The sequence below is a fragment of the Cibotium barometz genome, chromosome 63 (assembly GCF_041138505.1).
Source record: "Cibotium barometz isolate CiBa-2024 chromosome 63, ASM4113850v1, whole genome shotgun sequence".
Taxonomy (NCBI): domain Eukaryota; kingdom Viridiplantae; phylum Streptophyta; class Polypodiopsida; order Cyatheales; family Cibotiaceae; genus Cibotium; species Cibotium barometz.
Genome location: NC_141108.1, coordinates 7,195,136 through 7,267,224, shown reverse-complemented (window position 1 = coordinate 7,267,224; position 72,089 = coordinate 7,195,136). Strand labels below are relative to the sequence as shown.

General features: G+C 43.1%; 2 protein-coding genes across 5 annotated transcripts in view; one reads left to right on the top strand and one right to left on the bottom strand.

Moving 5' to 3' along the window:
• The window catches only part of LOC147603614 (solanesyl-diphosphate synthase 1, mitochondrial-like), a 93,427-nt gene extending 84,409 nt beyond the window's left edge, over positions 1-9,018 (top strand). For 2 of the 3 annotated variants that reach the window (XM_086796474.1, XM_086796475.1), the window contains 4 exons: positions 1,918-2,050; positions 5,069-5,158; positions 5,629-5,727; positions 8,422-9,018. In XM_086796474.1, the coding sequence (XP_086652600.1) occupies positions 1,918-2,050; positions 5,069-5,158; positions 5,629-5,727; positions 8,422-8,601 (502 nt within the window). In that variant the 3' untranslated portion in view covers positions 8,602-9,018. The remainder of the gene's footprint in view (positions 1-1,917; positions 2,051-5,068; positions 5,159-5,628; positions 5,728-8,421) is intronic. The other variant, XM_086796476.1, reaches the window with a different exon arrangement.
• A 14,476-nt stretch (positions 9,019-23,494) lies between these two features.
• Positions 23,495-66,616, bottom strand: LOC147603613 (uncharacterized). 2 transcript variants are annotated; one of them, XM_086796179.1, is made up of 6 exons: positions 66,351-66,616; positions 25,774-25,914; positions 24,858-24,950; positions 24,525-24,739; positions 24,385-24,438; positions 23,495-24,137 (listed from the first exon to the last, which is right to left on the bottom strand). In XM_086796179.1, exons 1-6 carry the CDS (start codon positions 66,391-66,393, stop codon positions 23,937-23,939), a joined length of 747 nt encoding a protein of 248 aa, XP_086652305.1. In that variant the 5' UTR covers positions 66,394-66,616; the 3' UTR covers positions 23,495-23,936. The 2 variants fall into 2 exon arrangements, with proteins under 2 accessions (XP_086652305.1, XP_086652306.1); XM_086796180.1 differs by having other exon boundaries at positions 25,774-25,908.
• Between the last annotated feature and the right edge of the window lie 5,473 nt (positions 66,617-72,089).

Sequence of the window (72,089 nt, the reverse complement as noted above, 5' to 3'; positions counted from 1 at the left end):
CAAATTTACTGCACCCAAACTGTGCAAAAAACCTGTAGAGTTCTTTGCTAGAAAGTCTGCCTGTATTTGCCTGTAGATTTTCACAGAGAAAATAAAAATGCCCAATATTCAAAACTTGTAATGCTTACCACAGTGTGATGTTAGCAGGTACAAATTGACTTCAATGCGAATGACTGTTGTACTGTGTAGGTACAGTTTACTGTATGGAGCAGACTGCAGGTACAGTTGAAGTACAGTGGATGTATTCTGACGGAGCACTGTACTGAACAGTGCGAACAGGTACTCTGCAGGTCGGGTACAGTACGGGTATAAAGAAGTCGACTAGAGCTGTGTCGACTGTATTCAGGTACAGTCGGCGCTGTCTTGTACAGTTGGTGCAGGCAGTTGACAGTTGGCGCTTACAGGCACGGAGGCTGCAGTACAGCGGCGCTGTCAGGTACAGACGTACATAGCAGGTACAGGCGCAGTCGTTCGAAGCTGGTACACGTGCGCTGACAGGAACAGAAGCTGAAGGCGGCGCTGACTGTACGGAGCAGGTACGGGTGCTGACAGCGACGAACAGGTACGGCAGCTGCTGCAGGCGAGCAGCTGTACGATTACTGCAGGCGGCGCACAGGTGTACGGGCAGCAGCAATAATGTACGGAATTGTATGGGCAGGGCAAGGCAAGCCTTCAATGCTCTGATACCAAATGAAGGCAATGAAGGTGTTAGGGTTAGGGTTTGGAGATGCTGCAAACAAGCGTGGAGAGCAACAGAGAGGGAGAACACGACTTTAGTATTATGCTTGATGAAAAGTGAAGTACAGTAGCCACATAATAGTGACCCTAAAGATATGTGTTCACATGTCCGGCCATAAATGTGCCGGGTGGACCAAAACACCTATAAACTGAATATAAGTGAAACTAGGCTAAACTGGGGGAAAAAACCTCCACTACCTGAAGTAAAAAGTGCCCCAGTAATCTACTCATGATCACTAGCACTCCTCTGGGTGCATACACAGCGTAAAACCCAACAAACATGTGGTCACAAAGCAGCCACAATGCTAAGGGGGGCTTGCGTGGATTTGAACTCGGGAACTCCCCTCCCCAAGTCACAAGCCCGCACCATGGACTACGCACCTATTGGCAATTGGGTCTTCCTTCCTAATTAAGATTGGCAATTAAGTAAAATCAAAGATTAAGGACTGTGTCAATTGAATGCCCTAGGAGAGTCCATAAGTCCTCATGCGGAGTTCTTTTAATGAGAGGAAAATTACTTTTTGTAAACTAAGTAGAACTTTCTATTATACCCTGATGCAAAACACTCACTTCGAGGAAGGGAAGTTTCTTTTTGTAACTCAAGCTAGATTAGCTGCTTTAATCTAGCAAGGGGGAAACCTATTCAAAGGTCCCTCTTGCAAGACAAAGGATATGGGCAGTACCCATCCAGCCTTGTACTCATCTATGGCAATATCAATGAAATCCCATGGTTGTTTTGGGGGGGACTTGGGCCCTAGTGCAACGTCTATGATCAAGCTTTGGCTTAGTGGGTAACTCTTTCAGAGTTTCTGCATCAATTTTTTATTCAAGAATTTATAATCATGTTAAGGAGGAAATAGTAACGCCTAGAGCAATATGGAACTTTACACATCTTTCCCTTTTGTATTGCCTTATATAAAACTTTCCCAAAGTCCTAGAAAATTACACAGCTGTGTTTCTTTTGTTCCATGCATAAGCGAGAATTCCCCTCTTCTTTCCTCCTACTGCACACTTGCAGGCACAACGCTTCAAAAAATAGTAAAAATGAGAATCTGGATGCATCATACATGACCTTGTTACTACAGTAGGAAATTTCATCATGTTTTTTTCTTCCTGAGATCTCATGATAAGGTTATAAATTAGAAAGTGACAATAACCAATGCTGGAGGTGAATGACAGCATGGAGTACTACTTGGAGAAGACATTTTACAAAACAGCTTCACTCATGGCTAATAGCTGCAAAGCAATTGCACTTCTTGCTGGTCAGTCTGGAGCAGTCGCAACGTTCGCCTATGACTATGGGCGACATTTGGTAACAACAATTTTCTTTTACAATTTTTAGTATGCATGCATCTTCCTTTTTCTTTTTCAAAATTTCTAGTAAGGTCCTTCGCGTTTTTTTAAATATGAAACATGCATTTAAGAACATATTTTTCTTTTCCTGTAGAAGACATAAATATTCGATTATCTCATGTCTGGAGGGTGCAAGTGTGATATGCTGAAGTACTCAAATTTTAAGAGCTAAAGGATGAAATGTTGAATTTTGAACCTTTGAGCCACGCTTGTGGTTTGCAAGGTAAGTGGGAGTCAATGGTTTTTCTGGAATTGCCGAAATATTAACCCCAAATCCATGAGCATTCAAGACCACGTTAGCAAAGCCTGAAAAGGGCTCCCATGCTGTACAGGCAGTCTATCCCTTGTATGTTTGAGTATTGTGCCATTGGCTCCTGAGCTCAACTCATGTCTTCTAGCTAGGCCGTTGATGTACACTAGGCATTGGCTTTTGTGCTCATGGATCTGTAAGGGAAGACCAGCCCTGTCCCACATGTAGTGTAGTCTATTTGCATAGCATGCTGTACTGCAGCGTTGTGTTTCTGGATTCTTCTCTTTCAATGGTTTAATTTGTTTTAAGTAACCACCACCTTGTTTTTTTTTTCTGGGATAAAGATCCTTCTATTAGTTAAAAATCAAACACTAGTTAAAAATCAACCAGCCAAAGCTAGGTGGGGAGTAGGAACTGACTCTATTTTGCAGTAGGATAGTCATAGAGACAGCCAAAGCTACCTTCTCACGCCTGCAGAGCCTTGTACAGGCTACCCCCATGCTTGATATCCTTGATGGCCCCCTCCTCCTACCAGCTGGGGGTTAGCTCCATAGGCTGTACGATGATGATGGTCGCATTTTGTATCATATGGCTCGGATTTGACCTTCCCAACTCATAGCTCTACTCTTTGTTTTCTTTTTTTACCATAATGAGATTATATTGGACACTACTGTATCACTTTTGGTCTCATAGATCCATTGGGACTTTTGAAGACATTTAATGTAACTTTCTTTCTTTCTCTGCACGCACAAGGTTCTTGTTGCTATATGTCATGGTGTCCCAAGGTGAGGGAGAGGGTTGCTATGAGTGGAAAGGGATGAGGGAGAGGGTTGCTATGAGTGGAAAGGGATGGGGGTGGGGTGTGTTGGAAATTGGGGCCACTTCCCGGGAGGTCACCCATCCCAGTAGTGTTGACGCCACTGCACGCTTAACCTTCACCACTCTATTCCCTTTCAAGCCACAAAAATTGGAGGGATGATAATGGACCTAGTCTTTTGTTATTTATGTATGATCTCATTATCCCTAGCACTATTCATGTGGTAGATGGCCAGGCCATGACCTTCCAACACCCTCAGGACTTAGGGCACTTAGAGGTTCTAATAACACTTGGCTTAGAGGTATGCCTACCCTTTCAGAGATGTCTCCCGACTATTCCAACATATGCCCATCCTGCGAGTGATTACTCCAGGCATACGAGCATGACACAGCCTTCTTAGTTGTACACACATTCGGCCTTCGTTCAGCTCCACCGAGAGGAATCGGCAAGTCTACCATCTCCGCTAATATCACCCCAACATGCCTTCCCTACCTCTAATACCATGATGGAAATTGGAGGCCACTTCCTGGGAGGTCACCCATCCCAGTAGTGTTCACGCCACTACGCGGTTAACCTCCACCACTCTATTCCCTTCCAAGCCACGAAAATTGATGGAGGAGGAATGATAATGTCCCTAGGCTTCCATTATTTATGTATGATCTCATTATCCATGGCACTATGCATGTGGTATGTAGACGGCCAGGCCATGACGTTCCAATGGGGGGAGGGGGGGCACTCATACAAATAGATAAAAATAGATAAGATATATATATATATCATGGTGTCCCAAGGTGAGGGAGAGGGTTGCTGAGTGGAAAAGAGGGGATGGGGGGGAATCGCCTGATCAAGATCCTCAGGAACCGGCATCTGGGCAAAGGAAACTGGAGGGCATGGCTTGTTACACGTAACCAACTTGAATAGCTTTCTGAGGTCATCAAAACATAAAACAATATTTAAGGGGCCTCAACCTTACCCATGAAAAGGTCATCTGGTGGAGGTAATTTGAGTTGACTCACATCAGTGAGAACTGGGAGCTCTTTGCTGAAGACCTGTACCAAAGGTTTCTGCCTCCACAATATTTCAAAAGCGTAAGGATGAGAACAGAACTATTGTACAGGAGGTGGAGAATCAGTGGCAGCTCCTGCCAACAACAGTTAAAGATAGCCATCCAGTTATAGAAGGGTGAACCTGATTAGTTTGGCCTGAAAGTAGATCCAAAGGCCTTTGTTGAAGGGCTTGAACCAATGATTGGCTTAAGAGGTTGATCCTGTTGTCAACAAAAGGGTTGATGCATCATAACCCAACAGTAATACAAAGGCAAAAGAGTTTAGGAGCTAGCTTTGTACGTGAAGTTGTAATAGATGGATCTAGTATGAGCCTGAGAGACACTTAGTAGTAGCAAGATGCAGAAGTCCTTATACAGCACGTTGGCTAGGACAGTTTCCTTTTAATTTGGGGTTTGGATCTCTAACTCTAAGATCCTTTCTTTGTGTCTTCCATCCTTGGTGATTTAACTACTCCACAATACGACTATTGCAGTACACACCAACCACTTTCAAGCATAAGTACCTTCTTACAGCGGCTTTCAGATTTCAAGCCAGCGTTGTTTGGAAGAAAGTGTTTTTGGCCCCTTCCTGTATGACTCCCATCACGACGTTGAATCTACTTCGGATCATAACAAGATAAAATTGAGGATGCTACAGTGATTACTACCGACCTCGGAGGCCATGTTCACAAGGAAACTAGTACTAAAAGCAGCCACCACTATGGATAACTGTCTATTCAGCAGTGCTGTCATAGCTGTAGAACAAACGAAGGAAACACATATAGTGAGTCATAGATGAGTCGTTATCTCACAGGCACATGAGAGATAGCTAGATGATTTAAAACCCCTTTTTTTTGTTTTGCAGGGCATGGCTTTTCAGCTGGTTGATGACATGCTTGACTTCACAGGAACAACAGCATCACTTGGCAAAGGAGCTCTCTCTGATATTCGACAGGTACATTTGATTCAGTTTAACAAACACTCTAGTAGAGAGCAAGAGTTCACAAAATCCAATGAATATTCTTTAAACTCCACATGGCAACCAGACAATCTTTGATCTGTAAGGCAAAGAATATTCTTTAAACTCCACATGGCAGCCAGACAATCTTTGTTTTGTAAGGCAAAGATTGACTGCGGGTGCATGTGCAGTTATACATACATACATACATATATATATATAATATAATATATATATATGTATATATAATATATATAATATATAATATAATATAATATGTATAATATATAATATAATATAATATAATATAATATATATATATATGTAATATATATATATATATATATATATATATATGTATGTATGTATGTATGTATGTATGTATAATTTGATCAATTAATGACACCTTGGTCCACAAACAAACCTAAAGCTCTATACCAAAAGGGTAATTTTGGATTTTCTGGCAGGGCATTGTCACAGCTCCTTTGCTGTTTGCCTTGGAGCAGCAACCACAAATACATGATTTAATTGGTCGCAAGTTCAAGAATCTTGGGGATGTTGACCTTGTAAGATTCTAAGTGCCTCTTCACCTTTTTGATCGTCTGTTTGTCATGCATTTGTCATCGCAAGATTCTAAGCTTTCTTCACCTTCTTGGTTGTCGTTTGTAAGAGTTCAAGCTTTCTTCGCATTATTTGTGAAATTATAAGCTTTCTTCGCATTATTTGTAAAATTATAAGCTTTCTTCTTGTTACTACTGCCACTGGCTTTTTGTACTAAAGCCTCCCCATAGTTTTCATGCTGTTGTGCGTCAGAATCACTTCCTCGATTAGTAAGAGGTCTTCTGCAATTTTGCTTAGGGTAAGGGGGGCAGTTTAAGGTCACCAGAAGTTTCTTTCAAAAAAAACTATTGACCACTAGGGAGCAAACCCAATCAAGCAGTTCCACCCCTCAACCTGTTCCCAAGCATTTTCAGGTGTGCGCTCTTCCAACCGTAGCATCATAGAATGTCTTTGTACCAGGAGTGCCAGTAAAGAATAACATGGGGGGGGAGAAGAAGTGCAGGGAGAGAGACCTAGGAAATTCAGTATATTTTGCCAATAAACAGTGGCCACCTCAGCGTTTTCTGGATTGTTGTGCCAATGATTTGGTACTTGGATGACGTAAGACAAGGGATTTGGTGCCTCTGTACTGGCATCTGCCTGCTTACCGAATCCCTTGCCCCAAAATAAATATATGCGTTCAATCACATGGCTTGATTGTGATCTCCAAAGACTTATTGTAAACTATGGTACAACTCACCTGTATCACAGCTCAGGTTGTCAAGCAAGAGGGCACAAGAAAGGCTTTCTCAAAGCTGTTGACCAGCAACCCAGCATGATGGCAAACCCATAAGAATTTTCTTTTCCTGCACACTTTTGAGTCGTCTCCTTTGTCCCTTAGTCTCTCTGTTTTCTCCCCTGCTTCTCTTGTCACTTACCTGTTTTGGGGGGATTTGGAAAGTATGATTTGTTTTTCATTCCAAAGATAGGAATATTTTATTCCCCTATGATATTGATGCTCAGAGCAGGGCACAAGAGAAGATGATGCACGTAGACTTCATTTTGAATATGGATGCACTTTGGGCTGCTTGTAGAGCACTGTATACTATCATATACTATCAAGAAGAGATAACAAGAGGCGCACTCGCAAATCATAATGACATAGGAAAAGGCAAAAGAGAGTGGGAAATTCTGGCTATGCATGAAAGGCTAGAAGCACAAGGAGTTGGGAGACTTTACCTTGCAGGATATGTATAACCATTGCAAACAACTGTATCGAGATGAGGGTACAGGGACCATGCCTAAGTTTGGAGCATTTGTTGAATCAATCCCTTCTTTCTTCACCACAAAGGATGTAAGGCAAGGCCCAAAAGAATGTCAAACCACCAAGCGGCAGACCTCCAAGGATCCTTCCATCAGTATAGATCGGTCGTTATTGGTGTTTCTACAGTGGTGTACAATTCAGCTTGACTCTTGGTCCTCCGAGATCTTGCGTTTGGCTTATTGTCAGTCCAAAGTCATTCTCTTCAAAGTTATAAAAGCAAATACTATTCCGGTAAGGGGATAGGGGGCCCTTCAGTGGGTAATTCGGGACCCAATCTGGTGTACAGTTTCTATCTCTCTCTCTAAATCTCTTAAAGTTCGAAGTCATAAAAGTGGATTGCTAATCTCACAAAACTTAGGATACAGAAGGCAGTGTGAGACTTGTGTGATAGGATCCTTGAATACGAATACTTCCACTGCATGTTACATGCAGCCATGGAAGCTAACAACCCCAACTCATTGCAGGGATCTAGAGAGAATCAGGCAACTGTGTCCTATTGAGTAGACTGAGAGGGATGTTGCAGGGAGAGCAAATTACGTGGGAGAGGAGGATCAATCAAGTCAACCACTCTCTAGGGATGGCTGAGTCAATGGTGGCAATGAGGTCAGCTGCGGTTCGCTGTGCTGTGCACCGATGCTTCTTCTGTTCTGCAGGTAGCTTTGAGAAGAAGAGCCAGGAGCCAAAATGACTGAGCAGGTTGAGCATCCCCCAAGGAATGAAGGATACCTTGCTGAACTGGTGACCAAAGGAGGACAGACACAATAAACTTTTGAGATTAAGGGCTGTGGTAGTTGCTCTTCCTGGATCCTTTATTGTGATTTCATGAGTTTTATCCCTCACGCATCTGGTGAATCAGCCTTCCTTCAGAACTAACTACTCTTGTGCCTATTGTGCTCAGACCAGTCCAAGTCGGTGATGGTACCTCAGAAATATACCAAGTGCTTGACATGCCTTCATATATCGAATGTCCGACTCTTAGATGAATGTCTCAAAAATGAAGGCAACATCAACCGTATCATGAAAATAAAGAGAGAGAGTTGTGGCTGCTTGTGTTAGCCTTTTTTGAGGAGTTTAAGCTGTCAACAAAATGTCCCATGCCCTGATTTACAAGGGAGTTTTTGAACAATATCTCATACCATTATTTCAGGCATCTTATTATATTTGATTGAGTCTCAATTCTGTATTGGATCTCTCAGTATAGGGTGGGATCTCTACCATTCCATATTCTTTTCTTTTCTCCAGTAAGTTTAGAACTGGAAGAGCCAAGGACCACAAAGGGCTACAATCTGCAAGCAGTGAAGACTCAAGGCTGATATTTTAAAGTTCAAATAATCTTCTTGTAATTTTAGATTCATTAATATCTCAATTTGTGTGGCTTCATTTTTATATTTTGCAGGCTGTTGAGTTATTGAAAAAGACTGATGGCATAGAGAAGACCCGCCAACTAGCTTCCGACCATGCTGCGCAAGCAGCAGCAGCAATCCATGCCCTTCCACCCTCTCAATCAGAGCGAGCAAACAAATGCAGAAAAGCACTCGTGGAAATTACTCAGCAAGTGATAACAAGGACAAAATAAAGGCCAGAGGAATAGGATTGTTCTTATTGTTTTGGGGGTGTGCAGATGTGCTATGATCCCATTGGTTTAATTTTGTTATTAAAGTTAAAAAGCAAAAAGAACTCTGGAGGCATTTGACAGGCCTGCAATTTTTAAGGTTTCCTCGAAAAATTTTCACGTGTCCAAGGGAAAGCAAAGGTGTCTTTGAGAATTCGTTTTCAAGAGGAAACCCAACTGGTACATTGATTGAGTACACCTTTTTGAAGAGTAAAAAGCATTGGCCTTGTTGCATTGCACCCCAATGGTGTAGCAAAATGTTGCCATGTGCTGTGGCCACCATCATGTAAAGTTTTCTTATACAAACCGCCATGCAAAGCTATATGCATACTAGTATAATCTTTTTCAAATTTTATGGATACTCAATTAAATGTCTTTGCCTGTACTTGATTTTGCAAGTAACCAATAATGTGTAAAACAGATGCAAGGATCGCAATGCCACATGTTTTGAAGGATGGCCATGTGCTTCCCACAAGACATCATGTTTTATTTGCTTGGATTAAAAGCATTCTCTAAAAGCTTTTTCATGTCTTACCAACATGCTCACATCCAGTTTCGAGCCAAAGAGACTAACACTAGGCTCACATCCGGTTTCGAGCCAAGATCACATCATGTCCCTGTATAAGCTCATGTCACATCTAAATTTTATATGATTAGAGACTCATGTGGCCAACCATTGTGCAAATTTGGGCTCAATTTTACTTGTTTCCTTGTTCTCTTGGACTTATTTGGGGATGTCTTAATATTCCTAATCCTAATATAGGGATCTATGCAAGTAATGAAGTTCTTAATGGTTGATTTGATGTGCTCAAATACATGCAATGCATGAATGAGAAAAGACACAAATTTCCCACTCTAATCCACAAGATTGGACTTTCTAGCCAAGGTCTTCAAAGTGGATCTCACCCCTAATCACGAAGGCTAAGCAATCTTGCAATGAAATCCAAGCCTTTTGGGCCTAAAAGCCATGCAAATAGCCAAGAAAAGTTAGGGTTTTTCCTTCCAAAATTTTTAAATTGAATGTCCTAAAACCTACTACAAACAAGATTGGAAATAACATTACAAATAAATCTGAGGCTTTGAAAATGTCTTATACAGTGTGACCTTCTCGAGTAATATTGGGTGAACTTAATATTGCAACAGCTTGGGGCCATATATGTTCAAGTTGAAAGCTTACATAGCCAGCCTTGGCAAAACGTATCTCATTGGGAGCTATGCCCTAGAGCCACAAAATGCAACTTTCCCCTGGTGCAATTGTGGATGTGCTAGTCCATTGTATGGGTCCTCACTTCATTTGTCCTACCAGAGAGCTCCATATCCATGGGTGTGGAGGAAGAGCTCGAACCAACTTGATGGAGGTGAGAAGAAGGCTTTCTACATTATGGATCAATCTCACAAGACATAAAATGAGAGGGGAAGCTTATGTGAGAGAGATCCTATTATCCAGGTGTGATTATTAAGCGTTCAAAAGAACACAAAGGGAGAAGAGAAAAGAGAGCTCACAAAGGGAGATCCTACAACCAACCCTATCCATGTATACATCATTGAGCTATGTAAAGATTCAAAAGAAGACAAAGGAAGAAGAGGAAAGAGAGCTCACGAATATTCTATTGCAAGGGGAATAAATTTATATTACTCAATGGAAAAATTACCTTACTACTAGTGTTCGCACTTGATTGGAAATAACTTAAAATTGTCCATGGCCACTATGTCTAGCCTTATATACAGAGTCATTGATTTTTCCATTTGGCATAAGTACAGAGTAAGTTCGTACCATCTATTTTGATGTCTTACAAGAGGTTACTACATAAAAGTAGGATGGTGAAGTGTCTTACAACGGTAGGGTAGGTGAGTGAGACCATTAACTAGAGTTGTGAATATAGAATCTATCAAAATTTTGAAACATAAATGCTTCATCCCTACCAATCCTTGGTCAAAACCGTAAGCTATATTAATCATAAGTCTCTATCTTGTATTTGATTTTCTAAAACCAAGTCCCCTCACCTTAGGTTAAGTGTCCTCTGATGGAATAGGACATCCCACACTAGAAATGTAGGTACATCGAGAAACCTTACATGTAGTAGATCTTAGCATCTCACGCCATCGAGATATACACCATTTAAAATTTCCTTTAAATGCATAAGATTGAGTTGTAGTGATTAATTCCTCCTTTTGCCTTGTTTTGATGTAGCTAGACTTCCACCTGAATGTCTTGGTCAAACCTTTAGGTGAGCTCCACATCAATATATGTCCTTAACATTTTTGGTGTCATATCCACATCAATCTAGGGTTTTGAAAATTTCTTATGCTAAAAAATGACTAGTGTTCGTGCAATAAATGTCCCTACTATTAAATCATTGGCACACATGTCAACAGTAAATGGCGAGCCAAAATCAACATATAGCAACAAGAGTTAAGTCCTTCACATGAATTTATGAAAAGCCTAACATAAATCCTCAATCTCTATAGCAACTAAGTCCTTCACATGACTTGATGAAAAGCCTAACCTAAGTCCTCAATCTCTCGTCTCAAAAACATTGAGACAATCCATATAGCAAAAACATGTCAACAGTAAATGGTGAGCCAGAATCAACATATAGCAACAACAGTTAAGTCCTTCACATCAATTCATGAAAAGCCTAACCTAACTCCTCAATCTCTCGTCTCAAAAACATTGAGACGATCCATAGGTGTTGCAAAAGCGCCTAAAGAGACATGCTAAATACTAAAGGATACTACATCCTCTTGGTCCTAGAAGTCCATGCCATCATCAACATCTGGAGTAGGACTCATCACATAAAGAAAAAAGAATCAAGAAGATAACTTCATGGGTTCTCACCTTGGAAAAGGGAAAGCCATATCATGTAGCACCAGAACGGGATAATGTAGGGCTGGTTATATACCGAAGCATCATACATTTCCTAATCTTCATAGTTAATGCATTTTGCTTAATTTCTTCATTTTAGCCAAAATTAGGTTAAATAATATCTCTTTGGCCAAAATACACGTACTTTTATGCAACTAATAATAATAACACTCGTTCTATGCTTTTCTCAAAGTACAATTTTCACCTCCCCAGGTAATATTGGGTGATCATAATATTACAATAGCTTGGAATGGATCGGATTCCAAGCTGAGCCCTTAAGGTACTCCCGAAGTGTGGCACCATGTATGTTCAAGTTGAAAGCTTACGTAGCTAGCCTGGACAAAACATGTGTCATTGGTAACCTTGCCTTAGAGGCACAAAATGCAACTTTCCCCATGATTGTTGTGGATGTGCTAGTCCATCGTCTCGATCCTCACTCCGTGTTCACACCAAAGAGCTCCATATCCATGGGTGTGGAGAAAGAGCTTGAACCACCTTGGTGGAGGTGAGAAGAAGTTTTCCTACACTATGAATCAATCTCACAAGAGAGGTGGAATGAGAGGGGAAGCTCATGTAAGAGAGATCGTACAACCAACCCTATCTATGTGCGATCATCAAGCTATGTAAAGATTCAAAAGAACATTAAGGGAGACTAGGAAAGAGAGCTGACAAAGGGAGATCCTACAACCAACCCTATGTATCATCAAGCAATGTAAAGATTCTAAAGAACACAAAGGGAGAAGAGAAAATAGAGCTCATAAGTATTCTATTGTAAGGGGAATGATTTTGTATTACTCAATGTCAAAATTACCTTACATATACAAGTTACTAGTAGTGTTAACACTTTGCTGGACATAACTTAAAAATAGTTTATGGCCACTATGTCTAGTCTTAAGCAAGTATATACACAAATTCAATGATTTTCCCATTTGGCATAAAGCACAAAGTAAGGCCGCATTATATGTTCCATCATCTTATAAGAGGTAATCTAATATAGAAAGGTAAGATAGTGAAGCGTCTTATAAAGGAAGGTCGAGTGAGTGACACCATTCATCCGAGTGGTTAATATAGAATCTATCAAAATTTTGAAAACATAAATGCTTTATCCCTACCACTTTCTTAAGTGGGTCACACATGGACCAACTCGGTGCCCCATGTGGGCCACCGCGTTGGTTCCTTACGTGGGACACGTGGCCTAAATGGTTTTGGGTGCATATAAATTTACTCCTAACATGGCATTATATTCACTAACCGCTTTGCATTGAGCTTATGCATAGGCTTAATGGATAGAGATTATGCATAGTCTTATGGCTTATTCATAGGCTTATGCTTAATCAAATAGCAACAAGTAGAAGATCGTGGAGTAGTCCTAAGACAAAGCTATCAGAATCAGATGAAGTGGTTGACCAGCATATATATGTACGTAAGAAATTCTTGCATTCTCTCAAATGTTGGAATCTCTAAAGAGATTCTCTAAAGCGTAGATCGGACAAAGAGAAACTATAGAATCGCAATGGAGTTCTACATAAAGAACCCAAATATAGACTTACCTCAAATCAAATCCATAAGTAATCTTAATCACAAGTCTCTTTCTTATATTTGTTTTTTTGAAATCAAGTCCCTTGAGTATCCTCTAATGGAATACTCTAATGGAATAGGACATCTGATGGTAGAAATATAGGTATAGCGAGAAACCTTGCATGTGGTAAATCCTAGCGTGTCATATAGTCCATATAAAAATCCCTTTAAATGCATAAGACTAAGTTGGAGTGATCAATTGCTCCTTCTTCCTTGTTTGATGTAGCTAGACTTTGAGTTGAATGTCTTGGTCAAACTTTTAGGTTAGCTCCACATCAACATCTGTCCTTAACATTTTTGGTATCATCTCCGTCAATCTAGGGTTCTGAAAATTTTTCACGCTAAAACATAACTAGCATCCCTGCAATAAATTTGTCCCTAGCTAAATCATTGGCATGCATGTCAACGTTAAATGGCGAGCTAGAATCAACATACAACACAACAACAGTTAAGTCCTTCTTCACATGAATTCATGAAAAGCTTAACCTAAGTCCTCAATCTCTCCTTAAAATTATTGAGACAATCCATAGACATGCTAAATACTTAAGTAATCACTTAAGGTGTACTACATCCTCATGTTCCCACAAGTCCATGCGATCATCAACATTTGCAGAAGAATTCATCACGTAAAGAAAAGAGAATCAAGAAGATAACCTAATGGGTTCTTGCCTTGGAAGAGGGAAAGCCATATCATGTAGCACTAGAACGGGATAATAGAGGACCGGTTATATACCGAAGATAAGTTTCCTAATCTTCATAGTTAATGCATTTTGCTTACTTTTTTCATTTTTAGCCAAAATTAGGTAAAAATTTTAGTTTGGACAAAATACACGTGCTCTTATGCAGCTAATAATAACACTCGTCCTATGCTTTTCTCAAAGCACATTTTTCACCTCCCTAGGTAATATTGGGTGATCCTAATATTGCAACAGCTTGCAATGGATCAAATTCCAAGCTAAGCCCTTTAAGGTACTCCCTGAGGGTGGCGCCATATATGTTTAAGTTGAAAGCTTACCTAACTAGCCTTGACAAAACATGTGTCGTCAGGAAACTTTCCTTAAAGCCACAAAATGAAACTTCTTGCAATTGTGAATGTGCAAGTCCATCGTCTGGATCCTCACTCCGTTGTCACACCAAAGAGCTTTATATCCATGGGTGTGGAGCAAGAGCTTGAACCACCTTGATGGAGGTGAGAAGAAGGTTTCCTACACTATGGATCAATCTCACAAGATGTGGAATGAGAGGGGAAGCTCATGTAAGAGAGATCCTACAACCAGACCTATCCATGTGCAATCATCAAGCTATGGAAGATTCAAAAGAACATAAAAAGGAGAAGAGGAAAGAGAGCTCACAAAGGGAGGTCCTACAACCAACCCTATCCATGTATACATCATCAAGCTATGTAAAGATTCGAAAGAACACAAAGGGAGGAGAAAAGAGAGCTCGTAAGTATTCTATTGCAAGGGGAATGATTTTGTATTACTCAATGCCAACATTACCTTATATATACAAGTGACTACTAGTGTTCACACGGTTGGACATAACTTAAAAATAGTCCATGGCCACTATGTTAAGCCTTAAGAAAGTATATACAAAAATTCATTGATTTTCTCATTTGACATAAAGCACAGAGTAAGGTTGCATCCTATATTCCACCGTCTTTACAAGAGTTAAACTTCTACTACATAAAAGTAAGATGGTGGAAGCGTCTTATGAAGGTAGGATGGGTGAGAGACCATGAGCCCAACCCACCAGCTAGATTTCCTCTCAAGGAGGAGTTTTCAGAAGAAGAGTCTCACACATCACACTAGTCTGCTGCTACCACGCGGAAAGCCACTTCCCAAGTGGGCACAACAACTCTTTGATGAACATAACCTAGTACCTGAGATGCTAGCAGATGGACCATGCAAATCAAGAAGAATAGAATCTATCAAAATTCTAACAATATAAATGCTTCATCACAATGCTTAGTCAAAATCATAAGCAATCTTAGTTATAAATCTCTTTCTTGTATTTGATTTTCTAAAATCAAGTCCCCTTACCTTATGTTAAGTATACTCTAATAATGGAATAGGACATCCCATAATAGAAATATAGGTATGTGGAAAATCCTAGTGTCTCATACCATCAAGATATTCCCCATATAAATTCCCTTTAGATGCATAAGACTGAGCTGGAGTGATCAATTCCTCCTTCTGCCATGTTTTGATGTAGCTAGACTTCCACACGAATGTCTTGGTCAAACCTTAAGGTCAGCTTTATATCAATATCTGTTTTTTCTCAACATTTTTGGTATCATCTCTATGACTCTAGGGTTCTGAAAATTTCTTACGCTAAAAAACAACTAGCATCCTTGCAATATATGTCCCTATAGCTAAATCATTGGCACACATGTAAGGCGAGCCAGAATCAACATATAGCAACAACAGTTAAGTCCACATGATTTCATGAAAAGCCTAACCTAACTCCTCAATCTCAATAAAGAACTCTTGGACATCTATCCAAATCCATGGAGAAAAATCCTAGGAAATAAATATTACCAAGAATAGTGTCATATTTATTCTAAAACAAATTGTAAACCCCAACATCACAATGTTTCAATTAATCCAAGGAAATTGGACAACCTTCCACCCTTTGAATATTGATTCTAAAAGAAACTGTAAATCCCATCATCACAAAGTTTCAATTAATCCAAGGAAATTGGAAAACCGCCCTTTGAATTGCGTCCCCAAAAGAAATAGTCATCCCATTATGACAAAGTTTCAATATCCCCAAGGAAACTAACCAACCTTCCATCGTCTGAATTGCTCCCCCAAAATAATGCTCAATCTTTAGCCAAGAGATCTAATATCCCCGAATAATCAAGTTCTCTTAAAAGAAGGTCTTCTTAGATATAGTAAATTACCCTATTCTCTCGTCTCAAAAACATTGAGAGACAATACATAGCTGTTGCATAAGCGCCTAAAGTGACATGCTAAATATTAAAGTAATCACTTAAGAAGGCATACTACATCCTCATGGTCCTATAGGTCCATATGATCATCAACATCTAGAGAAGGATTCATCGCATAAAGAAAACAAAATCATGAAAATAACCTCATGGGTTCTCGCCTAGGAAAAGGGAAAGCCATATCATGTAGCACTAGAATGGGATAATAAAGGACTAGTTATATAACAAAGCATCATAAGTTTCCTAATCTTCATAGTTATTGCTTTTTGCTTGTTTTCATTTTTAGCCACAATTAGGTAGAATATTAGTTTGGCCAAAATACTCGTGCTTTTATGTAGCTAATAATAACACTCGTGCTTTTATGTAGCTAATAATAACACTCGTCCTATGTGTTTCTCAAAGCACATTTTGCACCTCCCTAGGTAATATTGGGTGATCCTAATATTGCAACATCTTGGAATGTGTCGGATTCCAAGCTAAGCCCTAAGGTATCTTAGAGAACTAGATTGTATATAGCAAGATATTCCACATGTATACATCTCGTATGAGATATATATATATATATATATATATGTGTGTGTGTGTGTGTGTGTGTGTGTGTGTGTGTGTGTGTGTGTGTGTGTGTGTGTGTGCACACACACACACATACATACATACATACATGCGGGTGTGTGTGTGTGAACACACACACACACACACACACATATGTATACATATATGTGTGCGCACGCACATGTGATGTAAGAAGAACATCATGGCAATGGAAAACATACATACATATACGTGTGTGTGTGTGTGTGTGTGTGTGTGTGTGTGTGTGTGTGTGTGTGTGTGTGTGTGTGTGTGTGTGTGTGTGTGTACATGCATACTTCCACACACATATATACATACATACATGTGTGTGCACACGTGCATGTGATGTAGGAAGAACATTATGGCAGAGCGAAAATGTAGCAATGGAAAACACAGACAAGAAAAGAAATGGGACTCATGCGAGAGGGATCCCAAGAAGTAAATGCCCCTATTGTATGATGGTGCCAATGCACTACCTATTCTGCCACTTGCACATCCCCCACAACATGTTCCTCTCTATAGAGACGAGGAATAGCCAACTGTATAGCTTGTATAGTTTTGTGCCAACAAGTGGCCCAAAACTATTCGTTGTGTGCCCTAGACTATGCCCCACACATGCACACATCTATGTAAAAAGCACTTGTCTAGCATCAAAAAAGCATATGTATACACCCACATTTGCATAGCCTTCCATGACTACCCCAATTCATGGACGATATGTACATAAAGATTTCAAGCATGCACATCTAGCATGCATGGACATACATCATCTATTGGTAGTACCGATTGTAAGGGGATTTTCATGACACACCTTCCAAGAAGATTAGAATTCAAAATAGGGTTTCACAAGCTAGCTCACCACCCAACCATAGATCTAGTACATTGGATCTCCCCGAGCTCTATCCATACATAGATCCAGAACATTGGATCTCCCCAAGCATAGGGGATAAGGATATGTCCATGTAGAAGGGCTAAGCTCTGTCCATACATGGACAATCTAGAGTGGATTGTATCCATGGTCTAGGTACTTACCATCATGACACATGACAATACACAATGTCTATCGGCTTATCTCACTCATACAGTCACTTATGAGTTATAAATAGCTATAGTTTATGGGATTATTATTGTTATGAACCTTAGCCACTATAATCAGCTTGCTTACTAATCTTTTGACCCCCTAACCCACGGATTAGCCAATCAAACCCTCAGGTTAGCCTTCGGTATAAAACAGGGCAGACATTGATATGTTAAGTTATTCTTAATTACCTTCTCTTCTCATTTTATTTAACAATCTTCTTTCATATGCATGTGAAAACTAATGTAAGTTTTTTTTTTTGACGTTAGCTAAGATAGTGGCAATGAGCCCAATTTCTTTTGAAGTACCACTCTTATGATCTTTTTTATGGTCAATACTAGAGAGAGAGGTTTGAGGGAAGAAGTGCCAAATTTATTGTTAAACCTAAAGAGGCAAAACAATGAGATTTATGAGGTGGATCTAGCATGGTGATCGGTTGTTAATAGAGGATTTGAGCAATGAGGATAAATTGTCGTTGGGTGTGCTTGCCATTTATGAAATTGCACCCAGGGTACTTGTAGGTTCTGTTGCCCCGCTATGAGAATTGTGCATCTCAGTGTTTTGGGGCTTCTACGATTTATTTGACATTTTATTATATTTCTCCTATTTATTTGTCTTGTGAGCAGTCGGCCAGCCCTAGAGACAGTCGGCCAGCTCACTAAGGCACTATATAAGGAGTTCCTCTTTATTCACTTCTTCATCCAATTCACTTGCACATAGTTCAACATTCAGTTTTACTGGCCATTGCCATTGTAAAGCTTTATTGCTGTTATAAAAGGTGATCTTGTCCAACTCTCTCAATATCCTTTGCACTCTCTCATATGTTTATTGTTTATGCTTCCACCTGTGCTATCTCCTTCATGGTATCATACGCTTAGGTCGAGGCTTCTCAAACCCTGCAAATCTGCCCACTTATGATGTGCGTTTTGCCTCAATCACTTCTCCGACTGCAAATTAGTACATATAGTTGCTGTGTTTTCAATACCTTGCTGCGTTTTTGGTCCAGTCCTCTTCTGGTTATTGTCGGCCAACCCTGCAGGCTGTGTTTTGCTCTTCAAAGGCAGATCTTGAAGTGTTTTGGCTGTGTTTTCTCCTAAAGAGGCTTTCCGGCCAGTTTTGGTGGTTGCATTTTCTTCTACAGAGGCAAACGGTGGAGTTGCCATACAAGTGGTTGTACATTTTCTTCTTCCTCCACGAGTCCCTGCCCTTTCGGTAGGCAATTCCCAGTGGATCTTGGACTTTTTTACTGTTGTTCCGCATCTTTCTCTCTACGGTTTGAGGGGGGGCTGATTGTTCTCTTGGTGCCTCGCTTCGTTGGAAAGCACTTGAGAGAAGTGTTTGAGAGCTAAGATTTGTTCTTTGTTGCTCTGGATATGGCTCCCCCTTGTATGAACAAAGATGACAAGTTGAAAGGACCCAACTACGCTCATTGGAAGCTTCAGATGTGGGTCTAGTTCATCCACAAGGGTTTGTGGGACATTGTTCAGGGCACTGAAAGGAAGCCCGAGCGTCCTCAAAACTCTAAGCGGTGGACTAAGGATCGGGAGGATGAATTTGCTATGGAATTATAAGACTGGGAGAATCGAGACTCAAAGGTGCATTCTGTGCTTGTGCGGACCATCACCGAGGAGGTCTCATTGGCAGTGCAAACTCTCTCCAGTGCTCATCAGGTATGGTCAAAGTTGGAGGATCTCTTTTTACGAGATTCATGGATGAGGGCAGTTACCTTATAGGGGCAACTCTACGGTTTGTTATTTCCTGAAGGCAATTCCATGACTTTTCTCATGAAGGCCAAGGTTATCCATGACCAATTTTATTACTGGCTATGGGTGCTACTTTGTCCTCTTCTCAGCTAGCGGCTCTTATCCTCACCAAGCTTCCGCCGGACTATGATGTGATTTCTCAATCTTTGCGGTGCCAAGTCACATCCACTCCGCTGGATTTTGATGATCTTAGCTCCCTACTTTTGGAGGAGGAGTCTGTTCTCATCTCACACGGTAAGTTGAAGGTGTCAGTCAACAATTCTGACTAGGCACTTTCCTTAATTCAAAAGAAAGGTCGGAGTCGTTGCTTCTCTTGAGGGAAAAGAGGACATCTATCCAAGGATTGTTTGTCCAAGAAGAAGGACAAGACCAAGGGCAAGGCTTCATCTCAGCGAAAAGGCAAAGACACGACACAAGATAGTGATACAGATTCTAGTACCACTTCTAGGGCTTCGAAGGTGCTTCCGGCTCAAGAGACCCCAGGTGGTGTGCTTCTCTAGTACACATGTAGTTTCCCCCATGTGCTTCCAGCCAGAAGAGGTTTGTGGGCGGGAGAGGGGGCTGATTATAGCTCCACTTTACTGGTGCATGGGGACCATGATTTCAGAGTTCCATCATTAGACATTTGGCAGGACATGGTTATCTTTGATACAGTAGAGATTATGAACTCGATCTGTTCCAAGTTCATTGTTCGAGGCTTTTGGGACGTGATGTATTCCGTCCAATGTTGGGGATTATGGGCGCGATGTGTCCAGCAGCTCAACATCTATTTTTGGATTTCACTGCACACTTGTGTAGGAATTCGTGGCCAAGCAAAGTTCCTTGTTGTTCATGGTGGCATCTTGTTTCGAGGAAACAGGTTGGTGGGTGCTCTCTCCGAGGTGATTCCAGTATTCGCGGGGGTGCTGGAGGGTCCACAGGTGCATCTTCATCGACTTATCTTCTTCTGACTCTTGCACACTATGAGCTGCAGAGGGGGTGTTAGAATTTTGCATCTCAGTATTCTGGAGCTTCTACGATTTATCTGACATTTTATTATATGTCTCCTATTTATTTGTCTTGTGAGAAGTCAGCTAGCCCTAGAGGCAGTCGGCCAGCTCACTGAGGCACTATATAAGGAGTTTCCCTTTATTCACTTCTTCATCCAATCCACTTGCACATAGTTCAACATTCAGTTGGCTGGCCATTGCCATTGTAAAGCTTCACTGTTGTTATAAAAGGTGATCTTGTCCAATTCTCTCAATCTCCTTTGCACTCTCTCATATGTTTATTGTTTATGTTTCCACCTGTGCTATCTCCTTCACCAGCCTCTGGCTAGCATGTATCTTCCTTGGCAACAAGTGAGTAGAGATACAATTAATCTACATCTTTGTAGCATGACTCAACTACACCATAGCATTATCCATGTGATACACTATAGACTGTGGTGAAAAAAGAGAAGTGTAGAGATCCCCAAATAGTGGAGCATTGACGCTAATATTGGTGTTTCAATGAGAAATTCTTAAAGCTTCAAAGGCACATATAGGTAAGTGGACACCTTCCCACAGTCACAATTAGTACCTAAGTCTTTCTATGAATGAATGGTTGTTGCTAGTTCTTGGAAGTTTGCACGGAAAGTTGCCACAAGAATGCATTTGGTGATTGTTTCTTGAGTTTTCCAATTACACACATGACTGGATGATCATTTCATGCTATATGTATAACACTTTTTTTAAAAGCTATGATAAACAACAATCTTTGATTTCATCATTTGCTCAAACAGTCTTACAAGTAAAGACGTAGATGCTCATGTACCTAAATGTAAAGATGTAAATGCTTATGTACCTAGATGCTCTAGAAAAGATACCTAACTTTGATATGTAAAGATGTAGATTCTCACGTACCTAAATGACAGATTTAATTCTTTTTTCAAGTTTAATATATAATCTTAGATATTGGGGTATGATGATGCATCCTGAATTGCAGATGTGGTGTATAGCTACTCTTTAAGCATACATGTACTTGTTAAGCATACTTGAGGTGTTTAGTATCAAAGCAACCTTTTATATCTATGTGAGAACCTTGTGATATGGTTATTGTCAATCGCACATATTTTTTCAAGGAATTGATAGACATAGAGAAGCTTTGTAATGTGGAAATGGTCTTTACAATTCTTCTTGGACAACTCAAAAAGAGCTCTAGGTTTTTGGAAAAAATTGGCTAGAACCTTGATGTTGTTGACCACAACCACCACCATTCTTTTAAGAGAGATTGTAGGCACCATCTCCATGTAACTCTTCTACATTTTAAAACAAGACTTTTGGGGAGATATAAAGCTTGTAGAGCATGATGAACCCGTTGTACTAAAATTATTGACTGTGATGGCCTCCAAGTGTGCCCATGGTGATAATCACAATAGAGTCATATGTCTTGGGTGGTCTTATTGTCTTGTGAATTGTTAAGTGATATGTAAAAACAAAACAAAAAACATAGTTTATCTATGCTACCACTACATTCCCCAAAAAAGCCCAAGACTAGATAGACCATGCACCTAGGTGAGCTTCAAACCTAATGTAATAACCTTGTCACTAGCCATTGAGTAGTGATGGTTCTTTCAACCCTAAATCCCAAGGTATGAAGCCATTTCATAAGGTGTTTTGTTTGAGTGTGGTTTTGAGGGTAAAGAGAAACGATGAAAGGTCAAGCAAAAAATGTTTACATATACCTTTTGAAAGTGTCTAAGGTAAAATACTTAGTCTAAGTACACTTCTCAATGGAGATAAGGCAAGCAATAGTGTAGTTTCTTGTGTCTTATGTTCTATTGTTGACAAAGAGCCTATAATTTCTAGCACTATCTTGTTGACCTAGAAAATAGAGTATAAACATTAAAGAAAAAAGGTAAGAACTGGTTTGTATACTCTGTAGGATAGTGATTTCAAAACTTCTCAAATAGGAACTCAACATCTCCTATCACTAGACATATGGCAAGTCTACCCACACTCCTCAATGTTGCCAACAAGTCCCCCAGAAGAATCCTCCATCCAAAGGCTCACAAATGGTAAGGTTAAAGATCATTAGGGCCTACAAATGGAGTAATTCACTCAAAAGTGCAAGACCCTTGCAACAATCCTACCCATATTTTCAATGTGTCTTTGTTTACCAATGCCTATTAAAAAACAGTCCAATGAACATAACTTATGTAGTACTAAACATCATAAAATAGATGGTGTTTTCCCTTAAATGTGTATACTTGAGATAGGAGCTTAGGTGGTGAAACAGAAGAAAAGGTAAAGGTTTGATATTGCTCGAGGAAGGAGGAAGCAACTCCCTTGACAAAACTAAGGGGTAAATAACAAACCCATACATAGGTCCTCAATGGTATAACACAAATTTTGGCCACCTCGGTATAATTTCAATCACCATTAATACTCCTCATAAGACATCAAAGTTATTTGGAGGCCCATGCATGTACCCTTCTTATATAGTTGAGGGTACAGTTGTGATTTCACTTGTCTTGTTCGAATGAAAACGACATTCAAAGTGCCCACAACCTTGGAGGCCATGTTGATGCATAGCCAGCTGCTTATTAGTGCCATTTTGGAGAAAAATTGAATCAACAGGTGTCTCATTTTATTTGAGAAAACCAACGATGTTTGCTTATATGATTTGAATTTTGAGAGCATTGGCAATAATGCTATAATAGAAATTCGATTCATGTAATAAAAAAAAATTGATGCCCTTCTTTCAAAATTCTTTCAGCTTGATGCTTGCCAATCAACAATCTAAGATCTGGAACGATTCATGGACATAAAAAGGAGACTAAGCATGTTGTAAAGATATAAATACAACCACAAGTTGCCACAACGAAACTCTTCCAACAGTACTCTTATCGGCATATTATAATTTCTTGAGTTACATTTATGACTCTTATCACCATGATTTAGGATATTACTGTGCTGCTGCAGAGGAGCAAGTGGGCTGTGGACATGGGCAACATACAAACACATTTCTACACATTTTTTCCAAAATATAAAGCTTGTACTTGGTGTCGTACATTTTCACATCAGAACTAATAAAAGTAAAATGTTACTCAAATGAACAAGTGTTCATTAATTTTCAAGTAAATTTTGGTCCAAACCTACTTGTTTGAACTTGTGTTGCACTTGAGGTACTACTCTCAACACCGCTGTATGTATAACTTTACCTTAGGTAGACAAGCTGAAACTGAAACTATGATTCGACTGTTTTCGCACCACCTTTCTGTCGTATGAAACATTCATGGAGTGATTGTGTTGGACTTGCATGAAGCCACGCTCTCTAGCAATGCTCATTCCCCTCCATATGATACCGCATTACTTCTGCTTTGTGTTAGGAACTTCTAATACAAAAATCCTGCCTCACTGTATATAGAAGTCAAAACTTTCCTACTTCAAAAATTTAGTGGCTTTGACAATTCATGACCCACCTTACAATAAAAGAGGTGCAAGGCAGGGCCATTATTCTTAGTCAAAATCACCACTGATCAGGAGGTGATACAGGGAACCATGATCCAATGTTGAACCCACTAATTGATGAAGAACATGAGTAAAGCACCCACCAATCTCCGAGCACACCAATCACGACCATCTTTTGAGTTAGCGAAGAGACACGAGCAAGGCATCCAACCCCATAGTCACGAACTTCAACGTGCATCATCATCGATGCATTACTCAACTGAAATCATTTAACAAGAATTCATTGAAAAATGGACAAAAGACAAAGGGCTAAATCTTGTAAAACCAATGGTATAAGTCTTTCTAGATTGTTCTTGGTCCCTTACACCCTATAATTAGTTGCAGAATCTAGAAGTCGTTTCACCTTCTAAACAATCGACTGTGAGATCCTTCTAAAGCATATTGAGCACAAATACATCTACAAGGTTTTTAGTGTTTTAAGTCATAGAGATGCAAAGCAGCATCACCTGAGCTTTTAATCGACTGAGCCCATGAGTGCGTTGTGCCGCCTGCAACCTCTTCTGAAAGTACAATCATTTCAAGTTTCAAGCTTAAAATCAAGTATCTTGATTGAGCTTCAGATGAAACTCCACAATAGGCCACAAACCTGCTCAACCCAGATGTAAATCGAAGATGGCGTGGGTTTTGTGCTCCATAAAAGGAAGATCAAATTAATACCCAGGGATATGGGATAATGCCATCCCATTGCAACTGTCATGACCATTAACAGTGGCACCCATAGTCGCCTCATCCAAACCAGCACAGGTGAATTGCCTTCATCCCACTCAGTGTAATGCTCTTGAGCTGGAGTGTCATCTGTAACTGCAGTTACAAGCAATAAAAACCCACAAACATTATTACCATTCTGAATGTATTAGAACCGAAATGCTTTGATAGACAAGCATGTCTGAAAAAAACATTTTAAATTCTTGATTTTTACCTCCCTGACACCTCACCATTTTCCCATAGCCAGATACTGAGCTTGCGAAACTAGCAGCTGCTGCAAGCCCTACGATTGAAGAAAATCGCTTTACTGCAAAAACAAAGCAGATTGAACTATGTGGTACTGTTTCGATTTCTCATGATATGGAAGCTAGGACACATGGCAAAGACTTAACATTTTCCATTTTCCACTCACCCACCCAGCCCCACCCTCCTCTGCCCCCCCACACGCACATGAGCGTGCGTGCACACACACACACACACACACACAAAAGCACGGACTCATGTTACAAATCCCTTCAAAAGCAGGGACTCATGTTACAGACTCACAGTGAACTCACATCAAAGACTTTACCATTAGCCCTTCACAACTACTGCGAACATGCTTCCCGATTTTCCTTTTTTTGCCCACACACTGAGACGCTACAATGCTAGCTAAGCCCTCAAGCCTTGGCATGTCCATAAAATTTAATACAGCATGATAGTCAAAGGAAAGACCTAAATGAGGGAACATGATTTCAACGAACCGACTAAAAGGTGCAACGGACAAGAAGTGAAGTACAAGAGCTGGAAGAAGCTATTGTTCATCTAAGCAGAAAAAGAACAAATTTAAGCCACAGACATGCCAATAGTAAACCTGTTAGCCATGAGCTTAAGCAGGTAACATGCGTGATGACATGGCACACATGCAATGCTATTCCTGTATTTGTGCTAACAGCTAGGCAAGCATGCGATGCTATTCCCAAGACACGCCCTTCTCATGGTAAAGTACCATCCATGAAGACTCCATACTTGACAAGAGGAAATTCACTCATGAAAGCCTGGTCAAAAAGGCATCGCATAGACTGCATACTAAAGGCATCTCTACACATGTCATCAAGCATAGCTTAGAGAGCAAGCCGTGCATCACTTACCAGGTGAACGACATGGAAAGTGCAAAAGAACTGGTAGTAGCTTCACAGGTGCCTGCCTTCCCAAATTTGGCAATTGATGAAGCTGATGGTAACTGCGAGCTGAAAGCCTCAATTGAAAGGAACTGCAACAGTTTCCTACAGCTTCAATGGAACAATTTTTATTAGGCCCTACAATTTAGACCATGTTACACATTTCCAAATGCAAGAGGCAAAACAATAATTACATACTAAGCTTTTTGGCCCCCAGAATAGAGTGGTCATGCTTTCAGTAAAAGTAGACGCTACTAAAATACTGTATTTGACAATAGATAAAATTAAGTACATTATGTAAATATGTAAGGAACTTTCAGGTAAGGTGCCAACTTAAGAATAATATAACATGAATCTGAAGCTCATTTGCAATATTAGAGCTGGCTGGTCCCAATGAGCAACTGCAATAAAGTTGACTCCTCTTTGCCTAATGCCCCCCCATGTTACGGCCCCAACAACCTTTGCGCTGGATAGGGTGAATTATATGGCGGCATAGGACAGCACATCAACACTTAGCATATTAACTGTGAACGCTTGTCCATACTAATGAGGTTATTGGGTGACAACCATTATGCTAAGGGACTCGAGGATGTGCAGCATGAGGGACTTGGAGGACAAGGGGCACATAAGTATGGACCATGGTGTGGCTGGTCAGGTTCACATTGCATGCCCAAAGGTCACAAGTATATATATGGATGGGTGGTTAAATAATCTATGCCATGCTAGTGTTTCTTGCTTTTTGGGAGCTCATCTTCTCCATGTTTCTGAGCTAGGAGGGCTGATCTAGGGTTACGGTTTGGCTACTCAAGAAGGGATCTTTACATTTGGTATCAGAGCCTGATGACTGCTTCCTCTCTATACTGGCGTGTGTGTGCAGGAGGGAGAGAGGTTCTCTCTTTTTGTTTCTTCTTCAGAAGGAGAGGGCAGCTTGTGCTTTCCTAATTGAGTAATCTCTGTCTCTCTCTCTCTCTCTCTCTCTCTCTCTCTCTCTCTCTATGCACACGCACACCATGTTACCTACACTGTATAGAGGGGATTTGGTAGTTGGACAATCAGAATCATTTGCGATTTCAGTGTTGACTACTGAGATTTGGTGCGTGTATAGTACCAGGTGTCGTACAACAAAAACAGGTCTTGAAGATACTAACAATAGTGAGGAACCTATCTCATGTATGGAAGCATATACTATGTGTATTTACCAACAATGCTTGAGAGAAAGTTGTTGGTGGACAGCACGGTACGATGTTGTATTTTGTGCAAGTGATTGGAGGGTTGGTATCATAGTACCTCTGACACAGTTGATATGGGTATTGTCTAGCTTGACTTGATGAGCATAGGGTTGTGCGAGTATTGCACAAGTGAACACACAGCTAAGATAGCCAAGGCGGATTTACATTCACATGGTTGTGGGTGAGGAATTACCTCAAGCTTTACATGAGACTTGTATTGACTATCTTGTTTACCCATGGCTCGATGTATGGATGTACTCATACAAGGACTTGATCGGATATTTATTTATCGATTGATCACATTCTTGGATGTTGGATCTTGATGGGTATTTTACTGCCAGTTCACTTAGCGGAACTCACCCAGTGTGGCAAGTGAGTTTATGGGAGCAACTTCTTATGAAGTAAGTTCCATAGTATTGGGTTGGAGATCCAATTCCAGTGTGGAGTATAATTCGCTTTGGGGGAAGAGTGGAGTCAGAAAACACTGATTGCTTTTCAAATTCACTAGACAAGAACCTCTCGTGTCCAGTTGTGACATGAGTCTACACGGGTGACACTGGATTGATAATCTTTTGGAGCTTGTAGCACTTACTCAGGTTGTGATCGCTGACAAGGCACATAGGGTTTGGTATGATTTACTAAACGATGTAGTGATATAGTGCTAAAGTTCAAAGGTTATTTTGAGGTTGCCTTCTGTATGGCACATAAATTGCATTCCACTTCCTATATCTGTGAATCTCTGATTTTTTTTTAGAGAATTAGATTCACTGATGAGTCACCTCATAGGATTTCTATAATTCTAATAGCCCAGATCTACTATAGGAGTTCCAAGATGGCTTAGGCAAGGACCAGGGAACTTAAGTAGAGGCTATGTTGGGGATTACGAATTTGAGGTTGGACTTATAGTTTGTTATCTCCTATAGGGATTCACGAGGACGTGAATCTAATAGAAGGGGGAAATAATGCTGCGTCTCAGACTAGGCCTTGGACCAGTGTTAACCAGGGTTGGAATAACCTAGGGTTAACACTGGGTTACATTGGTATCAGAGCCAGACCTACTGGCTTTTTTCATGAGAAACTCCTGAACGGAGTAGCTCTAGAAATCCATCGCTAGAGTCTTCTAGACTTTGGTCTATGAGCTGCTTTTTTGCTTTCCATGGTCTGGGTAGTATCGAATGCTCCGGACGGTAGGAAGAGAGGAGGAAGGCAGCATCCAGTGCAGAGCCTTCTGCCACCTCATCATGAGAAAAAGCACGAGGGAAGCACCGATGCTTTTTGGTGCTTTTTCTGTGTTTCTGTGTAGGGAGTTTTCTTTGAGGTAAACCCTAGCTTATGCCTACTGTATAGCGTGCTTTTTGCCATGGATACTGTGGCTATCTTGTCTCCTAAGGTTGGAGTCTGAACAACTTTTGCAGATGCCAAATCGCCATCTCTATGTTGTGGTTTATGCAGAATTTGGGGCTGATTTAGGGTCTCTGCAGAGTTCTTTAGTGGCCTAAGAGGGGAAGAGAATGTAAGGAGGGAAGAACAGCCTGTGTGTAAGCACTTGCAGTGAGAGAAGGAGGCGGCGACCTGGTGTGTGCTTTTTGCTGACTATACAGGTGGCTATGGTGGAGGTGTGGACACCCAGAATGCTTGTGCAGCCTGTGGGCAGCCAGCATGTGTGGGGGCGACTCCTCACATGGGCTGGGCGTGGTACAGATGGGTGCACGAGGGGGCAGCCCACTTTTTCTATATTTAGCAACTTCTGTGTGTAGATGGTGCTTTTTGGGGCAAAACATGCTGATTTTAGCATGTATAGAGGCCGTGTATGGGCTTTTGCTATTTTTGGGTACATGTGTGCTTTTTAGACTGGCCGCCCCATGTGTACAAGCTGTCCAGCAGTGGTCAACCCGTTTGGAAGTTCTTCCACTCTAGTTGCACTCATGTGTGTGCATGACCTTAATTTTATATTTGGATATGTCTTGTTTGCCTAGACAATGCTTGAGATTATTGCATGTGTTGTCCATGGGGCCTGGGATGCCTGGGCACCCTTTGGACGTGTATGTGCACACCTGTTTTGGATTGACAGGTGGTCTACATGAGTTTTACAGCTGGTAAGTGTCCCTAAAAACTCAACTTACAGCTTTATGATTTCACATGCTAATATTTATTGATGCAGGTCCACACTCACTTATAAGTGATTGGGCAACCTTATAAGTTGTTCACACTGGACAGGACTATTTTAATACACATGGCGGCCAAAGGACAAGCACTGGACATATTTATGGGCTGATTGCTTATAGGCGCCCCTTCCTGGACCTAAAAAGCACACGCTTGGATATTTCTGGAGGACAAGCTCTATTACTGGAGAGCAGTCGTTTTTTGGCTGAACGCATGCTTTACTAGTGGATGGTGAAGCTGGCCGACCTGATCTGGAGCTGTCCACAGCTGATCGACAAGATCTGTATCACCGATTCACCAGACTGCTGGTCGACTGATCCAGATGGTGGAAAACTGCTGGCCAACTCATCCTCTAAGAGAAGAAGGCTGGTCGAGTTGAAAAAGGACTCCCTCTGCTGGCCGGTGGTGTTCTGACATGCAAATCTCAGCTGGCCGACTTCTTCTGAGAGTCCCAAGAGCTGGTCGACTGCTGGTACAGCACCTTTAAGGCTGGTCCACTGCTGGTTCAGCCTCTTGGTGGCTGGTCCATTTGCTCTATGGGCTCTGCAGGGTTGGAAACGATCATACAGGGCTGTCCCGGGCTGATGTCGGAATGTTGTGGGCTCCTACATGTGCTTTAAGCCGTGAAGGCTCTCCTGTTTTGTGAAGGAACACTGAATTCAGCATATGTTTTGTTCTTGTTTTCATCTTGTACAGGAAGAATCAGGTGCTAGCCAGTGGAGAATCCCCGGGGACCCAAAAGGTTGTATCTAAAGCAGACTCCGTTTTGGTAATCTAACCATAAAGAGGGCGGGGGGGGGGGGGGGGGGGGGGAAGGGGGTCAGCCCACCTTCCGGCCCCTAGTGTGGTGTACTGTGCAGAGTTCTCCTCTTCCCTCTTTTCTCTAGCATGTTCATGTGTTTGATGAGTATTCATGATTGATAAGATTTCCATGTGACAGCTCCCCTCTCCGTTACATTGGTATCAGAGCCTGGCTTTCTACAAAGCTTATGCCATATTGTATACATGATGTTGGAATCTGGATATGGCTGTAAGGAGTCATTATCCGTGAAAGAAGGTTGGGATTCTAAGGTAGCCCTCATCTTATTGTCGTGCTTCGAAAGAAGATACTTTTGGTTTAAGCAGCAATGAGCGTGTGGAAAGACTTCGTGGCCCTCCTGTCTGTGTAGAGGCATTATTGCACCCTTGCAGTCTATGTATCATTCTCAGAAAGTTGGTAGGGACCGATTCCGGGACACAAATTCTTTTCTTTCTGAAGACTCTAGTAAATACATCATGGCCAGCGATTCAAATCAATCTGTGGAGAATTCTATCACTCGTGTTCGCTGCAAGCGGGAAGAGGATAAAGACAGAGACCAAGTTGGGGCTTTGGGAGGTAACAATTCACAGTTAGCTGCTAGGGCTGAAGATCAGCAAGATCTTGATGCATTGATGAATGAGCTTGAAGAGCTTCGTGCCTTACAAAGGGACCCGGATGTACAGAGGGTTATTGAGTCCAAGTCTCAGGTTAAGGCAGATGTGGTCACTTTTGATGCAATTGTACAATAGATGGGGATTAAGAAACCTTGAGAGTTGGTTGTTGGCTCTTTGAAAAGCTACGGCGATTTTGTTTCCGATGATGAAGGCAAGTGGGTTTTCACACGGCAACCTCGCAAGCAATCCCATGAAGGGACTTCTGATGATGTTGTGAGAGGGCATGCAGCCTGCACAAGTGATGTGAGAGGGCCTGCAACCCGAGCAAGTGATGTGAGTGGACATGCAACCCAAACAGATGTTATGAGAGAGCATGCAACCCGGGCAACTGAAATGAGAGGGCATGCAGCCCGAGGGAATGATGTATATCGACATTTATGCCGAGCAGATGAAGAAGGGTTTTGAGCCCCTATGAGAGATGCGGAAGATCTAAATGCATTGTCGGTGACATCTCTATCTTCTAGGTATCTTCCTGCTCCAAGAGTTCCATCCCGAGTGAAGGGTTTTGCACAGGAAAACAGCCCTAGATTTGGGTATTGCCGCCATCATAGACATGTCAAAGGAGATGATGAACAAGTGCGATGGGATGCTCGGCACAGCAAGAAGGCCAAAGAATTCAAGTTGGTGGACAAGGACATTAAATTTGAGAGCTATAATGGACAGCTGGACACCACTAAGGCACTTGCATTCATAAGGCAATTTGAAATAGCCTTCTACACTGAGGATGTCACATAAAAATCTATGCTCAGGCATGTTGGAATGCATCTTAAAGAGACTGCGAGTGATTGGTGGATGGCAAAGCTCTTAGACAGAACAGTTGCTCGTACTTGGAGTACTTTTAAGGAGCAATTCTATGATCAGTTTCTTCCTCCCCACTTTGAAAAAGATGTTCAGAAGGAATGAGATTGGTTAACACAGAATGAAGGTGAATCCGTTTCTTCATATGTCTCCAAATTTTGGCAGATTCTTCTCAAGGTCACACCGTTCATATCAATCAATGAGGACGAGAAGAAAAGGAAAGTCGCCTCAAGGCTGCAACCAATCATCCAGAAAAGCCTAGCAGTGTACCCTCACAGCACTTTACAAGAGCTGATATAGTCAGTTGCTATTTCTGAGAAACTGCATGGCAAGGGAGCATCAAAAAGGCAAGAATTCAGCTCATACAAAGGAAAATTTAGATCTGAAAATGAGCAGAAAAAGGGTGGACAGCCACTTAAATTTATGCCCAATAAGTCCAAGGATGCAAAAGGAGGCTCTAAAAAGAAGCCGAGAGGTAAGAAGGATGATCCCAAGCTGTCCAGTCTGCATATTTTTGAATGCATTAAAAGAGGAAAAATGCTTCTTATGTGGCAATAAGGATCACATGAAATCTCAATGCCCTCAGAATGTCAAAAAGAATAATGTGCAGGATGCAAAACCAAGTGTGAATAGGTGTTTGCCTAGGACCAAGAGGTCCTGGGCTCAAAAACCCCCCTTGGTGCTTCCTCGGCGGCATCACCTACGGGTGGATAAATAAGCACCTATGGGCAGCTATCTACGGACAGTGAAATTTGGTAACTATGGGAGGATCATGGACCAAAGGCCAATTGAAAAGGAAAAAAAAACAAGTGTGAATGTCATACCAATGTACATGGTAATTCTGCACATGAACCTAAGAGCAGAATTTTATGCAAGGCTTGGGGCAAGTTGAAGGGATAAGAGCAGAATTTTATGCAAGGCTTGGGGCAAGTTGAAGGATCAAACAGCTTTGTTCCTTTTTGATAATGCCTCTACATATAATTTATATCTATTCAGATGGCTACTACCCTTGGGTTAAAGCCCGAGGAGTTGGGCATGGATTTTCATGCAGATGCCACCTTTGAGGGCAAAGAAGTTAAAGTCACTCCCATCATAGGGAAGCTTCCTATACAGATTCAATGTTATTTGGATCATGAAGACTTCAGGGCTGAAAACAGGTCATACAATAGTAGCTATGCTAGGAGGGCGGCTGAAATCAGATTGTACAGCTACTGGGGCACAAGAAGGGGGCTGAAAACAGGGCACCTAGCTGAGAGGAGGTAAGTAGGGCGCCCAGCTTTAGGCATCAAGTAGATGTGAGGAAAATGGAATAAATGAGTTTCTCTTGGCTGGTAGGTGCTCTTTTATAGACTTGGGTGGGGTAGATAGCTTTACATGCAAGTGGAAGAGATTACATGCAAAAAAAGTGAGGTTGCATGAGCTTGCATTACTTGTATGGTTGCATGGCTTGCATGAACTTGAATGAATTTGCATGCTTGCATGGGCTTGCATGTAGCGAAGGTAGCTTTGCATGTTGCATGCATGTAGATAACTTTGTATGTAGCATGCATGCCTATAGGTGGGGCATGCATGTAAGTAGCTTTGCATGTGGCATGAATGCATGTGGCATGCATGCATGTGGATAACTTTGCATGTAATTGTTAGCAGTCATCTCCTGTCTAGTCATCTCCTGTCTGTACCATATTACAGAGTAGGGAGTGAGGGCCACTGTTGTGGGTGTGCCCACCCGTGTGTGAGTTTCTCCATTTTTCTTCATTGTCCATATATTTCCCCAGTTTTCCAGCCGTGGGGGTGCTGTCTTTTCCCTATCAACTTGTAGGTTTGGCTGCTCAAGTGGGGCCCACTATTTTTCTGCTGGCCAACTCATCATGTTGCTGGCCGACTAGTTTTCTGTTGGCAGACTTGGTGTTTTGCTGGCCGACTGGATTTTTTCTAGTCATGGGCTGTTTGTGGTGTTGTCAGCCTGTATTGCAGTGGCCGACCAGCAGATCCAGCCCATATATAGTGTGGGCCTTGCCCCCCACTTTTGTAGTACCGGATCGTGTGTATATAGTAGAGTTTATACAGCACTTCTCTCTCCAGCATTTCTGTGTTTCCTTTCTGCTCTGTTTTTGTTTCATTTCCGTTACTCATTCTGACATGGTATCAGAGCCCTAGGTGGCTTCAAGCTTTGGAGAGTGTGAGAGCATTCGGGACTGCTGCGTTTGGCACTGATTGGAGAATTTATGGGCTGTACGGGACGTGGAGAAGAAGGTAGAAGGCGGCATTATTGCTAGACAGCCACCTTGCATTTATTTGCAGCCTCTTCTTCATTTTTTGTTCCCCACCCACCGTCCCTTCACAAGACCATGTGAACCCCCGAGATGGCAGAGAAACATGTGAAGATCCCCACCCTCCCGACGTTCCCGGTGGACCGACAATTGGATGGTAACAACTATGGCATCTAGAAGGTAATGACGGAGTCTGTCTTGGAGTCTTATGATTTGGCTGATTTCATCGTAGTTGGAGTTCCAAGGCCAAAGTTGGAGAAGGAGAAGCTTTCACTATCCACCATGAAAGAGCAAGAGGCCCAAGCATAGTTGTGGGATTGTGTCAATGCCCATGTGCGTTCTTTCATTTTCCTTAATTGCACACCCCAAGTGATCAACCACATCAAACACATGACGCTAGCTCGAGGGATTTGGCAACACTTTCCTTGGAAGTGCAGATGCGAGTGATGAATCCTGCAAAGTCTTCGACGATGCGAGAGCACTTCAACAAACTCTAGGCTCTTCAGCAGGAGGTTCTTCAAGCTCAGAGGGAGATATCATCAAAGGACATGGCCGTCACTTTGTTGTCTCATCTATCCCCTCAGTACTCAGCTTTCTATTCTTCTTTGATCACCAGCGGGAGGCTCAGTACCATTACATGGGAGGAGCTTGTGCCGATGGTTTTGGTCCAAGAAGAGCGGTTTCTGAACCCTCCACAGGGTGGAGGTTCTAAGGCTTTGATTCACAAGTGGTCGAAAGGCCACAACAACAATGGCAAAGGAAAGTCTTCATAGGCGAAGTCTTCTGAGAAGAAGCCCGACTCAGACTGTGATGCTTACCATTGTGGCCAGAAGGATCATTATTGGAGGAGATGTCCTCAACAAAGAACCGAGAAAGGTGTTAATCCCACTGCAACCGCAAAGACTCCAGCTTTTGTGCACTTGGAGATTATGGACACCAGAGCTTCATCTTCTTCGAGCAGAGAGGCGGTTGGTCTCACCATTGGGGATACTCAGGAGTGGATTCTAGACAGTAGTGCTTCCAGGCACATGACTCCTTCGCACGAGCTGTTACAAGATCTTCGATGGCAAACAGGTCACATCTTTATTGGTGACAAGTCCACTATCCCGAATTCACAGTGAGGGCAGATTGGAGATCATGGAAAGCATTCCTCCCGGGTTCTTTATGTTCCACCTCTTGGCTTTCATCTTTTGTCAATGCATGAGGTTTGCAAGACTGACATGCGAGTGGAGTTTGATGAGCATTTTGTTGCTATCCGGGACAAAGCAACAGGCCAAGTCGTTTGGGAAGGCAAAGTGGAAAATGGGATTTACAGACTCTAAGCACTCTCTTCTCTTACGGATTAGGAACTCAGCATCGTGATTTGTGGCATTTCCGTTTTGGCCACTTAAATGTGGACGCGCTGCAACAAGCTTTTTGAGACCAAATGGTGGATGGCTTGCCAGATGTTGGCCGCAAGCACGGCCATTGTAGTTCTTGCATTCGTGGGAAACAACATAGGAAATTTTTTCCGAAGCACGCTACAAAGCGGGCTTTGAAACCACTGGAGTTGGTACACAGTGACTTGCATGGACCTAAGCAGACCCCATCTTTGGGAGGTTCCTTGTATTCCATGCTGCTTGTGGATGATTGTAGCAGGTTCACATGGGTGTATTTTCTTTCACAGAAGGACCAAGTCTTTGCTCAGTTCAAGGATTGATGCTTTGGTGGAAAAAGAGTCTGGATTGCAGGTGAAGACTATTCGGGCTAACAAGGAGCAAAGTTTTCTTCTAATGCTTTTGTGCGGAGCATGGCATCAAGCAGGAGCTGGCCAATACACGGTCTCCTTCAAGGAATGGAGTAGTTGAACGAAACAGCCGGAATATGGTGGAGATAGCGAGGACGATGTTGGAGCATTGAGAGCTTCCTCGTACACTTTAGGGAGAGGCTGTGGCCATGGCTGTCCATATCCTCAACCAATCTCCGACGACTTCAATACCTAAGATGACTCCGTTCAAGGTTTATGTTGGCAGGAAACCAGATGTCTCCCATTTCTGAGTTTTTGAGAGTGATGCCTATGTTCACATACCAAAGAAGCAGAGGGGGAAGCTTGACTCAAAGTCCCAGAAGCTTGTTTTTGTGGGATATAACTCTCTTTCCAAAGACTACAGGTTATATGACCCAGAGCAAAATGAGGTTGTTGTCAACAAAGATGATGAGCATGTTCCAGATTCCACTTTTGAGGAGCCACCACTTCTTGGAGAACCAGATGAGTATGAGGATGATTCCCACGCTATTGTTCCAACTAGCCAACCTCAGTTAGTTGTAGAGATTGAGCCCGAGGCTGGAGAAGTGCCACAACAGCAGCAAGAGGCTCCGCGTTTTGTATGAGTACCAACGTGGTTGGATACCATTCATGAATCAGGTGTTACGGAGTATCCCTCCAAGTGAACCACGGCGGATGGACCTCAAAGATCACACAGAGTTCGTGATAAAAGTAAGTCAGAGAAGCCTTTACAGGTAAACTTTGCATTGATGTCTCGTATCATTCGGGACAAAGAGCCTACTTCAGTTAAGGAAGCTCTTTCCTAGGAGACTTGGAGGAAAGCCATGCAAGTGGAACTTGAAGCCATAGAGAAGAATAACACTTCGGAGTTGGTTCCAAGGCTATCAAAACGATCAGTCATTGGTGTCAAGTGGTTCTACAAGACCAAGTATACGTTCGATGGGTCTGTGGACAAGCACAAGGCCAAACTTGTGGCTAAGGGCTATGCTCAACAGCCTGGCATCGACTATGAAGACACTTTTGCACCTACAGCTAGGATGACCACGATTCGGATAGTTCTTGCCCTTGCCTCTTCTCAACAGTGGCCGGTGTATTCGATGGATGTGAAATCTCCGTTCTTGAATGGTGACTTGCAGGAGGTGTATGTTGAGATCGAAAGGTATGGTTTACACGTTGCGGAAGGCCTTGTATGGTCTTAAACAGGCTCCCAGGGCTTGGAACCAAAAGATTGATTCTTTCTTTTTGAGAAAGAGTTTCCAGAGATCAATTGCAGATCCAAACTTGTATCTCTTTCGGGAATCACATTGACTATCCTCTACATGGATGGTCTTATTCTCACTGGCGGTCATGTGGAGCACATAGCTGTGACGAAGACTGTCTTGTCAGAGGAGTTTGAGATGATGGATTTAGGCTTACTCCATTTCTTTTTGGGATTGGAGATTTGGTAAACCCAGAGGGGGTTCTTTGTTTCTCAACAGCGATATCTTCATGAGTTGTTGGAGGCCTTTGGAATGGAGAATTGCAAGTCTATTTCATCTCTGATGGACCCGAATACCAAACTTACTGTACATGATCCTTGTGAGCAGGCTGATGCCTCCTTGTATCGGAAGCTTGTTGGTTCATTGATTTGGTTATTGAACACCAGATTGGACTTGAGTTTTCCAGTGGGGCTATTGAGCTCATTTATGCAGACACCTTTGAAGACTCATTGGGACGCAGGATTGCAGATCTTGGGGTATCTACAGGGTACTAGGGATCTTATAATCTTTTATGACATTGGAGGGGGAATGAAGGACCGAGTCAGTCTCCATGGTTGAAGTGACTCTGATTGGGAAGGAGATCTACTTCAAGATACGGCTTTACCCTTGGCTCAGGAGCGATTTCTTAGAGCAGCAAGAGGCAGCCAACTATTGCCTTCTCTTCTACTAAGGCAGAGTATCAGACTGCTTGTGGTGATGCTTGCGAGGTGGTGTGGCTTCGGAGATTACTTGGCAAGATTGGGTTTCCACAGAAGGAACCCACGATCATCCAGTGCGACAACCAGAGCTATATAGCTATTGCTTGGAACTCGGTCTTCAATGCCCGGACCAAGCACATAGAGATACAATATCACTTTGTTCGTGAGAAGATTTTGGCTGGTGACATCTTGCTAGTCTTTTGTTTGACGAAGGTCAATGCAACAGACCTAGGATTGGGTTGCCAGTACCCTCTAAAGATCTCTCCTCTCCATCGGCACGTCCCACTCCTTTACTCAATGCCTCCCTCGGCACCGCTCCCTCTTCGTCAGCTACCCCACCTCATCAGCACAAGAAACACTGAGAGATGTGTGTAAACTCTTCTCTATACACAAGATCCCGGAGATAACTGAATGAGAAAGTGGAGGAGGATGGGGGGCAATATATACAAGCCCATGAGGGCAGTCGGCCTGCTCTAAAAGAGGCCCACGACTGAATAAATGTCCACGACTGCTGATATTAGCAGTCGGCCAGCATCTGGTGCCCCACGCCTGCACAGAACAAGTCGGCCAGCGCTCAGACAGCCCACGACTGCTACAGATGCAGTCGGCCAGCTTCAGAGTGCTCCTGGCATCAACTGGCAGCCCTCCAGCCACTAGAAAAAAATGGGAAAAAATAGGGAAAAAATACGGGGAGTGTGGAAAAATGATATACGGGCGGGCACACCCACAACAGAGGCCCTGGTGTATACAAATAGACAGGAGATGACTTCTAACACCCCCTCTCAGCTCCTGGCTGTGTAACCAACCCCAGGGAGCTGGAGTGCCGCCTGAGCGTAGCCTGAGGTAGAGACTTCGTGAAGAGGTCCGCCGCATTGTCCTCCGTCGAACAATAAAGTAGCAAGATGTCACCCGCCAAGATCTTCTCACGAACAAAGTGATACTGTATCTCTATATGCTTGGTCCGGGCATGGAAAACCGGGTTCCGAGCAATAGCTATACAACTCTGGTTATCACACTGGATGACTGTGGGCTCCCTCTGTGGAAACCCCATCTCGCCAAGCAGCCTCCGCAGCCATACAACCTCACAAGCAGCACCACAAGCAGCCCGATACTCTGCCTCTGTCGAAGAAAGGGCAATAGTCGACTGCTTCTTGCTGCTCCAAGAAACCGCTCCTGAGCCGAGGGTAAAAGTGTATCTTGAAGTAGATCTCCTCGTGTCTGGATCTCCTCCCCAATCTGAGTCACTCCAACCTTGGAGCTTGACTCCATTCCCTCCTGTGTAAAAGAGTCCCAGATCCTTCGTACTCTGCAGATACCGCAAGATCCGCAATCCTGCGTCCCAATGAGTCTTCAATGGCGTCTGCATAAAAGAGCTCAACAGCCCCACGGAGAAGCTCAAGTCCAATCTGGTGTTCAGCAACCAGATCAATGAACCAACCAACTTCCGGTACTGCGAGGCATCAACTGGCTCACAAGGATCTGTAACGGTTAACTTTGTGTTCGGGTCCATCGGCGAAGTAATAGGCTTGCAGTTCTTCATCCCAAAGGCCTCAAGCAACTCATGAACATACCGTTGCTGAGAGACGAAAAACCCCCTCTGGGTCTGCCAGATCTCCAATCCCAAGAAGAAGTGGAGTAAGCCTAAGTCGGTCATCTCAAACTCCTTTGACAAGGCAGCCTTCGTCACTCCAATGTGCTCCACATGACCGCTGGTGAGAATGAGATCATCCACATAAAGGATGATGAGTGTGACCATGCCGTGTTCCCGAAAGAGATATAGGTTCGGATCTGCAACCGATCTCTGGAATCCAGTCCGAATAAAGAAGGAATCAGTCTTCTGATTCCAAGCCCGCGGAGCCTGCTTAAGACCATACAAGGCCTTACGTAACCTGTAAACCATCCCTTCCGATCCTGGAACAATGAAGCCTGGAGGCTGCTCAACGTACACCTCCTCCTGCAGATCACCATTAAGGAACGCCGATTTTACATCCATCTGGTACACGGGCCACCTCTGAGAAGAAGCAAGGGCAAGAACGGTCCGAATCGTGGTCATCCGCGCTGTCGGTGCAAAGGTATCCTCGTAGTCGATGCCTGGCCGCTGAGCATAACCCTTAGCCACGAGCCTGGCTTTGTGTTTGTCCACCGACCCATCAGCCGCGTACTTGGTCTTAAAGACCCATTTGACACCAATGACTGACCGCTTCGACGGCCTCGGTACCAACTCCCAAGTGTTGTTCTTCTCGATGGCGTCAAGTTCCACCTGCATGGCTTCCCTCCAAGTATCCTGTGAAAGGGCTTCCTTTACGGAAGTGGGCTCTTTATCCCGCATGATACGAGACAAAGACCACATCCCGGCTGACAACAATCTCGTTCCTCTCTGGATCATACAACCTGTATCCCTTGGAAAGAGAGTTATACCCCACAAATACCAGCTTGCGGGACTTGGAGTCAAGCTTCCCCCTCTGCTTCTTCGAAATATGTACATACGCGTCACTCCCAAAGACATGGAAGTGCGAGACATCGGGTTTCCTGCCAAAATATGCCTCAAATGGAGTCATATGGGGTACAGAAGTCGTCGGAGAGCGGTTAATGGTATGGACAGCTGTCGCCACAGCCTCACCCCAAAGTGGACGAGGAAGATCTCGATGCTCCAGCATGGTCCTCGCCATCTCCACCACAGTCCTGTTCTTACGTTCAACAACTCCATTCTCCGAAGGCGATCCGGTATTGGCCAATTCCCTTTTGATGCCATGATCTGCACAAAACCGAAAGAATACAGTCGAGGAGAATTCCCCTCCTTTGTCAGCCCTGAGAGTCTCGACCTGAAATCCAAACTCTTTCTCCACCATCACGTGCCAATCCTTGAACCGAGCAAAAGCCTGGTCCTTCTGTGAAAGAAAGTAGACCCACGTGAATCTGGTACAATCATCAACAAGCAGCATGAAGTAGAGAGATCCTCCCAAGGATGGTATCTGCTGTGGTCCACACAAGTCAGTGTGAATCAACTCCAAAGGTTTCGAAGCCCGCCTGGAAGCCTGCTTCGGAAAGGATTCCCTGTGCTGCTTACCACGTATGCAAGAACTGCAGCGTCCTTGCCTACTACCAACATCTGGCAAGCCAACCACCATCTGGTCCCGGAAGGCGCGCCGCAAAGCATCCACATTTAAGTGGCCAAAACGAAAGTGCCACAAATCTCCGACCTGAGAGCCTGTCAGTGAGGAGAGTGCAGAGAGCTTGTAGATGCCGTTCTCCACGCCGCCTTCCCAAACAACTTTGCCTGTCTCACGGTCCCTTAGAGCAACTGAATGCTCCTCAAATTCCACCCGAAAGCCAGTCTTGCATACCTCATGCACTGACAAAAGATGAAAGCCCAGAGCAGGGACATAAAGAACACGGGAAGCATGCTTGCCCCCCTTGCCGTCGGGAATGATCTCCATCCGGCCCTCACTATGAATCGGAATAGTGGAGTTATCGCCAATAAAGATACGACCTGACTGCCGCTTCAGATCCAGGAAGAAGTCACGGGATGGAGTCATGTGCCTCGAAGCACCACTGTCGAGAATCCATTCCCGAGTATCCTTTGCGGTGAAGCCAACTGCCTCCTCGCTCGAAGACGATGAATCATCGGAGTCCACCATCTCCAAGTGCACAAATGCCGGAGTCTTCCCAGCTGAGGCTGAGGACTCAGCACTCTTCCCTGTCCGCTTAGGGCACTTCCTCCAGTAGTGGCCTTTCTCGCCACAATCATTACAAGATCTTTCGGCCTTCAGCTTCTCTCGTTCTGGATCAGGCTTCTTCTCGGAAGACTTATCTGGAGAAGCCTTCCCTTTGCCCTTGTTGGTATTACGGCCTTTCGACCGTTGGCCAGTTAAGGCCTCCGAACCTCCGCCGTGAGGAGGGTTCGTGAAACGTTCCTCCTGGTCCAAGACCATTGACACAAGCTCCTCCCAAGTAATGGTGCTGAGCCTGCCACTCGTGATCAACGAAGAATAGAAAGCGGAATACTGACCAGGCAAGTGGGAAAGTAACGTGATGGCCATATCTTCGGACGATATCTCTTTCCCAGCTTGAAGGACTTCCTGCTGAAGGGCCTGCAGCTTGTTAATGTGTTCCCGCATCGTCGAAGACTTTGCAGGGTTCATAACCCGCATCTGCACTTCCAAGGATATCCGCTTCATGGGTGACACCCTGTTGTACAAAGAAGCCAAGTGCTCCCATATGCCTCTCGCCAGCGTCATGTGCTTCACATGGTTGATCACCTGTGGTGTGCAATTGAGGAATATAAATGACCGGACCCTGGCGTTGACACGGTCCCACATTTGTGCATGTGCCTCTCGGTCCTTCCTCGCTGATAAAACCTCCCCTTCCTCAGCTTCCGGCCTTGGCACCCCTTTGATAATAAAATCAGCAAGATCATATGACTCCAAAACTGACTCCATCATGACCTTCCAGATGCCATAATTGGACCCGTCCAACTGCCGATCCACTGGGAACGTGGGGAGAGTCGGAATCTTCACGTGCTTCTCAGCCATCTCGAGTAAATCCGCCATCTCGGAGAGTAACCTGAAAGGGTGGGTGGGTGGGAAAAATCTGAAAATCAGAATATATGCAAGTGGCTGTCCAGCCCCTCTGCCCGCCTTCCTCTTGCACCTTCACTTCCCGTTCAGCCCGAAACAGTCCACCGATCAGCAACCTGTTGCTCCCCCTCTTGCTCAGAAAAACGCCCAAGATCTGTTAGAGCCTAGGGCTCTGATACCATGTCAGAATATGCAGCGGAAATGATATCCAAACTTGGGTAGACAAGAGCAAGTAGACTGCAGAAAATAATCAGCACAAGAAACACTGAGAGATGTGTGTAAACTCTTCTCTATACACAAGATCCCGGAGATAACTGAATGAGAAAGTGGAGGAGGATGGGGGGCAATATATACAAGCCCATGAGGGCAGTCGGCCTGCTCTAAAAGAGGCCCACGACTGAATAAATGTCCACGACTGCTGATATTAGCAGTCGGCCAGCATCTGGTGCCCCACGCCTGCACAGAACAAGTCGGCCAGCGCTCAGACAGCCCACGACTGCTACAGATGCAGTCGGCCAGCTTCAGAGTGCTCCTGGCATCAACTGGCAGCCCTCCAGCCACTAGAAAAAAATGGGAAAAATAGGGAAAAAATACGGGGAGTGTGGAAAAATGATATACGGGCGGGCACACCCACAACAGAGGCCCTGGTGTATACAAATAGACAGGAGATGACTTCTAACAGCGACACCCATTCCTCCTCGAACCCTACATATGGATGGAGTACTACAAGGCTCCTCATGCACTCCGAATTAATCCCGCGTACCTCCCCATCCGTGGAGCAGATGCTGGGCCTAGGACCTGTTCCGAACAGAGCAAAAGAAGAACCCCAAATTTGATAGCACATTCATCCCCAGTTTCTACCCATGTTTGGTGTCCCTTTTGGTCCCTTTTTCATGGCCCGTGATTGTGGGCTGACCACCCCTTTTTTGTATATTTTTCTAGGATTTTTCCCAGCCTGGATGTATTTTCCCCAGTCGGCCAGCTACATCATGTCTAGTCAGCCAATTTATCATGTCCAATCGGCCAGCCCCTCTTACCTATAAATAGGTGGGCTGGCCTCTCACTTTTCCATCTTGCCTAGTCTTGGGACTGTATCACTTCAGTATATTCAACATAGTTGATCCATCTCTCTCTCTCTCTCTCTCTCTCTCTCTCTCTCTCTCTCTCTCTCTCTCTCTCTCTCTCTCTCTCTCTCTCTCTTGCACTCTCTGCTCAGCACACTCTAGTGCTTATTTGCTTCTGCTTTGTGCACTCATTCATGGTATCATCGCTCCCGGTTCAGTGATTCCCTCTGCTGCCCCAGATTGTGCCCTATCTTCAACCCCTTCACCTCTGCATTTTTCTCAAATTTGCAGCCCTCTGGATGCTGCGTTTTCTGGACAGTTGCTGTTGATTGCTTTCCCTTCACTTTGGCTTCATCGCTTACAGCCTGAAGGTACTTTCTCCTCAGCGTTTTTTCCCTTCTTGGAGTTTGGAACATAGTTGCTATGAAACGCATTTCAAACTTTAGCAGACCCGTTTCAAACGTCTGGGAGTTTGAAACGCGTTTCAAACTTGGCTTTTTATTTTTTAATGTTATTTAAGACGGGTCATATCAGTCGATTCAGTCGCTTTCCAGAGAGCAAAAAAAACACGCCGTGCATAGTACAAAGGAGAAAGTTGACTGTCCTTCCCCACGCTTGCCTTCGTTCGTGTGATTTCTCCGCCACCCGCCCCCTCGGGACCTGTGCACCGTGCTAGCAAGGTTGGTACTTGTCTGTTTTCATATTTTTGCTTGATTTTTGCACCAATTTCAAAACTTGAAATTTGGGCAACATCCTTCCAGGCTTCCAAAATGCCTCGTGCTAGAGATTCAATGTGGACTCATGTCATTCCCATGGGCAAGTATGGGGGTTCAGGCACTGAAAAATGGAAGTGCAAGTATTGTGATAAGGTCTGGGTGGATCTGCAAACAGGATAAAGGCTCATTTTTCAGGTCTAAAAGGCAAAGGCATTGGTGCTTGTGATAAAGTGCCCCAGGATATCAGCATACACCATGGCTCATTTCTTTCTTGAATTGTTTTTATCTAGGATTGAAGTTTGAAACTTTGAGTTTGAAGTTTGAACATGGATGACTGCCTTGGCATATTTGGCATTTGCTATCCCATGGGCCATGGGCCCATTATGCATAGATGATAGTACATACTTATTACTAAATCTTGATACATCATACAAGCATGCATATATTCAACATATTATCATTTTATCAATGCTATCAATGATCCCATATATTCTGGCATATAAATATCATATATGGTATTGATTTTTCACATGCCAAGATGGGAAAGTTTGAAACGCGTTTCAAACTTCTGGGAAAGGTTTGAAACGTTTCAAACGCGTTTTTGAAATGCGTTTTTTGAAACGTGTCGCTACTATGGTTTGGAACTAGGCGGCCTGTTTTTTCAGGACTGCAACCCCTCTTTGGCCGCGTTTTCCTCTCCAATGGACATTACCTTTTGCAGAGGGGGTCTTGTGGTGGTTCTGGCTTTGGAGGCAACTTTGATACCTGTGGTGGACACTCCTTCCGAGATTGTGCATATTTCTAAGATTGAGCCCAAGCTTTTGTGATGGCTGCCCCGACTACACTTCATATGTTCTCTGAGTCTGCAAAGTTGGATGGTTCCAACTACACTTTGTGGAAGGTGAAGGTGAAATCAGCCTTGCGTGGCGTGGATCTCTGGGATTGGCTTGTTACACCTGCCAATGCCACCCCTCCCACCCTTGCTTCCGGTGGTGTGACTCAGGCACGTATTGATATTTGGCAGGCGAATGATCGTCGTGTTTTCTCCTTTTTGATGTTGAATTGTCAAGATTCTGTTCTCTCTCATGTGCGTACAACAGATGCTGCACATGAAGTTTGGAAAGCATTTGCAGATCTCTACGTCTCCGGGTCAGATTTTGGCATTGGAAAAGCAGCTTATGAACTTGTCGGTTTCTGCCTTTCCATCTTTATCTGCTTTCATCTCGAAGATGAAAGATCTCTAGAACAAGCTTCCTGTTTGTGGCAAGGATATCTCTACAGAGGATATGGCTATTCGGCTTCTCTCTAAGCTTCCAGAGAGGTTTGATACTTATTTTTAGTCTCTTGTTTCTTCTCCTCGTCTTGTTCCAGTTACTTGGGAGAAAGTTCTCCCCTCCATTATGCAGATTGCGTCTCGCTTTTAGGAGCGGACTAGCACCTCTGGTGGTTCTGATGGAGCTTTGGCTGCACAAGATAAAGGGAAGAATCAACAAAAGAAAGGGAAAGGAGGTTCTGACAAGAACTCCAACGATAACCACAAGGATAAAGACAAAGACAAAAGAAGATCTTCTAAAAACAAGGACATTAAGGGTCATTATTGTGGCAAGAAGGGTCATTATTGTGGCAAGAAGGGTCATAAATCGCCCCAATGTCACAAGCAGAAGCGAGATGAAGAAGCAAAGAACTCTTCCTCTACAGCGGTGTCTCAGACCAAGAAGGATGATGGTATTCTTCTATCAACAGGTACTCATCGTATTCTTGCTCTTGTGACTTCTAAGTCGCAGTCGTGGATTGTGGATAGCGGTGCTACTGCTCACATAACACCCCATCGAGATTGGTTCAAGGACTTCACTGCCAGGACAGGCGAGATCACTTTGGGTGATTCTTCTCCGTGCTAGTGCATGGACATGGCACCATCCCCATCTTCCGCTCCTCCGAGAACAAGAGGTACTTCTCTGACGTTCTATACATTCCAGATTTGGCATTTAACCTTTTGTCAGTGAGTGCTCTTACAACTCAGGGTGCAAAGGTGATCTTCTCTCGTTATGAAATTACCATTCATGATAATGAGACTGGTAGCATCTTGGCTCAAGGAGTCCAAGATAGTGGTCTGTACAAGTTGACCGCTTTGCTTTCTTCTAGTTCTTCTTCTACTCTTTGGCATGCTCGGTTTGGCCATTTGAGCTATCAACTTCTACAGTGAGCTTCAAAGGATGGGTTGGTTGAGGGTTTACCGACCATCAAGGCTCCATCTACTGTTTGTTCCTCTTGTCTACAAGGGAAGCAACACCGAGCCGCCTTTCCGAAGGAAGCAACACATAGATCTTCGACATCACTTACTCTTGTTCATGCAGACTTATGTGGTCCTATGAGTACCACGTCTTTGAGTAAGGCGTTTCACATGCTCGTGATGGCGGATGACTTCTCCAGACATACTTGGGTCTTCTTTCTAAAGTCCAAAGATGAGGCTTTTCAGCGCTTTTGTGATTGGAGAATCCAGGTGGGAAAAGAGATCGGTTCCTCGATCAAGGTTCTCAGGACCGACAGAGGGGGTGAGTTTACATCCCAAGAGTTTCAGCAATATTGTAGGACCCAAGGCATAGAGATCAAGTCTATGGAAGGACCCATCTCTTAGATTGGGATATGGCAAGAAAGTGGATCAAAGTGAGACAAGTGGCCTCACAGTTGTCCACTTCAGCTGTTGTGTGGCTCTCCATTGTCATTATAGCCTTCTCTTGCCATTTTAGCTCATGGGAGGCCCAAATCTATAAATTGGAGCTCCCTCTCTTCATTTGGAGGAGGCCCTCTTGCTGTAGACTAGCCTCTACTATGATGGTTGCTAACTGTCATGTGCACAGTGCGTATCTACCGTGTGCTACACGCATGCCAGACTAGTTTCGAGGCTTGGGGAAGCTTGGAACTAGGCACGCTGATTGATGAGCTGAGTTAGGGAAATACTAACGGGCGGGCACCCAACTATGGACGGGCGGGCGCCCAAGTGTGGACGCCCGATGACTGGCCAAGAGCCTATAAAAGGGTGGCCAAGGTTAGTTATTGTATTATAGAGAGTCTCGCGAGTTTGTGAGAGCTCTATGGTCTTGGAGCCTGGATCTAGTGCAGACGTGCACCTACTTTGCGCAGCCGAGGCCAGCAACAGTCTCGAGGCCCGCGAGGACCGTTTCGTGGCGGTATGGGACGTCGCGAGGAGGAGATTGGTCGGTACGTCATCCTAGTTAGCTCAGCTCGTGGCTCGGTGGAGACAGCCAAGTCTGTGGGCTCGCCCACGGCTGTCATGGTTGGGAGGTGAGTCAGGCCTGCACCCCCTTGCTTGTTTGTTTGTTCGTTTGTTTGCAGGATTCGAGTTTCGAACCAAGATCGATCACGAGGAGATCCGTGGGGATTTGACAGTGGTATCAAAGCATACCTCGTGAACGAGCAAGTCGGTAGGTAGAGAAGAAGAGGTCGAAGAAAGGTATGTGTTAAAAAGCTTGCTGTTTTTTCTGTGCATACTGCAGATTTCATAATAGTGTGTGTTTTTCTTCATCAAAGAAACCCATGTTGATGGGAGATGGTAGTTTTAGAAGGGTCGTTTGCTTCGCAAAGAAGAGAGAGACTTGTTTGTGCAAACGCATGAACTGCAGGGAGAGAATCAACAAAGCACGTTGCTTTTTGGCGCAAGAGAGAGAGCGAGAGAAGTGTTGGATCGCTTTCTAAGCGGGCAGGTTTGTGCGCTGGCAGGAGACGCTATCGACAGCTGGTGGCTGGCAGGCAGGCGCAAGTGCCTGTGTAGCCAGGCGGCCAAGCCTGCCAAGCCAGGCGGCCAGGCGGCCAGGCCCACGTAGGCGCCTTGGCCTACACAGCTAGGCGACCAGCCTAGCGCAAGCGCCCAGGCTATCGCGGCTGGCCTACAGGCAGCTCCGACCGACGGCTACACGTACGTCGCACTCAGGCGTCGGTTTCAGTTGACGACAGCATCCGCCGGATGGAAAGCATGCGCCGGCAGCTTCATTCGCCTGCAACCAGCCGACGGCGTTAATCCAGGAGGAGAAAAAAAAACAAGGAAAGCCAAGTTTTTTTTAGAGCTTTCGTTTTTTTTTGGAGTTTAATTTTTTTTTAAAGGTTTATTAAAAGATTTAAAAGATCTCTCTCCAAGGTAAAAGTGTTTATTTTTTAAAAAAAATAGAATATATATATATTAATGTATATATTTTTATTTATTTATTTATTCAAAAAAAACACAAAAGCTAAGCCTAGCTTTTGGAGATTTTTTGGCTTTTGGGGCTATCTTTATAAACCCCTTAAGTGGGCTTCTTGCCACACACCTCTCAAGTTTTCAAGCTCTCAAGTTCGCTCGCACTTTCATTGTGCAAAGATCGAATTTTCTCTCCACGTACCCTCTTCAGGATGTCGACCCAAGAATCAGAGTTGGAGCCCCTTGTGGAACGTGAAGGCTTGCCGGCTATACGGAAGGTACCGATGCCGATCTTTTTGACGATTTTGTGTCAAAATCAGATTTCCAAGAGTTCAAAGTAGCTCTCGAAGCTTCTTCGACGGAACGTCAGGCACAAATCGCAGGCCAGATGCAAGCTTTGCAGAACTCCATCGCTCTATTGACCACTATCCTCTCTACTTTCTCGAGTATGGATACCTTGGCTTTAGCTTTAGGCCCCAACATTACTCCGGAACCGTTCGGGGGCGAGCAAAAGCAGCGAACCAAGGAGATCGGGGACACGTGGCAAGTTCACTTTCAGTTTCATCCATGTGATGATGGAAAGAATATCCAATTAGCAGCACGTTTCCTGTCCGACAAAGCTTTGCTTTGATGGAAGGAACTCAACCCTAAGCCAACGACTTGGGCACAATTTGAAGACGTTTTCAAGAAAGAATTCCTCAAGAAAGAGGATGATTACGATGTTGTTGCTCGGTTTTCAGCTTTGACCATGACCTCGCAACACCTCACTTATGAGGTCTACCTCCAGAAGTTTCGTGACATGCAGATGAAAGCTACAAAGATGGATCCCACTACTCTTTTGGGGTTTTTCGTAGCTGGTTTACCCGACTCGTACCGATTACAGGTTAAAAATAACAAATGTAAAACATTGGGTGAGGCCATTCATTCAGCTCGTATCTATGATGGTACGATGGTCTCTTCAGAGTCGAAACCCGTTACCGAGCAGGGGAAACAAGCATAAAAGAAAGTTCTCCGCACCTATGGCTAACACGACTGAAGGCAAGTCTTCGAACCAACCTTCGAAGAGTTCCAGTTCGACACCAGCGAAGAAGAAACGACTCCTTAGGGCTTTAAAGCTCAAGAAGAAAGGACGTTGTTTTATCTGCGAAGAAAAAGGACACATGCGTAATGAGTGCCCGAAGCAAAAGGGTACCAAGTCAAACGCAGGACACAAGCCAAAGGCAGCTAACCAGTTGTCTTTGACAGATAAGTCAATTACTGTACTTTCTCGCCCTGGTACTTGTTCTAATTGTCTGTTCAATTCTAAGGTATTTGGCTTGCATGATCTTCTCCGAGTTTATGGAGAAGTGAATGGCCATAAGATTCACATTCTTTTAGACCCTGGCAAATCGCATAACTTTGTTAACTACAAACTTGTGCAGAAATTGAGGCTTGATACGACACTTAGCGACCATACCTATGAGGTACGTCTACCTACGGGAAGGCAAGTTTGGGATCGCAAGGTGGAGATGCTTGCAATCCAAATTCAGGACTACAAAGATACTCTAGAATGCTATGTTATGCACCTGGAAAGTAGACTTGTTATTAGGGATTGAGTGGTTTAAGACTCTTGACGTCCAGATAGATTGGTCTAGTCATATTATTTCTTTTCAGCATAAGGACACCAAGTATAGTATTTTAGGTGATTGTATTCATCCCTCTCAGGGACCTCTTGTAAATACAATTGATTTCGGAAATATAATGAATTCTTCTTTGTATACCGCTTTCCATTGTGTATTGATTCCACTTTCTTCTTTTCTCATCCCTTCCATGGATGTAAATGAATTGAGTGTGTTTGAAAGCAAAGAATTACAGAAGATACTTCATTCGTTTCAAGATGTATTTCCTAAGGAACTGCCATCGGGTTTATCACCTGAACGGGCAGTAGATCATCGTATTGACTTGATCCCTGGTGCTCATCCTGTCAGTATTCCACCTTATAGGATGAGCCAAGCTGAGGAAGATGAGTTGGCTAAACAACTCGAAGATTATTTGAGGACGGGCCAGATCCGTCCAAGTAAATCACCTTGGGGTACACCTGTGTTGCTTAGGAGAAAGAAGGACAATACTTGGAGAATGTGTATAGATTACAAGAGATTGAACAAGCTGACAATTAAGAACCGTAATCATCTCCCTAGAACAGATGACCTGATTGACCGGTTAGCAGGAGCGAAATATTTCACGAAGATAGATTTACGTACTGGCTACCACCAGATACGTATTCATGAAAGGCATGTCGAAAGAACCGCCTTTCGGACTAGGTATGGCCATTACGAGTTTCTCGTATTACCTTTTGGGTTAACTAATGCTCCAGCCACTTTCCAGCAAATGATGAACGATCTTTTTCGTGAACATTTGGGAAAATTTGTGGTGGTGTTCCTGGATGATATTTTGATATATAGTCGTACTCTTGAGGATCATGTCAGACACCTCACGATTGTCTTATCTATTTTAAGACAGAATCGACTATATGCTAAGTTAAGTAAATGTGAGTTCTTTATGACCGACATCATTTACTTGGGACACAAGATCACTAGAGATGGATTGAGCATTGACTATGACCGAGTTCAGAAGGTTCTGGACTGGCCTATACCGCAAACAGTGAAACAACTTTGTTCTTTCCTCGGTTTTGTTGTTTTTCTTCGGAAATCTATACAGAAGTACTCTCAGCTCACACTACCAATGACCGACTTATTGAAAGGTCGTGGACGTAAGTCAAATCAGCCTATCACTTGGAATAACGATTTGGATATGGTCTTCAGACTTTTGAAAGATAAAGTCAAGGAAGCACCTATCTTAGCATTGCCTGATCCTAGTCGGCCTTATGTTCTTGAAACTGATGCCAGTGACTATGCTATCGGGGCTGCTTTATTTCAAGATGGTAGACCGGTTGCTTTTGAAAGTAAAAAGCTAGACGACACTCAATCTCGTTGGCCAACCCTTGAGAAGGAGCTTTTTATGCTGTGATTCATGTTCTCAAGGTTTGGAGACATTATTTATATGGCTCCAAGTTTGTGGTATTGACTGATCATCAGTCAATCAAGTATGTGTGTGATGCGGATGATTTGAGAGGAAGGAAAGCTCATTGGGCAGAGTTAATGCAAGATTTTGATTTTGAGATCCGTTATCGGAAAGGGTCCATGAATAGTATTGCAAATGCGCTTAGTCGGATTAGAGAGGTTAATACTTTGTCGTTCACCGAGATTTCTACGGACTTATTTCAGTCATTGAGAGGACTTTGCGCAGGACTGATAGTTATTTTGGTCCATTTTGGCAGAAGATCCAGGACAGGAGCTCATTGATTGGCCAAGACTCGATGACTGAGTAGTCTACCATTCAGGCTGCAAGAGGCCAGTGGATGATTCGGAATGGTTTGCTATTCCGTAATGACAAAATTTGTGTACCACAGATCCCGGACATTAGGTCCAAGATTCTTAAGGAGTGTCACGACGCCCCTCTTGCTGGACACCTTGGGGTACACAGGACACTATCGTTAGTGAAACACACTTTTTATTGGCCGAAGATGAAAGGGTATGTAGAAGATTATGTTCTCAAGTGTCAGATTTGTCAAGCAAATAAAGCTGAACGCTTTAGACAGGCTGGGTTGTTGCATCTTTTGCAAATCCCAGGTAATAAATGGAAAAGTATTTCCATGGATTTTATTACCGGATTGCCAAGAACACATCAAGGCCACGATTCTATTTGGGTTGTGGTAGATCGCTTGACAAAAATGGCTAGATTTTTACCCACCCGGAAGACTATTCTAGCTACGCAATTAGCACGGCAGTTTATCGAGCAATTGTTTAGACTGTACGGGTTACCGCAGGACATAGTCAGTGATAGGGACTCAAGTTTACGAGTGATTTTTGGAAACTTGTTTTTGAGAAGTTGGAAACAACTTTGAATTTGAGTTCCTCAGATCATCCTCAATCCGATGGCCAAACTGAAAGAGTGAATCAGATTTTGGAGGATATGCTTCGGGCATATGTATCCAAAAGACAGAGTTCATGGGAGGATTATCTTCCTATGTTAGAATTTGCATATAACAGTACTAAGCATACGAGTGCAGGTTTTAGTCCTTTCATGCTTATGTATGGTTTTCAACCTAGATCACCTGTTACAGTAGGATTCTCAGGACTTCAGAATGATGTAGCACGTAATTTTTTGCAAGATATGCAAGAAATGTTACAAGTTGTGAAGGAATCTATTAGAAGTGCTCAAGACCGAGACAGGTTTTATTCTAATAGACATCGTTCACCTAGAGAGTTCTCTGAAGGAACAATAGTGTATTTGCGAGTTCCGAAAGATTCTGAGACTTTACGGACAGGTAGATCTCCGAAATTATCCCCTAGATACTGTGGACCATTTCGTGTTACACGACGGATTGGTTCAGTTGCATATGAATTGGATTTGCCTTCTAATGTGAAAGTTCATCCTATATTTCATGTCAGTAGGCTTAAGGAAGTACTTGGTGGGACAGATCAGTTAGTTACTCCTCAAGAAATTATAGATGTCGAGGACATTTGAAAAGATTCTTGGATTTCATGAACGAAGATTGCGTAATACGCTTATCATGGAATACAAGATCAAGTGGAAGGATCGTGTTGAGGAGGACGCTACATGGGAGACATTGACTACTCTTCAGAGAGATTACCCTGGCTTTTTAGTGAGCTCAGGAGTGAGCTCTTAGAGGAAGGGGAGTATGTCATGTGCACAGTGCGTATCTACCGTGTGCTTCACGTATGCAAGACTAGTTTCGAGGCTTGAGGACGCTTGGAACTAGACAGGCTGATTGACGAGCTGAGTTAGGGAAATACTAACGAGCGGGCACCCAAGTATGGACGAGCGGACGCCCAAGTGTGGACACCCGATGACCGGTCAAGAGCTTATAAAAGGGTGGCCGAGGTTAGTTATTGTATTATAGAGAGTCTCGCGAGTTTGTGAGAGCTCTATGGTCTTGGAGCCTGGATCTAGTGCAGACGTGCACCTGCTTTGCGCAGCCGAGGCCGGCAGCAGTCTCTAGGCCCGCGAGGGCAGCTTCGTGGCGGTATGGGACGTCGCGAGGAGGAGATTGGTCGGTACGTCATCCTAGTTAGCTCGGCTCGTGGCTCGGTGGGGACAGCCAAGTCTGTGGGCTCGCCCACGGCTGTCATGGTTGGGAGGTGAGTCAGGCCTGCACCCCCTTGCTTGTTTGTTTGTTCGTTTGTTTGCAGGATTCGAGTTTCGAACCAAGATCGATCACGAGGAGATCCGTGGGGATTTGACACTAACCTTCTTGTCTACATCACTCTATGGAGAGTCTACACTACTTCACTTCCCTCTACTAACGTCATCATACTTGTTGTACCAGCCACTGTACCGGCTGCACCAGCCCCTCGTACCTATTGTACTAGCTGTAACAGTTGCACCAGCCCCTCTACCTACTATACCAGGCCCTATACGAGTTGTACCGACTACACTGAAGATTGTACCAATTGTACCCACCCATATGGTTCTGTTATGGTAGAGACAGCGAGGTATTTATGGTGCCAGTTATTTGCAGTTTTTCTCTAAGAGTTGGAAGGCCTGGTTATTGGGGAAGATTAGTACCCCTTGACAAGTATATATTGGCCTCTGCATACATACTTTATATGTTCATGGATCCTTGGGCATGAGATGAACAACCCTGTTGTACATTTGTTTATGGTCATATACATGGATAATCCGGCAAGAACCCCTATTATGGGTAAGCCCTCAAAGCTTGTACATGATATTTTCTCCTTGGGTAATAAAGTACCCCAAGGGGGGGAGGGGGGGTTCCGGCCTCTTATGCGGTGTCAGTTGTGCACATCTCTCTTTTACGTGGATTAAGTGACATTTATTTAAGGTTCCAGTGTTTAATTGCATTAATGGTCAAGTGTTTAGCAAAACCCTATGTGCCGCGCTCTAGAAGTTGCACCCATTTGAAGGTCAGTGGTTCAAACATATGCACATGACATTGGATCTACATGTCTAAACCATAAAGGAATTGTCCTCTCTTGTCCTCCTCGCATTTGCTCGTTGTAAAGATAGGTGAGTGAATTTGTTGGCAAACTGGAGAACGGGCTGTGCGTTCTGGCGCCGTCCTTTGAACTCGTCCTCAAGCCACTCAAGATAATGAAACGGTAAAAAACACCTCTCTTGAGGTCGGTGACAAATTGGTCCCGTACATGGGCGGCAACTCCGAAACGAGAATTGACATGGGCCCAACAAGTCCACCAAGAAATGGCCTCACTCTCAATGTAGCGACTAGCTAACACTACTTTATCCACATTCGACTTTCTACCCATAGCAATATTGTAGCATGCAAGAGGTTGATCGTCGTAACACGCAACAAAGCCTTCTTAATACCCGTGAGTCTATGGCACTCTATGCAATTCCACTTAAGAGAGAGTAGAAGAGAGAGAAAGCAGATAAGAGTCGACACAGTATTAGGTCCCAATTTACCCACTGAAGGGCCTCCCCTACAAGCAAGAGTATTTATTTATATTTCTTTGGAGAACTTACAATGAGTATGAATGATGACTGAGGATTGCCAAACACAAGGATGATGTAGACCAAACTCAGGCTGATCCAGATGATGTCCAAGCTCCGTTGAATTGCTCTTCAATGACCACGATGCAACCCCAAAATCGAGGGATGTGCATATGCTACCTAAATGCTGAAGATGCTCTTCGTGGAGGACGTGGGAATGATGTTGGACGGCTGTTGACTTTGTTGATGATGAATTAAATGAATGGGGAATGAAGCGCTTCTTTTATATGTCCCTAGACTGCTGGTCGGCAAGCAAATGTTGTCGGCCAATAGCAATTGGACAAATATTAGCATTAAATGGTAATAAAAATGTTGCGCTAGGAAAAAAATGCTTTATTTAATGCTGCCCGACTGGATGGGCGCACCATAGGCTTGAGCCCCGCAAAGACTACAAGTCCAATATGATTTCTTTTATGCATAAAGGCCGCATGCATTTTATTGATGCTGGCAAAGAAGGGGATTCCATCCCACTTGTATCACACATCCAAATTAATAAAGCAATGAAAAAGAGTCTTTCAGCGTACTTGGTTTTTGTGCGTGATAGTCTTGTGCCAAATCGTCAAAATGTGGATGCTATGTCTAATGATAGGCTGAATTTTCTTAATGCATTCAAAGACTGTTTTGCTGACTCATTGCCAGGTGAACTACCTCCCCAAAGGCCCGAAGATCATCGCATAGATCTTGTGCCGGGTAGTTCTCCACCTAACAAACCCGCATACCGAGTGAGTGCTGGAAGAAATTCTGAAGCAGGTAAACGAGCTTTTAGAGAAAGGTTTGGTTCAGCCCAGTTCCTCACCTTACTGCTCTCCTGTGCTTCTTGTTCAAAAGAAGGACGGATCATTCCGTATGTGTGTAGACTATAGAGCTTTGAACAAGCTTACCATCAAGAACAGATTTCCTATTCCACGTATTGATGATATCTTGGATAAGCTTGATGGTTCGGCTTGCTTTAGCAGACTTGACTTGAAGAGTGGTTATCACCAGATACGCGTGGTGCCACAAGATGTCCATAAGACTGCATTCAGGACAGCCTTCGGATTATATGAATTCTTGGTAATGCCTTTTGGTCTCACCAATGCTCCTGCTACTTTTAATCGAATGATGGATAGGATATTCCGACCCCATTGCAAGTTTACAGGAGTCTTCTTTGATGATATCTTGGTTTTCTCCAAGAATGAGCAGGAACACAGAACTCATTTGGTCACAGTGTTCGAAGAGTTGCGGAAGCATAAACTTTTCGTCAATGCCAAGAAAAGTGAGTTTTTCCTTTCAGAGATTCATTATTTGGGTCATATTGTATCCAAAGATGGAGTTACAATGGATCCTGCAAAGATAGAGACCATTCGGAATTGGCCCGAATTGCAAAACGTACATCAAGTACGTAGTTTTCTGGGATTATGTTCGTACTATAGGCGTTTCATAAGGCATTTTGCTATGATTGCCACTCCTCTAAATGATCTCACGAAGAAGAAAACTGCTTTCAAATGGACTTCAAAGGAACAGGATGCTTTCTTGCAGCTCAAGCATGCGATCATATGTGGTCCAGTATTGATTGTCCCTGACTTGCACAAGTCATTCGTGGTTGAATGTGATGCTTGTGGTGATTGCATAGGAGCTGTTCTAAATCAAGAAGGGCATGCAGTCGCATACGAGAGCCGTCGTTTGCATGATGCTGAGCTTCATATGGATATCTATGAGAAAGAGTTCTTGGCTGTAATTCACGCCTTAAAGATTTGGAAATATTACCTTCTTGGGGCTGAATTTGTAGTCAAGACAGATCATCAAAGCTTGAGATACTTTCTATCTCAAACCAAGCTTTCAGAGAAGCAAATGAGAATGGCAAATTTTCTTTCCATGTTTCATTTTCAGATTGTGCATACTCCAGGAAAGAAAAATGTGGTGGCCGATGCACTATCTAGGAGGCCTTATGTTGCTGCAGTCTCAGTGGCCTCTCATGGAGATCTATCTGCTATGAGAGATTTTTATCATTTGGATGCTGATTTTTGCCATATATGGACTGATTTGATGGCTGGTCATTCACATGCCTCTTATGTTATCAACGAGGGTTATCTCATGAAGGATAATTGCCTATGTGTGGTGAAGGATTTGCGTCCAAAAGTTATGGACGAATGTCACGCTCCACCTTATGCTAGTCATAGAGGTATTATGCCTACTACTCGCATGATTCAGAGGTATTTCTTTTGGCCAAGCATGCGTAAAGACATTGAGGCTTATGTGCGTGTATGTATTACTTGCCAAAAGGTGAAATTTGATAGGCAAAAGCCTCCAAGTTTACTTCAACCATTGCCTATTCTCTCGCAACCTTGGGAAAGTATCACGATGGATTTTATTATGGATTTGCCTAGATCCCAGCATGGGAATGATGCTATTTGGACTATTGTGGACAGGTTTAGCAAGCAAGCTCATTTCTTGCCCGTCAAGAAAACCATTAAAGCTGATCATATGGTAAAGCTTTTTCTTGCTAATATTTTCAAGCATCATGGTATGCCTAAATCCATTGTTGGGGATAGAGATCCCAGGACTACAAGCCTATTTTGGAGGGCTTTGTTTGATAATATGGGTACCAAGCTTGAGTTTTCATCAGCTTATCATCCCCAAACGGATGGCCAAAGTGAAGCTGCAAATTCAGCCGTGTTGGATTTATTGAAATGTTATGTGGCAGATCAAAAGAGTGCATGGGAGAAGTATCTTCCACTTGTTGAGTTTGCCTACAACAATACGATTCATACTTCCACGGGAAAGGCCCCGTTTGAGATTATCTATGGCAGAGTGGTATTGCCACCCATCCTTCGTACCAAGGATGAGATTTTTGCAGCTGATGAATATGTTCGTGACTTGGATGTTGCCTTTGGTCAGGTGCGGACAGCCATTGCAAGATCTCAGGATAAGCATAAAATGGCTGCGAACAAGCATAGAAGGGACATGGAAGTCAAAGAAGGTGATTGGGTATTGCTGAAATTTAAGAAGGCTAGGCTTCGCAAGAGGCCAGGACGAGAAGGATCATATCCTAAGCTTTCTCCTCACTATTATGGACCCTTCAAGGTGATTCAGAAGATCAATGAAGTGTCCTACAGGCTTGCTTTACCTAGTCATTGGAAGATTCACAATGCTTTTCATGTGAGTCTATTTCGGAAATATGTGGGGCCAGATCCTGATGAGCCTGTCATCACAGAAGATCCGCCAGAAATTGAAGAGCTTGAGGAGATCCTCCAGCCAGAACAGATTGTTTTTCACAAGGAGAGAAAGCTACCTGCAGGAAAGCTTTCCAGGAGATACCTTGTGAAGTTTAAGAATTATTTGCCTATTGATGCTAAGTGGGTAAATGAGGATTATTTTGCAGATTATCCACAATTGTTGCAGGCATATCTTGAGGCTTTTCAGTTGAGGTCAACTCTTTAGAAGCCCGGGGGGATGTCACCAATTGGCCGACCATTTGGTCCATCTCCAGTTTTTGCGTCTCGTTCACTTGAGGCCAGGCCGGTGTCTCGTGTGAAGAGGCCAGTATTTTGCTGACATGGACGGGAGCCAAAATGGTGCCACCCGTGTGTTAGCAGGATGGTGTCGTATGGACAGGAGCCAGACCAGTGCCACCCGTGTATGACCTGGACTGTGTTCGACCCATGGGATTGTCACGCCATGGAAGAGCCAGTATTCGTGCCGTGTTTTGCCTATTGGACTGTCACACCATAGGGAGACTCGTGCCTGGAACTGTGTCTTACCTATGGGACTGTCACTCCATAGGAAGCCCAGGTTTTTATGTTTTTATGTCGTGCCAGTTTTGTGCCAACAGATATTTTGTACTTGTTCCATGAACGGGAGATATGTCCATGTTACTATTTGCACATGCACACATATTTTGCATGCACACATATTTTGCATGTTCCATGAACGGGAGATATGTCCATGTTACTATTTGCACATGCACACATATTTTGCATGTTTGAAACTGTTTTCGCATGACATGTATTTGTGTGTTTGCCTGCTTGACGTGTTACTTACTGAGCGGGGACGCCTGCCAGTGAGTCGTGAAGTCTGCTCTGTATTCTGACAAGTTTTAGTGCATGTGAACAGGTGGTAAGTATGTCGCACTTGTTTTAATGTTTTATATTCTAACCCTTTATTTTATAAGGTTAGGTGTTCACATTTATTTAAAAAGTGGGCACCCACTTAGGGGCCAAGGTGGGGAGCCCCACTTTAAGTGAATGTGGGGGTGGGCATGGTCACTTACCCCCACTAGTCCCCCCACATGCATGCGTGGGTATCACCAAAGTTAACTACACTTTAAATTTTATAAACAAAGGCTTTCTCCATCGTGGATACCACCCGCGTACGCTTCCACCATCTTGGTGAAGAGCAAGAACCAGCGATTGCTTAAGCAACCCCTGAGGCGGCTTGTTTTCCATCAACTCTGAGGCGGCTGTTTCTGTCCTGTAGACGGCTGTACCCTCTGCTCTACGGCTGTTTACTCCACGCTGCTCTCTCCCCCAGGCGGCTGGCTGTAATTGCACTACAGGCGGCTGCTCACCTCCCATACAAGCAACTGCCTCTACATCTCCACAGGCGGCTACTTCATCTCCTTTATAGGTGACTGCACCTTCTGCAGGTGGCTGTCACCTCCAGATTGCTGCGCTACCTCCTCTTACAGGTTGTACTGCAGCCGGCGACTCCTCTTGGACAGCACGCAGCGTGGTACCCCCAAAAGCCTGCCACCAGCAGACGGAGCTGCCTCTGTAGACGCCTGCGAGCTCTCCTGCGCATCTCTTCCAGCAGGTTACCTTTCTCCAATGCAGGCACCTACACTACCCCTTTGCAGTCAGAGCGTTCATCTGCAGCCAGGCCACTCTATACTGGTTGTTTTTTCCACGCTTCTTGAGGCTGAGCCACCTTTTCCTATACAACGGGTGGCTGTGTTCCTGCAGCGAGACTTTAATTCTCCCAAGGCAGTTTTTCTATCGCCTATTTGCACGAGGTTGTACTTCTTTTCCTTTGACGACTACAAGAAGACTTCACAACTCTTGGGTGGTTTCATCTTCTGCACAAACACCACGAGTATTGGTTTCCTATCAACCATCTACAAGTAAGTGACTTTCAGATTTGAATAAAGTATTTTATGTTTAAATCTGATAAAGGATTCATTCCGCTCGGCCAACACCCGTTCGGTGCCGGGTTGTCCAAGCTATATTGGCGAACCTCGGTCCAAAGGTGCTGAGATCGGGAGAGCCAGGCGTTAGTACGAGAGCGCCTGTCTGTGCGTGGTCTCGGAACACCAGTGAGGCGCTCTCCGCGGAGTCCAGTGAAAGCACAGGACCGCAGAGATTGGACCACACTAGTGGTCGTTCTGCTTCAAGTTTTCTACATCAAGTTCGACCTCGAGCCTACTTGTTTGGTACTGTTTTCATATGTACATGGACATTATCTGGTTCTTGGAACCCATGGAGCATTGTATTTATTAAATACTCCCAATAAATATATCATATATTGAGGGGGGGGTCGGCCCGTTCCGGCCCCAGTGCTGGTGTCCATCTTTCCATTTCATTTCATTTCAAATTCAAGTTGTTTTAAGTTGTCCATTTCAAATTTGTGGTTTTAAAGTTGTGCTATTAAGCGTGTGGGTGTCCAACGGAGTCTTTCCCACTTGACGGGATCGGTTTCAGGCTTCGACTAGCAGGGGGGTCTCTTCCACATAAGAAGACGGAAGTTTGCTCCAACATCACCTCAAGAGGTTCAAAGGTTCAGGAACGACAGAGATGGTGGGTGAAAGGATTCCACAGACAGGTCAAGGGTGACTCAGGTATTTCCAAGCAGTCAAGCAGTTCTAGCAGCATTTGCCATTCAGTTCCCGCAATAGACAAGTCTATGGCTCAAAGGATTCAACTCCTACAGTCGACCTCAATCCCGACAGAAGAAGTCAGAAGGAGGTAGTGGTTTCAATGGAGAAGGATCACCCGAGGAGTCGAAATGTTGCCAGGTATACCACCTAGCAACAGTTTAGCAGAGGGAAATGTCACGTGCACACCCATCAAGTGTACAAGTGGCATGGCATCATCAAGCATTAATCAAGACATTTAAGTATTTTTCAGGCACATATCAGCATAAGCATGTATATGGGGCTGTTTCAGCACCAACATCAGTACCTTAGTCTTCATGAGCATGTAAGGCATTTATTTGCATCAGGTCGGGGCTGTTAGCACCAGCCGACAGCATATCATGACCAGCCGACAGCATGTTATGGGCAGCCGACAGCATTTATGGTATTTATGGCAGGTCGTGAGCATCTAGGAGCTGGCCGACAGCAGCAAGGGTGGCCGACCAGAAGCATCTCACCATATATATATATAGAAGCACATTATTCTTCAGCAGTAGAGGCATCTTCCCCTTCAGCGTTTCCACCTTGGGAGCATAGGGAGTCTCCAGCATCAGTATATATTCAACGTTAAGGCAGTTTCCAGCACATCATCATCGTCAAGCATCAGATTCAGTCCATCATCTCAGCTTCTCTTCCGCGTTTCCTTCCCAAGAGACAAGGGAAGTCAACGGGACAACAGTTCACTCAGCATATAGTCATCATAGGCAGCATATTCAGTCCATGATCTCATCTCTCTTCAGTGTTTCCTATAGATGGAGCAAGGGAGACAGCAGATCAGCAGTTTAGCCAGCATAATCAGCACATAGTTCATCATTCCTACCTCCTACATAGAGGGAAGCCGGCATCGAAGGGTGGACCTCAGCATTGGAGTAGGGAACAATCCTCAGTGTAACGCGCGGAAGCTCTGGGTAGTCTTCTTTCAGCCCTAAACACTCTTGAAGACCTTCTGATGCAAAAACGCACCATGATGCAAAAACGCAGGTAGAGAGAGAGTAGAGAGAGAGAGTAAGAGGTGCTAGAATTTCAGTATATACTATGTACAAAAAAGGTACAGATCTTTGCAGCCATGGGCTGCCTTCATAAAAAGGTTCCTAACCCTAAATTCTGTCCCCTATGGGACCCCTAGTGACTCACACCCCTAGTGGGTGGAATGACCAAAACAAAGAGCAAGGAGCCCTTTTTATATGGGACTCTTGACATTTTATGCTGGCCGACTGCTGGTCGGCCAGTCCCATGTCCATACAATTGTTTTAATTGCTGCCGACTGGTCCCTTTTGGTGCTGCCCGACTGCTGGTCATTGTCTTTGATGCGCTTGCTGCCCAACCTCTCTGCTGAACTCAGCCGACAGCTCCTCTGGCAGCCAGCATCCCTTCTTCTTGCAGGGACAGCCCCTCTCCATGATCCCACTTGTCCTGCTCCATGCTCACCTCAGATGCTACACCTGAAGCTCCTATATTCTTGCTCTACTGGTTCATAGTCTTTTTCCGCTTGCCTCTTCTGGATCTAGCCCTGGAAATGTCCATGGCATCTGTGATGCACATGACATCCCCCTCTGCTAAACTTGATGACGGGAATCCAATCTGCTCTTGGATGACTGTCATCATCCCAATCCTGTTCCGAAGTCCCTCTGTCATCATCCATCCCTGGCAAACCTTTTTCTCTGAAAATCCGATCTGTTCTCCAAACCACTCCGTCTCTGATGAAGATCTATGCATCTGGTCTTCCTCTAGTCCACAATCCATTCCTGCCCTGACTCTGAACACCGTCTTGGTCTTCGTTCCTGGAACTGAGTCTGGCACTCTCACATCACCCTTGGAGGATCAACCTCCCTTGGGACCGTTCCCTTAGAACCCATCAGGCTCACGGAACTGCCATCCCCATCTAGCACTGTGGAACACCACCAACAAACCTCCTGGGAGTTCTTCCCGCTTCTGTGCTCCTTGCCTTGGGCTTCGCATCCGTGTACTTTCCTGTACCTTGGACCTGTACACCATCATCTGGGACTGAATCAGTGTTTAGCTTTGCTGAGCCTGATGCTCTGATACCAATATAACGCGCGGAAGCTCTGGGTAGTCTTCTTTCAGCCCTAAACACTCTTGAAGACCTTCTGATGCAAAAACGCACCATGATGCAAAAACGCAGGTAGAGAGAGAGTAGAGAGAGAGAGTAAGAGGTGCTGGAATTTCAGTATATACTATGTACAAAAAAGGTACAGATCTTTGCAGCCATGGGCTGCCTTCATAAAAAGGTTCCTAACCCTAAATTCTGTCCCCTATGGGACCCCTAGTGACTCACACCCCTAGTGGGTGGAATGACCAAAACAAAGAGCAAGGAGCCCTTTTTATATGGGACTCTTGACATTTTATGCTGGCCGACTGCTGGTCGGCCAGTCCCATGTCCATACAATTGTTTTAATTGCTGCCGACTGGTCCCTTTTGGTGCTGCCCGACTGCTGGTCATTGTCTTTGATGCGCTTGCTGCCCAACCTCTCTGCTGAACTCAGCCGACAGCTCCTCTGGCAGCCAGCATCCCTTCTTCTTGCAGGGACAGCCCCTCTCCATGATCCCACTTGTCCTGCTCCATGCTCACCTCAGATGCTACACCTGAAGCTCCTATATTCTGGCTCTACTGGTTCATAGTCTTTTTCTGCTTGCCTCTTCTGGATCTAGCCCTGGAAATGTCCATGGCATCTGTGATGCACATGACACTCAGCATCAGCATTCACCATATCCCTCTCATCCCGAGAAGGATCTTCATCTAGGACAGCATCATAGATCTATTTACATCTCATTGTAACCCATTCATCTAATATAGCTGCATTGCTTTTCCCACAAATATTACAAGGATTTAGGCTAAAACAATCCTTTTCCAAGTGATTGCTTTTCCCACATAGTCTGGTAGGGTTTCCTTTGGTATGTCCCCTATATGAGGACGTCTTTACAACAAAACCTTGTTTTGTGAGGACAACTTTTGATGACCTTTGTTTCTTCTTTCTTTCGTCTTCCTGTGTAAGGCACTCATGATTCCCTCAGAACAAAACCTTGTTCTGTGAGGACAGCTTCTGATGATGACCTTTGTTTCTTCTTTCTTTCTTCTTCTTGTGTAAGGCACTCATGCTTCCCTCCAGACTTGGATTAGGTACATTCATCAAAGTGGTGACCACGTTGTCATACTCCTCAGGCATGCTTTTGAGAAACACAGCCATGGCATTATCATCGGTTCACTGGATTTGACTGCATCTAGTTGAGCAATGAGACTCCTCATTTTGTTGACATGTGCAACAAGAGATTCTCTTGACTTCAGTTGTAACTCAAAGAAAGTGATTTTTAAAGATAGCTTTGAGTTCTTAGCGCTAGCACCGAAAAGCAAATCAAGTTTTACCCAAGCTTCAGTAGGTGATTCTGGATCAAAAATGTGATGTAAATAGTCATCACCCAAACCAATGGCAATGATGACATATGCCCTTTCAGCTCTAAGGAGTTCCTAGTTCTTCTACTATGGTTGTACCATCATCAACAGGAAGAGGACTAGTAGTGTTTTTCACCAACCCCCACAAATTTTCTTTCATCAAGTGAAACTTTATATACCTTCATAAGGTCAAAAAAATCTGAGCTTACAAATTGAGAGATTTGAGAAAGAAATAATAGTGAAGAAAAACAAAGACAAAAAAAAAGCATTTGAAAGATCAAAAATAAATAAACTAACAAACCTAGCTACTAAGGAGAGGAAATCAAAAGATAATATCAAACGAAGACTTTTAATTAAGACATTAACAAAAAAAACAAACAAACAAACAAAACAAAACAAAACAATTACATGAATGAAAGAAACTTTAAAAAATAAAAAATAAAAAATAAAAAACACACGCACACAAAAGCATACACACACTTCTTCTTGATAAGAACTTAAACCTTTTGAGTTGAGATACTAAACAACAACACAAAATAGCAAAACAGAGTATTGTAAACTCTAGACCTAAAGCACTTAAGAGCCAAAACCAAACATTAAGCTGAACTTTAAAAAAGACTTCGACTCAAAAGTGCAACCATTATCTTCATTTGCCAGGTGTGGAAACCTTGGCCATTAAACTTGTCTATGAACATGTGAGAACTCATAGTTACTAAGAAAATAAAAGATTCACTTCATGCTCCCAAAAAATTGGGTTTTCAAAAACTAGGGTTTCCAAGAAATTAGGGCATTTTAGATGCTATAGAAAGCTGTAACAACACTTTAATGCTTGATTTATGCCCTCAATTTTGAAAATTGATGGTGAATGTAGTATTAATGCTTTGATTAAGCAGGATTTTGCAGCAACTTGAAAAGCCCCAATTTTTTACTCTTGCAAAGACTCCAATTAGATGAATTTTACCTGATTTCAGAAATGCTTTGATAAGTAATCGACCAAACAGACAAGCGGACAAGTGGTCACGTAGCATTGCAGAGGTGAGACTGATCAGGGCAGCATTCAGAATCCAGATATGCTAGGCAGTCAGGCTAGGCAGACAGGCAGCGCAGGGGCAGAGCAGTGCTAACTGGACAGCTCACGGTGGCAAGGCGGCAGCAACAGTGTTGAGAGGCGCCAAGCACAGCTGATCAAGGCGCAACTTTGAGAGGCGCCAGGCGTTGTCGGCAAAGCTAAGGGACAGGTGGATCTTGTGCCTAAAGCCAGTTAGGGGAAAGAAAAAAGAAAAAAAATCTATGGTTGTGATCTTCGACAATGACCATGAGAGATTACATGGAGAAACATTTACTTTCGATGAGAATAGTAAGGGCCTACATCTGGAGGTCTTCCTCTCAACTCCAAAATTTCCATGAGAAAGGCTGCAGGACCCCATTTGGAAAGACATCGTTGGCATGTTTGGAAAGAGTGCTTCCAATCGCATTCGTAGCAGGTCCAAACAATGGAGTTCCACTTTGATTCATTGGTTCTGCCAGCACCCATATATGGAGGCTGTTTGTCTCACCTTCGTAGAGACCCAAGTGAGAAAACTGCACCCACATCACAACATACTACTAGCAAGGTTTGCAGCCTGTCCCCCCACTCATCTCAGCTGGCCATGTACATAGAGTGATTTTGAAAATACTTTAAAAAGTAGATAGTGGATGTCATGGCTAGCCCTAACGCCCTCTATAGAGGACTCACAAAGGTTAGATGACCGGTGGTATGCACAAGTCGCGTGATTGATGACCTCCTACAGGCTCTCCTTGGATGCACTCACAAGTCACAGATTATATGTCTACAACATCCTTCCCTGGTCATCGAGTACAAGGATCAGAGATACATGACCCTCTATCTATTGAGACCATGATTTCTTAGCGAATTACTTCTCACATTTTTCTTCCAAAGTGTACCAAACTTGCAATGGTTTAAAGGTAGCCCACTTATGATTTTATACTGGCACCCAAGTATATCACACCTCCGCCCATGCTTTTATACTCCTAGTTGCCACCAAAAGAGGGTGGGTTCTGCTCTCTCTCCATAATCAAAACTTGATGGATGGTATGATACATCCAAGTCAAAATTCTGCACACGATGCATAAACCTTACTCCCAACTCTGCACATGATGGATACACATTGGTCTGAAATGTTGCACCTATTCAGGTGTGAAGAACGCACCCTACAAATGATGATGATGATGATGATGATGATGATGATGATGATGGTTTTTAGTTTACCAAGCACAGCCACTCACATCGACTTGACACAAACACCACAGGTGACAGAGCAGAGGCGGTGCTTGTGCTACTGACATTACTCTATCAGTGTGTTTTAGAAACCTCTCTCTCTCGCTCGCTCGCTCTCTCTCTCTCTCTCTCTCTCTCTCTCTCTCCACACACACACAAACACACAAAGAGTACGCACCTCTGTGAACAAAGATGGACGTGATGGCCTTCACCCTAAGCATGGTCTCTCAGCTGCTTCTATGGAAAATCTAGATTCCAATGCAAGACTTAGTCGTCGCAGGAAAACACAGGAGGCAGCACCTTCTTTAAGCCTCCCTGCTGGTTGTGCTGTGATGTTATTTGTCGAGGAACCTTCATCGTTGCCATAAGCAGATGTCTTGCAGGAGAAGAAAGCTGCGTAAACCCAATGGCTATCCTTTCCTCACCCAAGTTTGATTTGATGCATTAAAAAACCATAGGGTTAATTTTGATGTCCCTTAAAAAATACTTTTGATGTCCCTTAAAAAAATACTTTTGGTGTCCCTTAAAAAACCATAGGGTTAATTTTGATGTCCCTTAAAAATTACTAGTACTCAACGGGGTGCTGCTGTATGTAAAAAACATTAAGAAGCGAAACTAGGAATGGAAGCGAGAATACAAAGGATCAATCAAAGGGATTGGAAGCCTGAATACAAAGGGTGTATGTAAAAAACATTAAGAAGCGAAACTTAGGAATGGAAGTCAGAATACAAAGGATCAATCAAAGGGATTTGGAAGCCTGAATACAAAGGGTCAATCGAAGAGATTTTTTTCTCTTATTTTCCAAAAATCAAGGACTTCTCTTTTCTCTCCTCTTCTTGTGTCTTGGTTGTCCATGGTTAATATGGAATAGATCTTCCCCTCAACAACTTTTGGTGGATGTAAATAAATATCTAAATAATATTTGGCACCAAAATATTTCAAAATATTTTTTACATTTTCGTTAAATATATTATGTGAGATTTTCTAGATGTTTTTGTAAGGTTTCATTTTAGTATGTAATGATTAATGCTTGAAAAAGTTAATGAAATGATGACCCCCATATCCTCTCGATTTAAGGCAATAAAATGATGACCACCCATATCGTTTCTTTTTGTATACATTCACCCTTATGCTTTCTATTTGCATGCATTCACCCATATCCTTTCTATTTAAGGTCCACAATTCTCTATAAAAAGCCTCAAAAGGCTCACTCAACGAGTACAGAGAGGGAGGGAGAGAGAAGGAGGAGGGGGAGGGGGTGGGGGTGGGGGTGGGGGTAGGGGTGGGGGAAACTCATCTTCTAAGGTTGTATTAATTAAATACCACGTCAGCGGTATTTAATTAATAATTTGTCTGAATATACGTATTAAATTACTACAATGATTAAACTGGGGGTTTGTTAGATATCACTAAGGTTTAAAGTGCAAACCTTAAAGGTGTAAGGATAAAAATAGCAATGGTATAGATAGGTTGGTTTTTTCCATAAGGCAAGGCAATTTTAAGACTAGAGAGTCGTGTATGGCTAGCTCCTAGGGGTCTTCCCTCTACGATATAAAATCTCTCTTTTTTGGAACATCTACTTACTCTTTGTTTTTATTAATCTCAATTAAGTATTAACCTCATTTTTAAGCTTTGCATAATTCTTCCTCTTTATAGAACTTTGATCCAAGCTAAATCCCAACAGCTTACACTTATGCCATGCTTGCACATGTTCACATGCACTTTATTGGCAATCTCTCTAATTGTTCCACAAATGTAATAAAGCTTGATCATAGACACATTCGCACATATTTATGTGAGTAATCATGGTTACACATCCCTTGGTGGGTACCCTTCTCCACATCCCTTCTCTATAGAATGATGAGACTCTCATTGGCTACATGTGCCTCTTCGGAACTATGATGATTTATGGGAGTTGCTACCTTTTTTAAGTATGCATGGGATGAGCTAGGTGATGTACTTGACTATCCATGTTCCACTCATCCATGCCATAGTGTGTTTGGAATGCCATGGACAAAGTCAGTGAGAGGGTGGCTTGCATGCAAATCATAATTACCAAAAAAAGAAAATCATGCTAAAAAAAAGTTTAATCAAAGCCTAGTTAAACACCTCAAAGTAAAGAGGTGTTCAAGAGTTACAAATGATCAATGGTTCACTACCCCTCAAGATGAATCCGCCCATCACAACACTTGAGCACCAAAAAAGATACTACCACAAGTAAGTTACAAAAGCCCTATGGTATCTTTCAAGGCTTGTATAATTGTCAATATTGTCATTGTTATGGCTCACCCTAAACCCCCTTGAAACACATCCAACAAGAAATTACCTGGTGAACCGCAACTATCGTCGTGAACATCTTTCCAATGGTGGTGGCTGATCTCATAACCCTTAAGGTCTCCAAGCTCCACAACTCCTTGAGAAGCAATTCCACCGTGTCTCCTACGAGCGTTGTCACACCACCGCGTTGCACTACGTGTACTCGTCCCTCCTCTCACCTCACATCACTCACACACACTCACTAGCATGCATTAGGGAGAGAGATTAGCAAGAGTAAGACTCTGTTGCACAATGGGATAGTATGTTGTATTATGAGAGAAATTCACTTATATACATGGCCATAAGTTCACACTCACTTAAACTGTGGCCGACCAGGCACTTTAGGCTCATAAGAGGCCTAATGCTATTACAATGACTACTCTCATAATATATCCATGAAGTACATCACTTGGGACTTCATCCTAACTTACTACCACATGCTCTCTTGAAGTGGGAATCGCCATAAATACTATAGTTGTCACACCATTACGAGCGCCCGTCCAAGTTGTAGATTTGGACACCATTGCTTCATATCTTGAATGTATGACCTTTTGATGTATCTACCTTGACTCCTTGATATAAGATAATGGTAGTAGCTCTTGTTAACCCTAGGAATGGGTTAACTGTCATTATCACAAGATAAGAGTAAGATCAAAGTCCCACATACAAGATCCTCAAAAAGGGTGGTCATGGGAGTGGAGTTTGCAAGACAATCCCATGAAGGATTGTGCAAGAGGAAAGATTGGCGGGGATCATTTTGATATGTTTTTTAGAGTGTTTATCCTTTCTTGTTGTGTTGGCTACTAACATGTTTATCCTCTCTTGTTGTGTTGGCTATTAACATCCATTCCTTATAAAATCTATGCCAATGCACCAATCAATTGCAACAATTAGCAGTTAGGCAACCACGTGTTGTTGCTCCTATCTCCCCACACGTAGCATGGTGATGCCCCCTTTCTTAGCTCTTAGGGCACTCTATGTTATTACACCCTTTCTAGTGCTCTCCCTTCACTGAAGAGGGTTGCCCTTGCTTCCTTGTGATGCCTCCATTTTACTCCACTTACTCACAAGTCCAAGGAGCTGACATGGTTGTGCATTTCTTGGAAGCACCAAGCAAATGTTTCTACAACTAATCAAAGAGGCTTTGCTCCTTTGTAATATCATGGTGCTTGCTCAGTTGACTCCCGTTCCCTTCCTGTGCAAAGTCAAAGATCTCACACACTAGCAACCATCTTCTCTCCATGCTTGATAAGCCTATTGATTCTTGCCACCGTTGCCTAATGCACCATAACTCCTTTCTTAACTCTATCTGATGGGCTTTTAGAAAGACCAATATTCACAAAATATGTGTCAATCTACTCATACCAAGCTCAAGGTCATGTTTAAGCTCGTACAATGCCTTTCAGAGTCTACATACCTTGCCGTTCTAAATCGCGCATCACAAATCCTCAGGGGACTTCACATCGATCTAGATTATTGGAAACTTCACATGAGTAGTCAAAGCTAGTACTATGCTTGGTGGTCAATATAGTTGTAGGGGTTAATGTCTCCCTTGACCTAAGCAAAGACCTTCCACCACTCGTGCCTTGAACTTCTCTAATGTACCATTAGATTTGTGCTTAGCCTTTCAAGCACACTTGGTTCCGATGACCTTACATCTTTCTGTCTCTTTGGATGAGTGCAATTCCTTATCATGGAGTTATACTCATTTTGCATGGTCCCCTTCAAGTCTAGATCTATATGTGATTTGCATATGCTTCCTGTAAACTTGTTGACTCCTACACTTTCATTATCTTAGCCATCAATGCCATATGACAATGTGTGCATGTGCCCTCTTCCACTCCTCTAACCTCTTTGAATGGTAAAAACTCATCATCAAGAGTAGGGGGGAGCTTTCCCATCAAGGATTTGCTTCATGCACTTTAGATATTTTTGTCGCCTCTATGCTTCAGCATGCCTATCATCTTCATCTTCATCTTTAGATTCCACCTCTATGCTTCAGCATGCCTATCATCTTCATCTTTAGATTCCACCTCCTATGGAATGGGTATGGGGCTCCATGCGACTGTGCGGTTTTTTCTTTCTCTACCATGTTGTTTTGATGGGAGGTATGAGCAGTGGGTTGATCCCATGCTCCAATAGGAAAGCATTCACCTAATATAAAGTCTCCCATGTTCCTTGCAGTGGGTTGGTCCTATGCTCCTTGCAGTAGGCAAGCATTCATTTGATATAAACTCTCCACTCCAATATGCCACTTCTACATTCTCAACCAACTTATGCCATAATGTGAACTTTCTAGAAGCACGTACCTTAAATATACCCACATACTCCTACTAATGGTATGGATCAATAATAAGAAATAGGAAGAATCACATAACGCAATGGTAGGCGTCTTGCTACAAAGAGATCAAAGCATGTAGATAAGCTCTAGGGAAGACCACTATGTTACTTTGCAAAAAGGACTATTAATGCTGCTTGCCCATCATACAAGCTTTCTATACGAGCTTCACTTGCATCTCTGAAAATATTGGTAGATGTGCAACAATCCTAGAATCCAATGCCTTTTTCAAGACCACATAGCTCAACTATCCAAATCTCTACTACCAAAGGCTACTAGTGCCCACATCGGCTAGGGCAAAAAAGGCTGATACTTCATACAGATTATTGCGCCTTGTACTTCTCGTCTCGTAATAACATTGTCTCTGGCATCCAAGATTACTGCACCAGCCCGATCAAAGTGAAACCTCAAGTCATGATCCAACTATAACAAATAGAGATATCTGTAGTACATAGAAGACATCAGACAATATCTTGGTATTGACATTAACACTATTGTGGATGCACTAGAGGTAATATTTCCTAAGAATGAGAACTATTTGGCATCTTTAAAATATTACCTCAAAAAGATCCATGTTTAATCATATTTTGAAAAAACCATGACACTTGCATATAATCATATCTAAAAGTACACTATATTTTTATGTTTTGGGATTTGTAAAAATTAATCTAAATGTGAAAATGTCCTTTAAAATACACTTTATAAATAAAAAAAGGTGATTTCAAAAAAGGTTTGATTAAAGTATACAAAATAATCCCAAAATAAAATTTGAGTTTTATGACAAATGCTTCTAAAGAATTCATCATCTTTTTTGTAATATTTTATTTATAAGTTCTTTACATTTTTTTAAAAGGTACACTTTTTAATTTAGTCAAGGATAATGAAGTGATATAAAATTTATCTATGTAAAATAAATTAATTTATTATTTTAATTTTCTTTAAACTTACATTGATTAAAATTATTTTTTATAAGAAACATAAAATAAAAATAAAATAGTAAATATCTGATTTTAACTTTTGATAATATTTATATTTTATCATACATTTGTTAATTTTATAGTTTTTAAGTTTTTATATTTAATATCATAAAATAATTAAAGATGATATATAGAAAATGGCTATTGATTTCAAATATGATTAGTATGTATAAACATTTTAAGTTCAATAAAAAATACATATTGGGAATTGATTTTGAATATGAGACTAAATATTGAGAAAAATACATATTGGGTAGGGATTTTTCTTGTTGATTTTGAAAATAGA

Coding starts and splice junctions, on each gene's coding strand:
- LOC147603613 (XM_086796179.1), bottom strand. CDS start 66,393: ATGCTTAGGGTGAAGGCCATCACGTCCATCTTTGTTCACAGAG. Junction 24,951..25,773: donor CTTTCCATGTCGTTCACCTG/GTAAGTGATGCA, acceptor TTGTTTTTGCAG/TAAAGCGATTTTCTTCAATC. Junction 24,740..24,857: donor AATGGTGAGGTGTCAGGGAG/GTAAAAATCAAG, acceptor TTGTAACTGCAG/TTACAGATGACACTCCAGCT.